Source organism: Myotis daubentonii, chromosome 14, assembly GCF_963259705.1.
Source record: "Myotis daubentonii chromosome 14, mMyoDau2.1, whole genome shotgun sequence".
Lineage (NCBI taxonomy): Eukaryota > Metazoa > Chordata > Mammalia > Chiroptera > Vespertilionidae > Myotis > Myotis daubentonii.
Window position 1 is genome coordinate 3,062,406 of NC_081853.1, and position 72,089 is coordinate 3,134,494.

The following is a 72,089-nucleotide window of genomic DNA, read 5'->3' on the forward strand; positions in this document are numbered from 1 at the left end:
TCCACCTACCTGCCACCCTGCCTTGACACCCGAACCTCTCCACGTGGAGCTCCAGCATGCTGGCCCAGCCCCTGACCCCTCTGGCCGCTTCAAGCCCCACTCTCAGTCCCTCGAGTCACCTCAGGCTGGTCCCACCTTCTCCGGGCACCTCCCCACTTCTGCCCTGTCTCTGGAGCAGCGTGGTGGCTCTGCCCTGTCATGGCCCCAATGTGGTGGCTCCGCCCTGTCATGGCGCCAATGTGGTGGCTCCGCCCTGTCATGGTGCCAATGTGGTGGCTCCACCCTGTCATGGCGCCAGAAGAGAGCATGGAAACCTCCCGCCTGCTGCACTGTGCTCCTTCCCCAGGCAGGTGAGCGGTGGGGCGCTCTGAGTGTGAGCAGTGGGTGGCAAAGGACTGGTAAGGGGGGCGCTACGGGCTCTCACCCTTTCCCTCCTGGGCACAGGATGGCCCCGCCTCCTCCGGGCGCCTCCCCACTTCCACCCAGTCTCCGGGAGCAACGACTTGCCTCGCACACGCCGGCAGCCTCCTCCTTAGCGGTCATGACTGTTACAGCATCCCGGCTAATTAGCATATTATCTCTTTATATATAGTATATAGATTGGTATTCTTTTTACTTGTGTATTTAATGTAGATTCACCTCTTCTTTCCCTCATGCATGTGTGTGCATTATATTTGAGCACAGTTGAATGAGTACTCATTCTATACCATGCTAGATGATGGGAATACAGTGATTAGCAAAAAGATCTGTATTTTTTAACCTTATTGTCTAGTAGGGAGATAGCGGCATTATCCAAACAATCATATCATAAATCATATTTTAAAACTAGAGGCCTGGTGCACAAAAATTTGTGCACTTGGGGGGCTCCCTCAGCCCAGTCTATGCCCTCTTGCAGTCTAGGACCCCTCAGAGGATGTCCACCAGCTGGCTTAGGCCCGCTCTCTGGGGGATCAGGCCCAAGCTGGCAGTCAGACATCCCTCTGGCAGCCCGGGAGCCCTCAGGGAATGTCCACTTGCCAGTGGGGAGCAGGCCTAAGCTGCAGTTGGACATCCTTAGTGCTGCTGAGGAGGTGGGAGAGTCTCCCACCACCACAGCTGTACTGGAAGCCATCAGCCTGGTTTGTGGCTGAGCAGAGCTCCCCCTGTGGGAGCGGACTGACCACCAGAGGGCAGCTCCTGCATTGAGCGTCTGCCCCCTGGTGGTCAGTGTGTGGCATAGTGACCAGTCATTCCCAGTTGTTCTGCTGTTAGGGTCAGTTTGCATATTATCCTTTTATTATATAAGATAGAGGCCTGGTGCATGGGTGGGGGCCGGCTGGTTTGCCCTGAAGGGTGTCCTGGATCAGGGTGGGGGGCCTGCTGGGGTGCCTGGCCAGCCTGGGTGAGGGGCTGATGGGTGTTTGCAGCTGGTCACACCCCCTTCAGGGTAGGGGTCCCCACTGGGGTGCCCGGCCAGCCTGGGTGAGGGGCTGAGGGCCGTTTTCAGTCTGGCCAAGCCCTCTGGTAATGGAAGCTCCCAGCCTCTCCTTTTTTTCTTTTTCTTTTTTATTCTGAGATTTATTTACCTTCTATGATTGAAACTTTGTAGCTTTGAGTGGAGCTCAGAGCTGGCCAGGGCGGGAGGGAAGCTTGGCTTCCTCCATTGCCAGGGGCAACCAAGCCTCCTGCTCTCTCCAGCTCCGTGGCCACAGCTGGCTGAAAGCAGGTATCTGGGGTTTATTTATCTTCTATAATTGAAACTTTGTTGCCTTGAGTGGAGCTCAGAGCCGGCAGCGGCAGGCGGAAAGCTTGGCTTCCTCCATCACTGGAGCAACCAAGCCTCCTGCTCGCTCCAGCTCCATGGCTGCCGGCCTCCATCTTGGTTGGGTTTATTTGCATATAGTCACTCTGATTGGCTGGTGGGCATGGCTTAAGGTGTAGCAAAGGTACGGTCAATTTGCATGTTTGTCTTTTATTAGACTAGATATGATGAGTGCTATAGAGAAAAACGGAACTGTGAGCATTTATGGACATGTTTACCCCTGTTCTGGAGAGCAGGCTTTGTTTATGTTATACATAAGATCTACTTGATCATTTAAAAAAAACTACTTTAAATAATTTTTAATTACAATTGACATTCAGTATTATATTAGTTTAGTGTACAAACCAGTGATTAGGTATTAAATAACTTACTAAGTGGTCATCTCAATAAGTCTAGTAACAATCTGACACTGTACATAGTTACTACAATATTATTGACTATATTCTCTATACTGTACTTTATATTCCCATGACTATTCTGTAACTACTAATTTGTACTTCTAAATCCCTTTACCTTTTTCACCCATCCCCCCAAATCCTCTCTCATCTGGTAACTGTCAAAATATTCTCTGAGTCTGTTTCTGTTCTGCTTGTTTGTTTGTTTATTTATTTAATTACTAGAGGCCTGATACATGAAATTCATACAAGGGGCTCGGCCCTCGCAGCTCTGGCTGCCTCACAACCCCGTGGCCCCACCCCCTACCCACTGGTCTTTCTGGAAGGTTGTTCTGGAAGGTCATTTTGAAAGGTTGTTCTGCCATCCAGTCTAATTAGCATATTAGCTCTTTATAGATTCCACATACAAGTGAAATCATAAGACATTGTATTCCTCTGTCTAACTTCATTCAGCACAAGACTCTCTAGGTCAGTGATGGCGAACCTATGACACGCGTGTCAGAGGTGACATGCAAACTCATCTTTTTTGGTTGATTTTTCTTTGTTAAATGGCATTTAAATATATAAAATAAATATTAAAAATATAAGTCTTTGTTTTACTATGGTTGCAAATATCAAAAAATTTCTATATGTGACACAGCACCAGAGTTAAGTTAGGGTTTTTCAAAATGCTGACACGCTGAGCTCAAAAGGTTCGCCATCACTGCTCTAGGTCCATCCATGTTATTGCAGATGGCAAGATTTCTTTTCTTTTCTTTTCTTTTTTTTTTTTTTTGCTGAGTGGTATTCCATTGTATATATGCAGCCCCACTTCTTTATCCATTCATCCATTGATGGGCACTTAGGTTGCTTCAGTATCTTAGGTATTGTAAATTATGCTGCAATAAACACATGAATGTATATGTCTTTTCAATTTAGTGTCTAGAGTTTAAGATAAATACCCAGAAGTGGAATTGCTGGGTCTTTCATTGTCTCTTGTTATATAGCCTTTGTTTTAGAGTCTATTTTGTCTGGTATAAGTATTTCTATCCCTGCTTTTGTTTGTTTCCATTTTCATGAAATACCTTTTCCATCCCTTTACCTCCAGACAGCATATGTAAGGGTCTTGTTTTGTTACCCATTCAGCCTCCATATGTTTTTTGATTGGAACATTTAGTTCATTTGCATTTAGACAAATTGATGATAGATATGTATTTACTGACATTTTATTATTAATATTTTTTATCCCCCCTGCCCCTCTTTTTAAAGAAGGTGCTTGTACATTTCTTGTAATACTAGTTTGGTGGTGATGAATTCCTTTAGTTTTCTCTTGTCTGGGAAGCTCTTTATCTGTCCTTCAATTCTAAATGATAGTTTTGCTGGGTAGTATAACCTTGGTTATAGGTCCTTGCTTTTCATCACCTTGAATATTTCTTGCCACTCGCTTCTGGCCTGCAAAGTTTCTGTTGAGAAATCAGCTGACAGCCTGTTAGGAACCCCCTTGTAGGTAACTAACTGCTTTTCTCTTGCTACTTTTAAGATCTCTCTTTGTCTTTAATTTTTGGTATTTTAATTATTATGTATCTTGGTGAAGGTCTCTTTAGGTTCATTTTATTTGGGACTCTCAGTGCTTCCTAGACTTCTATGTCTATTTCCTTCACCAGGTTAGGGAATTTTTCAGGCATTATTTCTTCAAATAGGTTCTCAATCCTTTTCTCTTTCTTCTTATTCTTCTGGCATCTTCATGAGGCAAATATTGGTGTACTTGAAGTTGTCCCAGAGGTTCCTTACACTATCCTTATTTTGTTTTATTCCTCTTTTCTTTATGCTTCCTTATCTTCCAAATCTCTGATTTGATCTTCTGTTTCATCTACTCCACTGTTGATACCCTGTAATGTATTCTTCTTTTTAGTTAATGTATTCTTCAATCTGCCTGGTTATTTTATATGTTTTCTAGTTCTGTTTTACATTTCCTATCTCTTTGCTGAAGTCCTCCCTAAGTTCATCTACTCTTCCCCTACATGTGGAGCATCCATAGAACCAGTGTTTTGAACTCTGATTTAGATAGATTGCTTATCTTCATTTTGTTTAGTTCTTTTTCTGGGGTTTTGTTCTGTTCTTTTACTTTGGACATGTTTCTTTGTCTCCCCATTTTGGTGGCCTCCCTGTATTGTTTTCAATGTATTAGGTAGAACTGTTACATCTCCCAGGCATGGTAAAGTGGCCTAATGTAGTAGGTGTCCTAGAGGGTCCAGTGACACGACCTCCCTGATCACCTAAGCTGGACCCCTGAATGGGAAGTATACTCCCGAATGTGGGCTGTGTACAACCTCCTATTGTTGTTGAGCCTTGACTGCTGTTGGCATCTCTATGTGAGGAATTTGCCCCCAGCTTATGGCTGTGAGGATATGCTGCAACCACTGAGGAGAATCAGCTTGGCAGGGGCCCACCCCACAGAGCAGGACTTACTTCAGCAGGGCTCTGTTACCCACTGAGTCTATCCCTTGAGTGTGTCACTTGTGGAGGTTATTGGATGCTGTTTTCGTGTAGTCTGAAGCTGTCCACTGGCTGTGCTGGTTCTGGGGCCTCCCAGGAGGGGCAGGCCAAGGTCAGCCACCACCTGTGCCCTGCCTGGGGCCACCTGGCATGAGCCACAAAGTGATCTGCAGATGGCTGCTAGTTTTGCTGTGGTTAAAAGTGCTTGAGAGAGGCCAACTCCGAACCAAGGCTGGCTGCTGCTAGTGCTGGGCCTGGAACCACTTAGCAAGCAAGAGGTATGGAACACACCAAGGCCAGATGCTGCTTATTTGAGAGATTTTAGGAAAGACAAGTATGAGCCAAGACAGGCCATTCAAATGGAAAAGCTACTGGAAACAGCTTGGGAGGGCCTGAAAATTGGGTGGAACAGGGTCTGGGCAATCACCAGGGCAGGGTGAACAGTGATAGCCGGGTTAATGGAGACTCAAATATGGTGCCCAACTTCTGGCTCTGTGTGTGAAGAGCTCAGAAAACACGCGCGCACACACACACACACACACACACACACACACACACACACACACACACACCAATGGCTTCTACTAGCACTCTGTCTGGGAGAAAGCTGCCCCTTCATCCCTTGCCCTGTTGCCAGACAATTCGGTTTCTCCACGTATGTCCATGGTGCCTTTCAAGCTGCTATCCCAGCTCTGGATCACATGCACATTTGATGTTTAAAACTGGGAGGGATATCTTTATTGGGGTGGTCCACCTTGAGGAGCGAGCCTATGTGCAGGTGTCTAGCCTATCACATTTCTCTGGCCCTCTTACCAGTCTCAGTGTGGCTTCTTCTTTATTTATATACTTATTTATTTCTTTTTAGGACTCATTTATAAATTTTTTTTATCTTTATTATTAAAAGTATTACAGATATTCCCCCCTTTCTCCCCATTGACCCTTCTCCTCCCCACTTCCCTCCCCTCTCCAAGCCTTCACCCCACTATTGTCTGTGTCCATCAGTTATTTATATATGCACATGAATTATTTGGTTGATCTCTTCCCTCCTTTCCTCCCCATTCCCTCTGAGAATTCTTAGTCAATTGCATGTTTCCATGTCTCTGGATCTATTTTGTTCTTCAGTTTATTTTGTTCATTAGATTCCACATATAAATGAGTTCATATGATACTTCTGTTTCTCTGACTGGCTTATGTTGCTTAGCATAATACTCTCCAGGTCCCTCCAAGCTGTTTCAAAGGGTAAGAGATCCTTCTTTTTTATAGCTGCACTAGGGGCCCAGTGCATGAATTTGTGCACCTTGAAAGGAACTGTAGGCTGCGAGGCTGTGGTGGGCACAGGAGTGGGTCTCAGCCCATCCTCCATGCCCCTGCCTGGCCCCTCCCACCATGGCTACTGGTCTCCTGTCTGCAGGCAGCCCCGCTCCCACTGCAGCTGCTCCCACGTGCTGACAGTGCTGGCCCCGCTTGTACCTGCTGATGGTGCAGAGTGATTGGGGCCAGCACCAGCAGTGGGTGCGAGTGGGGCCAGTGCCATCAGCGGGTGCAAGCGGCAGCTACCAGCCCTGATCACCCCTCAGGGCAGCAGGTAGTGGAGAGGCCCTCAGGGGTGATTGGGGCTGGTAGCCGACACTTGCACCGGCTGATGGCGTCAAGTGATCGGGACCTGCACCGGGTGTCGGCAGCAGGTGCGAGTGCCAGGTGGGACTGCGGCACACAGGAGCAAAGAATTTTCAGTAACCACCAGAGGTTTGCCCCAATGATAGCAACCAGCGTCCCGCCTTGGTCTGGCATCCCCACTCACCTGCTCCACCATCCTGCCAGAGCTGACACCTACCATGTTCCGCGCTCTGCCGCCTGCTGCCGATGCCTGTCAAGTTCCATGCGCACCACCTGGTGGTCAGCGCACATCACAGTGACCGGTTGTTTGGCTGTTCTGCTGCTTGGTCTATTTGCATATTAGCCTTTTATTATATAGGACTAGAGACCTGGTGCACGAAATTCATGCATGGGGGGGTCCCTAAGCCCAACCTGCACCCTCTTCAATCCGGGAGCCCTCAGGGGATGTCCCACTAATGGCTTGGGCCCGCTCCCCATGGTTCTCTGTTCTCTGCAGGGCCTACTCCACACCATGGTGATGGACAAGCAGGCCCTGCTGGGTGCTGCCTGCAGGCCACGCTTGCCTGCTCGTGGGTCGCCACAGGGACAGGGCCAAGCAGGCCCTGCTGGGTGCTGCCTGCCGGCCACGCTTGCCTGCTGGGCTCACTATGCCAGGGTGACGCCGCCAGCGTCCTGCCCGGCCACTATGGGCGCCGCCACCTTTGTCACGGAATGATGGTTAATTTGCATATTACTCTTCTATTAGATAGGATACTATTCCATGGGGTAGATGTATCACAGTTTTGTTTTGTTTTTTATCCACTCATCTACTGATGGGAACTTGGGCTGTTTCCAGATGTCAGCTATTGTAAATAGTACTGCTATGAACATAGGGGTGCATATATTCTTTCTGATTGGTCTTTCTGATTTCTTATGATATATTGCTAGAAATGGGATCACCAGGTCAAATGGATGTTCCATTTTTAATTTTTTTAGAAAACTCCATACTGTTTTTCACAGCGGCTGTACCAGTTTTCATTCCCACCAGCAGTGTACTAGTTCCCTTTTCTCTACATCCTTGCCAACACTTGTCGTTTGTTGATTTGTTGATGGTAGCCATTCTGAAAGGTGTGAAGTGATACCTCATTGTCCTTTTAATTTGTATCTCTCAGATGATTAGTGACTTTGAGCATTTTTTCATATGTCTCTTGAGCATCTGTATTTCAACTTTGGAGAAGTGGCTATTTAGGTAATTTGCCAATTTTTTAATTGGATTGTTTGTCTCCTTTTGTTAAGTTGTATGGGTTTCTTATATATTTTGAAAATTAAACCCTTATCAAATGTATCATTGGCAAATATATTCTACCATGCAATGGGCTTCCTTTTCATTTTGTTGATGGTTTCTTTTGCTATGCAGAAGCTTTTTATTTTGATGTAGTCCCATTTGTTTATTTTCTCTTAAGTTTCCCTTGCCCTAGGAGATGTATCAATAAACATATTGGTACTAGAGATGCCTGAGATTTTGCTGCCTATGGATTCTTCCAAGATTTTTATGGTTTTATGACTTACATTTAGGTCTATTATTCATTTTGAGTTTATTCTTATGTATGGTGTAAGTTGGTCATCTAGCTTCATTTTTTACATGTAGTGGTCCAATTATCCCAACACCATTCATTGAAGAGACTGTCTTTACTCTTGCTTCCTTTATCAAAGATAAATTGAGCTTAATGGATTGGGTTGATTTCTGGGTTCTCTGTTCTGTTCTATTGATCTATAAGCCGATTCTTGTGCCAGTACCAGGCTGTTTTGATTATGATGACTTTGTAGTATAGTTTGATATCTGCTGTTGTGATTTCTCCAACTTTGTTTTTCTTTTTCAAGTTTGCTGCAGCTATTCAGGGTCTTTTTTGGTTCCATATAAATTATTGGAGTGTTTGTTTTAGATTGCTGTTGGTATTTTAATAGGGGTTGCATTGAATCTATAGATATCTTTGGGTAGTATGGACATTTTAATGATGCTAATTCTACCAATCTATGAACCCAGTCTATTTTCGCACTCATTTATATATTTTCTTATTTTTTCAACATTCTATAGTTTTCCAAGTAGAAATTTTTTACCTCCTTGGTTAAGTTTATTCATAAGTATCTTAATTTTTGTGTTTCAATAGTAAATGGCATTTTTTTTTTTTTTTAGTTTCTCTTTCTGAGAGTTCATTATTGGTGTTTAATGCTATCAATTTCTGGGTATTAATTTTGTATCCTGCTACATTGTGGAATTCATTTATTAAATCTGGTAATTTTTTGTGGCATCTTTAGGGTTTTCTATGTATAATATCATGTTATCTACAACTAATGACAGTTTTATATCCTCTTTTCCAATTTGGATGCCTTTATTTTTTCTTCTTGTCTGATTGTTGTGGCTAATACTTTCAGTACTATGTTGAACAAAAGTGGTAAAAGCAGACAACCCTGTCTTGTTCCTATTTTTAGGGGAAATGTTTTTAGTTTTCTTTTTTTAAAATATATTTTATTGATTTTTTACAGAGTGGAAGGGAGAGGGATAGAGAGTCAGAAACATCAATGAGAGAGAAACATCGATCAGCTGCCTCCTGCACACCCCCGACTGGGATGTGCCCACAACCAAGGTATATGCCCTTAACCGGGATCAAACCTGGGACCCTTCAGTCTGCAGGCCGACGCTCTATCCACTAAGCCAAACTGGTTAGGGCATGGTTTTAGTTTTTGGCCATTGAGTATGATGTTGGCTGTAGATTTTTCATATATGGCCTTTATTTTTTTTTATTTTTTTTATTTTTTTAAATATATTTTATTGACTTTTTACAGAGAGGAAGAAGGGAGAGAGATAGAGAGTTAGAAACATCGATGAGAGAGAAACATCGATCAGCTGCCTCCTGCACATCTCCCACCAGGGATATGCCCGCAACCCAGGCACATGCCCTTGACCGGAATCGAACCTGGGACCCTTCAGTCCACAGGCTGACGCTCCATCCACTGAGCCAAACCGGTTTCAGCCATATATGGCCTTTATTATGTTGAGGTATGATCCCTGTATTCCCACTTCGCTGATTTTGTTGAATGCTTTTTCTGGGTCAATTAGTATGATCATGTGATTTTTTTCTTCCAATTTGTTTTTGTGATGTATCATGTTTATTGATTTGTGAATATTGTACCAGCCTTGCATCCCTGGAATAAATCCCACTTGGTCATGGTATATGATCTTTTTAATATATTGCTGGACCTTATTCGTTAATATCTTTTTGAAGATTTTAGCATCTGTGTTCATCAGGTCTATGTTCATCAGGGATATTGGCCTGTAATTCTCTTTCTTTGAAGTGTCTTTAACTGGTTTTGGAATTAGGATAATACTGGCTTCATAAAAAGAACTTAGAAGTGCTCCTTCCGCTTGGATTTTTATTGAATAGTTTGAGGAGGATGGGTGTCAGTTCTTTTCATGTTTGGTAACATTCCCCCATGGAGTTGTCCAGACCAGGGCTTTTGTTTTTTGGAGATTTTTTTTTTCTGCTTCAGTTTCATTAGTAATTGTCAGCCTATTCAGGTTTTCTGATTCTTCCTGATTGAGTTTTGGAAGGCTTTATTTTTATAGGAATTTGTCCATTTCATCCAGGTTGTTCAGCTTTTTGGCATACAGTTGTTCATAGTATTTTATTTTATTTTATTTTATTTTATTTTATTTTATTTTATTTTATTTTATTTTATTTTATTTTATTTTATTATTTTATAGGAAAGGATGGAAATGTATTAAGAAACAAGCACAGACTCTCACGTGGGGAGGGGGAGAGAGTCCCTCATAGTATTTTTTTACAATCCTTTCTATTTCTGTGTTGTCAGTTGTTATTTCACCTCTTTTGTTTCTGATTTTATTTATTTGGGTCTTCTCTCTTTGTTTCTTGATAAGTTTGGCTAAAGGTTCATCACTCTTGTTTATCTTTTCAAAGAACCAGCTCTTAATTTTATTGATCTTTTGTATTGCCTTCTTAGTCTCTCTGCCATTTATTTCAGCTCTGAGCTTCATTATTTTCTTCCTTCTACTTACTCTGGGCTTTTCTTATTGTTCTCTTTCTAGTTCTTTTAGTTGTAGGGTTAGATAGTTTATTAGCAACTTTTCTTACTTTTTTTGAGGAAGGCCTGTAGTGCTATGAGCTTCCCTCTCAGGACGGCTTTTGCTGCGTCCCATAGGCTTTAGGTTGTTGTGTGTTCATTTTCATTAACTTCCAGGAAGATTTTGATTTCTTCCTCGATTTCATTAGTAACAAATTCATTGTTTAATAATATGTTATTTAGCCTCCAAGTGTTTGACTGTTTTAGGGTGTTTTTATTGTAGTTGATCTCAAGTTTCATACTATTGTTATCTAAGAAGATGCTTTATATAATTTCAATCTTCTTGAATTTATAGAGACTTGTTTTGTGTCCTAACCTGTGCTCTATCTTTGAGAATGTTCCAGTTGCACTTCTGCAGTTTGTGGTGAAATGCTCTGTAAATGTCTATTATATTGATTTGATCTAAGGTGTCTTTTAGGGTTTCTGTTTTCTTCTTCTTTTTTTTTTGTCTAGAAGATCTATCTACTGATGTCAGTGAGATGTTAAAGTCCTCCACTATGATTGTATTGCTGTTGATCTCCCTCTAAGTTCTTAAGAAGTTTTGTTTTTTATATATTTGGGTGCCCCTATATTGGATACATGTGTGTTTACCCGGGTTATATCCTCTTGTAGCGATCTTTGTAGTATTATGTAGTGACTTTTATTGTCACTTGTTATGGCCTTCATTTTGAAGTCTATTTTGTCAGATATGAGATTGCTATCCCAGCATTTTTTTTTCCATTTCTATTTGCTTGGAAATTTTTTTTCCATCTTTTCACTTTCATCCTGTGTAAGTCTTTTGTTCTGAGGTGGGTCTCTTGTAGACATTATATATATGGGTCATGTTTTCTTGTCCATTCAGCTATGTCTTTTGATTGCAGCATTGAAGCTATTTACATTTAAGGTTATTATTGATAGGTACTTCCTTGTTGCCTTTTTTATTTTTTATGCCTGTGTTCCTCTATCTATATATATTTCTCCTTCTTACAACAGTCCATTTAGCATTTCTTGCATTGCTGATTTGGTGGCAATAAACTCCTTTAGCCTTATTTTTGTCTGTGGAGCTCCTAATTTCACCTTCAATTTTGAATGATAACCTTGCTGGATAGAGTAGTCTTGGATTCACCCCTTCCTTTTTATTACTTTGTATACTTCATGCCACTCCCTTCTAGCCTGAAGTATTTCATTTGAGAAATCAGCTGACAGTTGAAATGGTGCTCCTTTGAGGGTCACTTTCTGTCTCTCTCTTGCAGTCTTTCAGATTCATTCTTTGTCTTTAATGTTTGCCCTTTTGATTAGGATGTGTCTTGGAGTGGGTCTTTTTTGTGTTCATCTTGATTGGGATTCTCTTTGTTTCCTGGACTTGTGTGACTTTGTTCTTCACCTGATCAGGAAAGTCATCATTTCTTCAAACAGTTTCTCTATTCCTTGCTCATGTTCTTCATCATCTGGTACCCCTTTTATGCAGGGTTAATACGTTTCATGTCCCACAGTTCCCTTAAACTCTTCTGCTTTTTATTTTTTATTTTTTCCAATTGCTGCTGGGAGTGGATGTTGTTGTTTTTTTCTACGTTGTCTTCTAATTCACTGATTCTGTCCTCAGCTTCTTCTAGTCTACTGTTGAATCCTTTCAGAGTATTCTTTATTTCATCTAACTCATTCTTCATCCTCCACCTCTGGTGTGGGAAGGCTCATCAACTAGATCCTCCACTATGGGATCATGTGTCAGGCAAGCTATGTTAGAAGAAGAGCTTTTGGCTTGTCCAGTTATGCAAGATCAGCAAGATAATCAGATACATGAACCTCTCTCCTTTAATATCTTTAAAGAAATAAGGAAAAGTGCTAGAGAAAATAGGGCTAACAGTCCATTTACAAAAAAGAATCCTTAATGTCTTGTCTGACAATTACCATATGACGCCTTGGGACTGGCAGATTTTGGCTAAAACGACTTTAGATGCCAGTCAATATTTGCTGCAGAGAGAAGAATATGATGAGATCTGTGAACAACAGGCTGTTTGTGGGTGTTCACTGGCACCCATACCTGGGAGCCCCCTGAGCCACATCTGGCTGTAAGTCCTGGGCAATGTAAAACATCTTCTGAAAGATCCATGAAAAGAACTCTGATTTATTAAGTCTTGTCTGTGTGTTATGCGCACCTGTAAATATCATATATAGGAGTGTCTGTTGATTGTTGTTTTATGTGTCTGTGTTGTTTGGTTAAATTTGTTTAAAGATGGGACATATTTCACTTTTCTAGGGGCCCCAGTGGCAGGCTGAACACATGGCAGGGATTGCAGGAACTTCCCAGCAGCTGCCAAAAATTATTGACTTTGGGGACCTTTCCTGCTCTTCCTCTCAAGGCATCAGTCACTGGAAACTCTTAACTAGTGGATGTTCTTGTCTGTCTGTGATATAACTTGGTTACTGATGTCCTTTGCTTGCTTTCTTGTCTTTGGGGGACTTAGTTTACTCTGCCATTTTATGAACATAGGGAATCCTCTGTCTCTGCTGTTTGGGCTTTGTGCCACTCAGAACCCATCTGCTCTGCTGGGTTAGTGTGAGATAAGATCCTAAGGCCAATATCCCAGTCCACCCTTTTGTGAGTACTCATCTATTTACTATAGGGTTGGTTTTTGTTGTTTCTGTTTTTAAGATCTCTTCTTATATGCAAGATTTCATATTGTTAGTCTACTCAAAAAGAAAGAAAAAAGTTATGAGATATAAAACCATCTAACCCCTCCCCTCCCCCCCCCCCCCCACGATGTCTTTCTCTTAGTAGGACCAGATCTATGGAAGTTCCATCCAGCAGGCTGCAGAAATAGTAGCGGAGGGGCCACTCCCATTTTTGTAAAAAATAAAAAGTACTTTAACACTAAAGCCACAGAAACTGGTGAGTTATCCCTGTTACAAAATTTGCTAAGAAAATGCCTTGGTTAATAATAATTAGCTTTAAAATCTCAAAGTTGTTAAAACAAAATAAATATCATAAAGTTTTTTCAGTGGTAATTATATATGCCTAAACATAGTTTTCCAAAGTCTTTGGTAACTTAAAACTTTGGGGTTTGCTGGATTAAATAATAAAACTTATTAAATATCTAGGTATTTTAAAATAATGGGTTACTGAAATATTAATTTGAGTTTGTCTCATATAGAGAATCTCTAGAGGATGGATTTGAATCTGTTAATGAGTGTCTTGTATTTTATTTGAAATATCTCTTAAGATGTGAATGTATTGCTAGTCTGAGGAATGTTAATTACTTACATGCCACCTAAAAATTAAGGTTTCTAATGGTTATGAATTCTTACTAATTGGAAAGAAATTATGGTTTTGGTGTAATAGAAGGCATGAGGGCATGGAGATGCATTTTGAAAGAGAAAGAAAGTGGTTTCTAAAGTTGGTTATTTCTGAAAGTTGTAAGGTTTTGAAGAAAGGGCTGTGAAAATTGTAGAAAGTTTGTGAAAGTTATAGAATATTTGTAAAGAGAAATGTTGAATGGAAGTTATATAAATGACACAGGCCAGTAAGCCAGGAGTGGTAGAATAGGGCAACTGAGATGGTTAAACAGCAATTTGGAGGCATCTAGTAAATCCTATCCTCTCTAAACCAAGGACGCTTAAGAGCAAATGATTTGTATTTTGCCTCCCTAACCAGAGGGTAAATAGCTTATATCAATGTACTCAGGGGGACAGATAGTAGAAATCCAATTAGTGTCATTTGTTGACCACACCCACGAACAAATGAAGTTAGAGAATAAACCTCATTTTGGTTAGTCCTTTTCTAGTATGTTAAAAGGAAAAATATATTTCCTGTTATTCCACCCAGGAAGCAAAAGCTCTTTAAACTATTAAAATGGTTATATGTCATATTAATCAGGTATTTTAAAAAAGCCATCTTTTAATGGTGGAAACAAGTTTGCTAGCCTATATTTGTGTCTAATACACTTTGATACATGATCTTTTGGCAAAGTAAGTTTGATAATCCTTCCAGGGTTTGAATTTTAAGAAACTTTTTCCTGACCTAGAATTGGCTTTAAATCATTCCAATAGGCTCTGAAATGCCTCAAGTGTTTGTTTTCTCTCTCATGAAGGAAAATTTTCTGCTTAAGGTAGATGGGAAGCTTTGTCAAATAATAATAACTATATTATGCTTTCATTCATAGCCCTAATTGTTATTCTGGAATATTGTGTTTTGCAGAAAGGACAAGATTCCATATCATTTGCATTACTGTATAAAGTATCTGGATTTATGGAAGTACTGACAGGGAAAGTCAGGAGAAATAAAAATTTTATTATGAGACTGAATGAATGGAAAATAATTCTATAGTTTTTGTAACTTTTGTTGAAAGTATTGCTGATTCATAAACTTTTTGTTTTTCAGGTATAAGAAAGCATTTTTAAAGTAATTTGGCAAATTATATATCTCTCTCCCTACCCGTCTCTCCAGAATTTGGCAATTCTTAGTAAGTGGAAATACATTTCTTTGCATGAATTCAATAAGACCTGTTTCCAATTGTAGCTATAGTAACCAAGATAAAAACTGATAATGGGCCTGCTTATAGCAACCATGGCCTTGTCACCTTTTGTAGAACTTGGTCCATCCAGCATTCCATGGGAATCCCTTATAATCTACAAGGGCAGGCCATTGTTGAATGTGCCCATGCTACCCTGAAGGGTATGTTAGTAAAACAAGAAAAGGGGGAAATATGGGACTCAAGGACCCAGCTATACTATCCAAAGCACTCTTTACCCTTAATTTTTTGAATCTGAATCCTCTGTAAAACGACACTTTAGCTCAATAACCCCACCTCAGAAACCACAAGTCTTGTGGCAAGATATGGACACTAATAACTGGGTGGGAACCAATGAATTGTTAACATGGGGGAGAGGATATGCGTGTGTTTCTACCCCCACGTGGTCGCTATGGATGCCAGCTCACCAGATTAAACCCTACCATGGCATGGCACGGGACCAATACTCTTCCAGAAATGAAGAATTTGGGCCTGGCGACTCTGAAGCCCCGAACGATGAGCCTTCCCCAGACCTAGATGGCCCCCGGAATAACCTGAGGAATGATGAAGAAGCTGACGGCAGAGGCTGAGCAACTGTTGGAGTGGAATTGCACCCCGCACACGCCAGATAACCTCTTTCTTGCTATGAGTTCTTTGACTCATCTCAACTCTTGTGCAGTATGGTTTGGTATTCTTTTTAAAAATACCTATTTTATCAATTTTTTACAGAGAGGAAGGGATAGGGATAGAGAGTCAGAAACATTGATGAGAGAGAAACATTGATCACCTGCCTCCTGCACACCACCTACCGGGGATATGCCCGCAACCAAGGTACATGCCGTTGACCGGAATCCAACCTGGGACCCTTCCGTCTGCAGGCCAAATGCTCTATCCACTGAGCCGAACCGGTGAGGGCTGGTTTGGTATTCTTATTTGGCTTTGGGCACCAGCATCTGCCACCATGTATTGGGCCCATGTTATAGACCTACCTTTCTTTAGTCCCCTTTCTCTGTCTCTGACAATTTGACCTCCTTCCTAGGAGGTGTGGACTTGCCACCTATAGGCAGTCTTGAAAACAGGACACATTGGACACCAGTGCCCCCTAACACTTTCTTCCACTCTAACCTGTTACCTGTTTGTGTTACCTCCTCTACACCCCAATATTGTTTAAAGGCTCATAATCAGATCTGGTTACGTACTATCCCCAATGAAGGACAAGCAAGGGCCCAGTTTATCTTTCTCTCAGCAGGAAGTCTAGCCAAGGGCAAGCATACCAATGCTACAGCTCCACCCCTGCCTCCATGTAAGCAAAATACCATCGAATTGTAGACTGGGACCCACATGGCCCCCTGCAAGCTAATCATACTGATATTTTAGCCCACCGTGCTTCCAATGGCACTTTTGTGGGGTCAACTAGGACCCCCGTTGCATGGACAGAAGGAGGATTTGGTTCCCCTTGCCCTCAACGACAAGATTTTCCAGTTCAGGAAACTTTATGGAGATTAGGACATGTTTTCCATCCACTGAGTTTATGGGATGGGGATTATCAAAACAAATCCAATAATTATACTATGACCTTTCCAAAATATCATTCGGATAGTAGCTTGGTGTGTACCACACATCCTTATGTATTTCTCATGGGTCCCAGCTTACAAAATTAGTTATAATAATTCTTTTCTAGTACAGGTAGGAGAAGGGGCCTACTATACATCCTGTATTACCAATCAAAATGTCACCTCATTAAACATAAACACCATTGTAATATTGAGGAGACAGGCTGAGGTCTTAATACCTGCTAACCTCACGAGAGAGTGGCAAGGATCATCAGCCACTGAAATTTTAGAAAGAGCATTAAGTCATTTGTGGCCTAAAAGATTTTTGGGGATGCTCATTACAGCCTTCATCTCGGCTATTGTTATTCTTACTATTGCCCGTGTAGCTGTGGAGGCCCTATCTGAGTCTGTGAAGACTGCCACATTTATAGACAGTCTGGCCAAAAATGTAACCAAGGAATTTACTATGCAGCAACACATAGATCAAAAAGTTTTGGCTAGGTTACAGGCTATAGAAGCAGCCACAGAATATTTGGGGGAAAGATAGGATGCCTTAGCATACAGACAAATGCTTAATTGCGATTGGGAACATAAGCACATATGTGTCACCCCCTTAAAATGGAATAGTAGTCACCATCAGTGGGTTGATGTTAAGAAGCATTTGTGGGGGGTATTTCATGACAATCTTATTGAAGAAGTGAATGCTTTACAAAAACAAATAAAAGATTCTCTACTTGCTATTAATGAGCGCAAACAACAGACTATTGCTTGGAATGCAGTAAAGGAGCATTTAAACTGGATAGACCCCACCACATGGTTTCCTAGAATCAATTGGTACCTGATCAGACTAACTATTGCCATCATTGTAATCTTTTTGTTTTTCTTATAGTCTGTAAAATCAGAACTCAGGCAGTGAACACGCTTCATAGAACCCGGCTTTCACAGGCAATAAATTCACCACACCCCTCTGTCTTCTACATTCAAAAAACAAAAAAGGGGGAGATATGGGTAGCATGGGATTTGGTTGGAAAGTTTGTAAGGAGGACATAATGAGAAAAGGGAAGTGTGCTGAAGGCAGCCCACCCTGTTTATTGGAATTCCAACTTAGGGAAGCGCAGGAGGTGGCACCCCCTAATTATTCCTTGACCTTTCCAAACAAGTCTGTGCACGTGCAGACCCCCCCGGGTGTTTACTGGAATCCTTATGCTTAATCTTTAGGTGCCCTTGCTTTAAGGACACTGCAGTCACATGTGTCCTCCCAAGATTACTCACCCTACTGATTGTACCTAAAAGATAAACTTTTTCTCAAACTGCTGTTACAATAAAAGCCTAATAAGGCAAGCGATCGAGGTTGTCTGCTTCCTTTAGCCAGGCAGTCCCTTAGCCCTCTCTTTCACATCAATCTTGTGTCAGAGTAATCATTCACTCAGGGTCTGCTGGTCAGCCCCAGCACTAGCATCCATGGGAGAAGGGGCGTGTCAGGTCCACGTCTCAACAAAGTGGTGGTGCCAGTCATCCAGGCACACAGGTCAGGTGTGCTGGGTCATGGAGGCAGTTCTAGAGTGGTTGGGACAGGCTGAGTGCTCTGTTGCTGAGTAGGTGTGGTGGGCTGGCCGCTCACCTGCTGAGGAAATGGGGCAGACTGGTTGAACTGCTTCATATGCTTGTAGTGGTAGAACCAAGAGTACAGACTGCTGTGCCGACTTTATAAGAAGTTACCTTAGCCCTAACCGGTTTGGCTCAGTGGATAGAGCGTCAGCCTGCGGACTGAAAGGTCCCAGGTTCGATTCCGGCCAAGGGCATGTACCTTGGTTGCGGGCACATCCCCAGTGGGAGGTGTGCAGGAGGCAGCTGATCGATGTTTCTCTCTCATCGGTGTTTCCAACTCTCTATCCCTCTCTCTTCCTCTCTGTAAAAAATCAATAAAATATATTTAAAAAAAAGAAAATAAAGAAGTTACCTTAAACTCTACTTTATATCCTTATTTATAGGACTTTCATTCACCTAGATTTCAGAAGGTTCTAAATGATGGTTATTCTGTAGTTTAGTAGTAATTTTGATGTGATTGTGTGTGGATTTGAGTACCACATTTACTTTTACCACCAACTTAATTGGAGCCTCTATCTTTTTATAAGGCTGTATGATATGTTTTTCTATGAGTAAATCATAAGGATTTGCCTACCATTTTGCATTTTTTCAGTATTATTAATAATACTGCAATAAAATCTTTGTATTCTTCTAATTATTGAATATATCAGGCCACTTCCTGACTTCCAACCTTTGCCCATCCCCAACCTCTGCATCTGGCCACTTTTTTCAAAATCCAAACTCAGCTCCACCTTACCCACCATCACCAGCCCAGAGGTTGCTCTTTCTTGGAATGCCTGACACCTTTTGGCTTAATGGAATCTCTTGTATGTCATCATATGTGCCTTTTATGTATATCTTGACCCAGTTACACTAGCTTCTGAGGATGGTAGGAACAATGTCTCAAAATGTATTTAATTTCCATTTCCCTTATATGCATATGATGATGGCAGTAACAATAATAGCTATTCTGTGGGAGATACCATGATGATGAGAGAGGTTTATTTATATTACCCGACAGGTCCTCCCTATGAGACAGTGCTGTGCTTTCCATTCTACAGCTCACAATATAGTGGCTGTAATAGAATGCATTATTACTATATCTATTAATATGTAATAAATGTTATACTATTAATATACTAATATGTAATATATGTATATGAATAGTTGATAAACATATGATATTTGTAATGATAATGTAGTAAGGGATTATATACCTAGGCTAAGGTTACATGACTAGCTATGCCTGAGCTCTGAAGTCAGACTTGGGTTCGAATCTCAGCTCTGCCCCTTACATGTTGTTGCTGGTTTCCTAAATTCTCTAGGCCTCAGTTTTTCATCTATAAAATGAGATTTGTAATTATTCTTACTTCATAGTTATAGTGAGAATTAAATAAGAGAGCACATGAATGTAAAGCCACATCATAAGCCCACAGAAGTAACTGAGCTTGGCCAAGAGAGAATGATAACATCACAGAGCAGCCTGTCATGCGTCCCCTGCAGACAGTGTGCCTGCCCCAGATGAACAAAACTGGGAGAAATGCCATTGCTGCACCAGAGTCTGTTCTTGGGGGTCTGCATGCTTGAGCCTGCTGCCAACATATGTGTGATTCTGAGGTAAAAAGGTTTATATTCTCCATACACCAAGTTCCTAAAAGCATTCAATTACTTCACATGCACTCGAGGAAAAAACAAAGTTAGAGATCTGTTTCAACACTGAGAAACACTGGCCATCCCAGACACATTGAGAGAGAATATGGCAGCCCCCTATGGAGCCTCCCTAAGCCTTCACAAGGCTGCTGTTGACCCCTACTCGGCTTTTGCCTTATGAGTCACCGCAGTACCAAATGCTCACATGAGATGTCACTCCATTAAGGTTACATGGTAAAGTTGGGGTGCCAACCATGCAGGGTGCTGGGATCTGATCAAATATGTATGGATTTCTTAGGAAAGAAACCCAGCTCCAGGACCAGCAAGGTCTGCTTCTCAAACAAAGACTGATTTCTTGAAACTATTGAAGATTCAAGTCCCACCCCCAAGCCAGTCATTCATGGTCATGAAAACTGGTCTCACCCTCCCCTACAGTTGTTCCCTCTGATATCTAGTATTTTCAGATCCTCCACATCAGCAGGGCTGATTAACTCACTGGACTACTCCTTCCCTCAATCTCTTCTTCATGCCTAGCATTTGTTCATATTTTTCCTTCACTAAAATGCGCTTTCTTTCCTTCTTACCAAGCTCAGTCATACCGATGCTGAGAGCCCATTTCAGATTGCCCCAATATAAACTTTCCCTGCAGTTGCAGGAACTCCGTCACCTTCATTTACTACTAATATTCCAACCTGGGGCAGCATCTTTGGCTGTCTTAAGGACAAGGACCACATTCTTGATAGACAGACTGATCTACCTATCTACCTATGCAAAATTGATCTACCTATCTATTATCTATCTATCTATCTATCTATCTATCTATCTATCTATCTATCTATCATCTATTATCTATCTATCATCTATCTATCTATCTATCTATCTATCTATCTATCTATCTATCTACTATCTATCTATCTATCTATCTATTATCTATCTATCTATCTATCTATCATCTATCTGTCTATCTATCTATCTATCTATCTATCTATCTATCTATTATCTATCTATCATCTATCTGTCTATCTATCTATCTATCTATCTATCTATCTATCTATCTATCTATTATCTATCTATCTATCATCTATCTGTCTATCTATCTATCTATCTATCTATCTATCATCTATCTATCTATCTATTATCTATCTATCATCTATCTGTCTATCTATCTATCTATCTATCTATCTATCTATCTATCTACTATCTATCTATCTATCTATCTATCTATCTATCTATTATCTATCTATCATCTATCTGTCTATCTATCTATCTATCTATCTATCTATCTATCTATCTATCTACCTACCTACCTATCCTTGTTGATAAAAGGCTGTAATCCAGAGGCCACATCTTGTCATTTCTCTATCCCTGACCTGACCTTGCCTCTTTTAGGCAGACTGTAAAAGCTCCCAGAATGTAGGTATTGGGGGGGGGGGAGAGTATTATTGGCTCATGGGGTAGGTTGGTCTCTATCTAGTTCTGAGGAGTAAAAGCATATTTTGAAAATTTACAACTTTTAAGTGCCCCTCCTCCCAAGGAAAGGACTGACATCTGGTTGGTGTGCTTTTGTGATGTGGGACACTTCACAGAATCCCTATGTTTGGGCTGGCCTGGGTACCCACGGATGCTTCAGTGCCAAGGTCTATCTGAACCTTAGGTGGTGAAGCATCTTTAATTCTGGAGAAAAAATATTTAATTTACTAAATTTATGAAATATGTACTTTGTGCCCAGCATCTTAATTAATTAATATGAAATTTAAAGTTTAATCTCCACAAGAACTCTTCAAGGTAGGTGGTGTCATCCTCACTATACATATGAGGAGACTGATGCTTAGGTCTGCAGCAAGGCCACACAATTCTAAGTGGCTAACCCAGGAAGAGCAGCCCGCACTCGTCTCACTACCTCTAAGTGGTCTTACATATGGTCTTTACATATATGATAGGCAGAACACATAACTCTCTGGGAAAGACTGTTTTAATGCACCAAGGTGGATATCGGGCCCGTATAATAAATTGTCTCCTTTTTATTGAGTTGAAAGAAAGTGCAACCCCGAGTACTGCCCATTAATAGGTTTTATGTGTAACTGATGGTTTGATGGGCTGCTATGATGTCCAGTAATACAGCAGGTGATCACGAGAGTGTAAGAAGAGAAAAATGTGCTTTACCACTGGAAAATGGGATTCTTTCTAAAAGCTAAAGGTAGATATAGATTTGAAAGGTCAGGGTTAACAAGCTCATTAATGGTTAGGTTAAAATCTAGTACACTCCTTCCTTTTTCTCAGATGAATAACTTATTAATTACGCTAAGTGATGCCTTTCACTGACAGACTTGGTTTTTCTTCTCGCCATGGCGGAGAGCTGATAGAGTCTTGTGAGGCAGAAAACAGGGGCTCAGGCCTGGGTGACAGAGCCAGGGGGAAAGCCAGCTCTGCTCTTACTGGCTGGGTAACCTTGACCACATAGTAGAACCTTTTTATACCACACTTTCCTTAACTGAAGAAAATAAAGATAAAACTTACCTCAGATCGGCTAGGAGAACACACAAGACAGTTTATGCCCCCAGGTGGTCCAATTCTAAGTAAGCTCTCAAAATTATTAGCTATTATTGTCTTCTAAGCTAGAGGTCCAGAAACATTGTTTTTGTAAAGGGTAGGCTAGCAAACACTTCAGCCTTTGCAGGCTGGTAGCCTTGCCGCTGCTATTCTGATCTGTTCGTATGGCCTGAAAGCAGCAGCAGACAAGGGCGCTGGCTGTGTTCTAATAAAGATCGATTGACTTAAGGAGGCTGACAGCCAGACTTGACCTGAGACCACAGTTAGTTGGCCCCTGTTCTAATCTAAACTATGCGGGATTACACATTCCATTTCTAGGATGGAAAATAATTGCACTGAGGGGTGACACTTGTGAGGCAAGACTAACCTCTCTGTTCTCAGCGGAGAACAAAAGGACTGCTTTGTACAGAGTTAAGGGGTCCCAAATCAGGACTCTTGATGGGAGGTTTTCAAAATACAAATTCTAAGACTCCAAGCAGAAAGGTGATATGTATAATCATAGGCAATTCTGATAGCCAGACACTTGCCTTGAATCTTGACGCGTTGAGATTGTTCCACCCAGGGAAGAACAAGGAATCTTTTTTAAGCTTAACCTGCCCTGAGGACCACCTGGAGGCCTGCGGGGCCAATGGAGAGTGTTCTCCTGGCTTTCCTACCAATGGGTCCACATTCACCTGCGAGCTCACTGAGACCAGTAGGTTACAGAGGGAATCTGCGCATGCTCTTTCCTGTATTTGGGATGCTAAGGTAAATATGCCCCTACCACCAAGGTTACTGCTCTTTATATATTGGATTTTAAATAAATGTTTATTCAATATTCACATTAATTACCCAGCATGTCACTTTGCTACTAGGGATGGTGGGAGTCAAAGTTAAATTTCTACCCCAAAGCAAATGACGGCGTGACTCAACTTCTTACCCTGGACTTAACCTGGGGCAACATTACCGTCATCTTGAATTAGCTTGGATCAGGCAAAGCAAGAGGATTTCCCCATCTATCTTTGCAGCCTGTAGAGAGTAGACGATTTTGTGGGTCCTTCTTTCTGTTACTGTGGAACTGTAGAAAAATCTATGACTGAGTGAAAACAAGATATATTTTTTCAATTTATAGGAATTAAAATTTTCAATGTATTTTTTAATCTCTTAGATCAAAACAATTCTTTGTTGGTCAAGGGAGCTTTTCCAGTGAGGACAAAAGCGACATTAACCTAACCACAAATTGCTTAGCTTATGATTTTAATGGAGCAAAGAAAACTGATTTATTAATAAAGTGTATTGCTGAAAGAGAATCTTTGTGGAATTTCAAGCTGTGCAATGCATCCATTTGTATTGGCTTCACTTTGTTATGCTTTCAAAGCTATTTATAATGTTATTTCACTGAAAATTCCTTTCCATATTGTCATTTGTCTTCCATCTCCAGAAAGCTTCCCATCCAAATTTAAAAAAAAAATACAAAACAAAAAAAAACCCTTAGCCTTTCTTCTTTCTTCTGCACCTCCTTAAAATCGATTGGAAGTGGCATCTCCTGGGAATGCGTCCATCTCTTATCCATGTCTGAAGTTTCTTCTGCTCGCAGCAGGGGAAGAAAATGGAACCACCTTTCAAAGATTTTACCCCTCATAAGAAATGACCCTCAGGCAAATGCTCCCACCCCTTTCTTAGTCACAAGGGGTCTGATTGTCAGTTTTTTTCTTTTAGCACAGGTGACGCGAGAATCCCAGCCATCTCCATGCGTCGTGACCCGTGTTCACCCTCTACACTTGGCTTAATGCTCTGCTCCAACCACCTTGAAATTCTTGTTAGTCTGTGAACAAGGGACCTCATGTTCATTTTGCACTCGGCCCTGAAAATTATGTTGCTGGTCCTGGTGAGAATCACCAAAGCACTGAATATTTTTCTCCAATAAACTTCTTTCCTTAGGCAAAGAAGAGAGAAATGGCAAAATGTCAACACGTCCCAAGTTCCCTCTGTGAGCTGGGTTCTGTGCTAAGCATCTTGTGTGATTGTTTCATCCGTAAATAACCCTGTAGGCACATGATGGCCTCAATTTCCCCCCAGGTGGGGAGCTGAGATTAAAGCGAGTTAACATGTTGCCGGTCGCGGAGCTCCTGGTGGGCTGCTTCCAAAGACCAGGATGCTCCTCACAGTTCATCTTCAGCTCTCGCTTTGACATCAATGGTTTAAACATTTAACTAAATCGAGTCCAACCGCTTTCCTCCAGCAGCTGGCCTGTGAGTCTGTGGGCACTGGAACTAGGAGATGAAGTTGGTAGCTATGCTCCTTCTCAACAATGCTCCCCATTTACACCTTGTTTCTGGGTGTGAAGGCACCTCCAGGCTAGAAGACCGTTGCTTCTTCCACTTTCACAAAAGTATTTGGACTCTTTTTCTAAATTCTGTATTTATAATTTCTTGGAAAGGCTGTTAAAAACTGCGTATTTTCCATCTTTTGTTTCTCTATGTCCAACATGCATTTCCTTTTTGTCTCATGATCAGCCCTTCAATTGTCTTTGGCTAAGCCCTTCTTCCCTTGTTATTCAAGTGGAATTGCCCCACCCCAAACCCAGACAATCAAAATCTTTCATGCTTTGGACACCATCATCCCCAACGGGTTTATGATTGATTCAGGGATGGGCAAGTTTGTGGGAATCATTGTTAAAGAGAAGCAATTTACCTCCCTGCTGAGTTGGAAAATATAAAGTGGGAACTCCTTAGGCTTTCAAATTCAATCAGAAGCATGAGACGTAAGAAGAAAAATTCCTGATGCACTTTTGAGCTACTTGATTCATTCGCATTCACTCTCTGGACAATTTGATTTCATGACCCAAGAAAATCCTTTTGTGCTTAAGTCATTTTGAGTTGAGTTTCTGTGACTTGCAACTAAATGAGTCTGGTTAGCATGAATACCAACTGTACTTGTCAAAGGAAAACAGTTTTCCCCAACATTAACATGGAATACTAGTTAAACTAGTAACCATTCACATTACCTCAGCTTGTGTTTCTTTTTTAAAAAAATATATTTTTATTGATTGATTTCAGAGAAGAAGGAAGAGGGAGAGAGATAGAAACATCAATGATGAGAGAAAACCATTGATCGGTTGCCACCTGCACACCCTGCACTGGGGATCCAGCCCGCAATCCTGGCATGTGCCCTGATGGGGAATTGAACCATGACCTTCTGGTTCATAGGTCGATGCTCAAATTCTGAGCCACACCAGCCAGACTGTGTTTCTTTTTAAATATATAGGAATAAATACAAGTTCTGGTTTAAGAGACAAATATACTGGTAACTGACAAAAATAAAACAAAACAAAACAAAAAACCTCAAACACCAAGATCATATGCTAAATAACCTCCAAAATTTTTCTTCCTCATTGTTTGCTGTTATTTTTTTCTTCTCCAACTGTAGTCCATAATTTTCTAGTTTTCGAGGAAAGGTGTCCACATGGTAAGATCTAAACTGTCATGTGTCACTTTGTTTCCTTAGTACCTGGCAGGGTCACCACTATATTGTAGATGATCAAATAAGATTACTCGATGACTGGAAGGCCTTCCAGAATTCCCTTCTCTAGTCAGAAGTATAATCATTGTCATTTATGGAATGTACCAGTTTCCCAGTACAATATCAACCTCCTTTTGGACTAAGGACATGATAGCCCCTTCTAAACTGTATCAACTGAATGAGTAGATGCTCATTAACTGAATTTGGTAATGGCATTTGGGGGAAAACACAAAATTATAAGTTTTCTTCTTTTTTTTAAATCTATCAGAAGAGACTTTGCCCTGGGTCCTTAATTAGCTGGCTCTGTCAACTATAAAGATTCTTTCTCAAAATAAACATGGAAAAAATCTATGGAGCCCATTTGGCTCTGACAGAGGTGTGGCGAACAAACATTTGTGTGTCATTTTGGAGACTGCACATACTTTTGTCCAGGTCACATGGCTAACTCTGTCAGCCCAGGAAAAAAGGGGGACTTGACTCCCCTCACCCACTAAGTGCAGTGCTGGCCGCCATCCAGGGAATGCAGGGCATGCAGACCATCAAACCCTGGCTGTGTTTGGCGTTGAGATACCTAAACATTAGTTGTCTATATGTTTAAACCTGCAAGAGGACAGCCCATCCTTCACTTTATTGTATGGACCTGAGTCATTTAAAGGGAAATGGAATTCTTTTAGATATTCCCAGGAAACAGCAGTCCATCTTTTATGCCTCACAAATTTTCCCAGCAAAACTGTCTTAACAAGATGATCTAAGATAGGCGATGGTTTGGAGTACAGGTTTGAGTTTGGAACTTCAACTCTGTTACTTCCTATCTGTTGTGTCTTGGACTTGCATTTTCCCATCTACAAAATGGGGGTGATAACACTGTTCTAGCTGAGCTACTCCCCAGATTAGAGCTAATGTAGCCAACCATTTAGTATGAGGGGACACACAGGGGTCCTTGTGTCATTTCCCTTGGATGGCCATGAAGTGCTTGGCACTCTCTCCCATTCCCAGACTCTGCCTATTCCTCTGAGCAAGCCGTAGAGCATGGAATTGGCAGTCAGAGAATGTGAATTTGAACCACAGTAACACTCGTCATGGGTACAGTTGCCAGATTTAATAAATAAAAGCATAGGACACCCCATTAAATTGGAATTTTAGATTAAAAACAAATAATTTTTAGTATAAGTATATCCATACACTAAAACACTATTTTTTATTTATTTGAAATCTAATTTTCATAGGACATCCCATATTTTATCTGGCAACAATTCCTCATGGATTGTGTAAGTCATGTGATATCTTCAATTTTATCATGTGTAAAATCATATTAATAACAATCACTGAAGAACTATTATAAGCCACCAAGTTTTTAACCTTAGAAAATATATAAACGAATTTTGTTATTCCTATTTTGTAGATGATAAAATGAAGATACAGAGAGGGTAAGCAACTGATCCATGTGTATGTAGCTAATATGCAGTTGAATCAGGCTTTGAGCCCAGCTGACTCAAGAGGTTCTCCAATGTCTTCCTGCCTCTGTAAAATGCAGTTACATGTTCACCAAATACTGACTCCAGATGAGAAGAGCAGATATTACATATTTGTGTAATCCTAAAAAAAAAAAAAAAAAAAAAAAAAAAAAAAAAAAAAAAAAAAAAAAAAAAAAAAAAGTAAGATTCTCACATAGCTCAGTCTCATGCAATCAAATTTGAAGGAACATGGTTTCACTGCCAAAAAGAATTTTTAAGAATCCCATTAAAGAGCCCCAATATTTGATCAACACTTTCTAAAATCCTCTTCCCTTTCCTGCCACTTCACTCATACCCTGGAACTCCCAAGGGCCTTCTCAACATTTCCTGGAGATTCTACAGCCTTTACCTGTGACTGGTTTTTCCTCTTTTTCCCTCATCAGCCCCCTATTAGGTAGACTCACTAGACCTCTCTCCTACAAGAATGAGTCCATATTCTTTATTTAATTTAATTAATTTTTTGGAATTTTTTTCTTTTTTTATTGAATTTATTGGGGTGATATTGTTTATTCAAATTATACAGGTTTCTGGTGTACAATTCTATAATACATCATCTATATATTGCATTGTTTGTCCACCAGCCCAATTCAAGTCTCTTTCCATCACCTTATATCCCCCCTTTACCTGTTTCTACCTCCTCCCGCCACTTTTCCATCTGGTAATCACCATACTGTTAATCTGTGTCTGTGAGGGTGTTTTTTGTTTTGTTTTGTTTTGCTTTGCTTAATATTCTTTAGCAGAAAGAAGAAGGCAAATTGGGCTGGCAACTTCAAAATTCTCTTTGGTAGGTTGAGGGAGTTGCTCAAGTTCACGTACATTCCCATGCTAATAATGTCTTGTTCTTTTTACACTAGGTGTTCATTAAATGTAAATTTCTTTCTGCCTTCCTTTGAATTTGCCCATATTTCGCCCACTATTGTAGAGACTCTTCCTCATAGTTCCATTTCTGCATTTTGCACATAATTTGACAGATACCTGAGCTTCTTAGAAACATGGGGACCAAGGTCTATGGGTATTGACCAACATTACTGGGTTAGACTGAAAAGAAGCATGAGAAGAGGCAGCTCAGAGAATAAAAGCACTTTTTAGGAGGAGGTGTTTCCAGGGAACTAAGGTGCAATGCAGAGACAAAGTGAAAATATACTCCAAGGGACTGCCTTTCAGAGTAGGAAGTGCTTGTAAGCTTGGGCTTCTTTGTCGGTATCATTGGCTTCTAAGTGCTGATGGACTGATTGCCCCATCTGCTCCAGGGATGGCTATTCAAGGAGTTTACTTGTAGTCACCTAGCCAATGCCACCTGCCTAACCACAGCCCAATAACAAGGCCAACACTTGAAGTGTACACCAGGGGTTTACATAAATGTTCGAGTGACTTTTCATTCTGGAGCACCCGGTAGAATTCACTCTTAAGTCACATTGGCCTTTAATCACAACACAAAGAAGTTTCAAGTCCAGGCCGTGGTAATTATAAGCACTTACTAAAACCAAACAATATCTTGAGCAAACATTGTTTTTGAAGAGGGACATTGAAATATTTCTTATATTATTTCTTTCATAACCTTTACAAGTAGGGATATCCTTGTGTCATTTCTTTGTCTCCTAATGTGTAGATATCACATCTATTTATCCTATCTAATAAAAGACAAAAAGGGTAATTGACCGTACCTTTGCTACACTTCCCATTGGCTAATCAGGGTGATAGGCAAATTAACTGTCAACAAAGATGGCAGCCGGCAGCCACACAGCTGAAGCGAGTAGGAGGCTAGCTTGCTCCAGTGATGGAGGAAGCCAAGGTTCTCCGCCTGCTGCAGCCAGGCTCTGAGCTCCGAAAGCTACAAAGTTTCAATTATAGAAGCTGAACAAACCCCAGATACCTGCTTTCAGCAGGCTGTGGCCTCAGAGCTGGAGCAAGCAAGAGCCAGCTCTCAGCTCCAGTGACGGCAATAAAGTTTCAATTATAGAAGGTAAATAAATCCAAGAATAAAAAGAAAAAGAAAAAAAAGAGAGGCTGGGAGCTTCAGTCACCGGCCAGCCTGAAAACGGCCCTCAGCCCCTCACCCAGACTGACCAGGCACCCCAGGGGGGACCCCCACTCTAAAGGGGGTGTGGCCAGCCTGAAAACAGCCATCAGCCCCTCATCCAGGCTGGCCAGGCACCCCAGTGGGGACCCCACCTTGATCCGGGATAACCTTCAGGGCAAACCAGCTGGCCCCCACCCATGCACCAGGCTTCTATCCTATATAGTAAAAGGGTAATATGCAAACTGACCCTAATAGCAGAAAGACTGGGAATGACTGGTCACTATGACACACACTGACCACTAGGGGGCAGATGCTCAATGCAAGAGCTGCCCTCTGGTGGTCAGTGTGCTCCCACATCGGGGAGCTCTGCTCAGCCACAAGCCAGGCTGATGGCTGCCAGTACAGCAGTGGTGGTGGGAACCTCTCCTGCCTCCTCAGCAGCCCTAAGGATGTCCGACTGCAGCTTAGGCCTGCTCCCCGCTGGCAAGTGGACATCCCCTGAGGGCTGCCGGGCTGCCAGAGGGATGTCTGATTGCCAGCTTAGGCCCAATCCCTCAGGGAGCAGGCCTTAGCCAGCAGGTGGTCATCCCCCAAGGGGTCCCAGACTGCGAGCGGGCACAGGCCAGGCTGAGGAATCCCCTCCCCCTGAGTGCACAAATTTTTGTGCACCGGGCCTCTAGTCACACAACATAAAAATAAAAGACCCGAGGTAATTTCTTTGGTATATTACTTATTTTATTCTCATAAACCCACTTCAGATGTTTTCTACTCTTGTCATTTGCAGTAGAGGAAGTGGTGGCTTGAGTCATCTCCAGCACGGCCAGGTTCAGTGAGCCTGAGGAAGGGCAGTGAAGGATTAAAGAAGACAGACAAAGAGAATACAGCTGGGGCTAGGTGGATCTCCTGAGCCTGGATGAGGACACAGAGAGACCCAGCCTGCAAGCCGAAGTTTTATTTTATAGTCAGAGCACACAAAGCAAAACAAGGGAAGTGGTCAACATGTTTATAATGTTCTTGTGAGTTTCACCTTGTTTTCACAGCACTGGCTGCATCTCCCACAGCCCATTAGCTACCTAGGAAGGAACTGGGGAGGACTGTAAGATCAAGCTTAACTATGCTAGGAGGGCTCTGCCCTCCAAGATGGGACTTCTTTGTGGCCCTGCCACAGGTCAGTCTGAGGCTTGACCCTATAGCTGCTCCCTACAGTGGCTCACAGCGGTAACAATCTTGCCTGAGGTCACACAGCTAAAAGCTATAGAATTGAGATGAAAGCGCAGAGGGCTTTCTGGCTCCAAAGTCTGTGTTCTCACCATGATGCAGAGCATGACTCAAAATGCATTACCAAGGAGGTGAATAGACAGATACCTGAGCTTCTAAGATACATGGGGACCGAGGCCCATCTCCAAAGATGATCTACAAATGACCAGCTAAGCACATGAAAAGATGCTCAACATGACTAAGTAACTGGAAACTCAAATCAAAGACACAACGAGATACCATGTCCCACGCAACAGGATATGTGTGTATATCATAACAAGTGTTGGCAAGGATGTGGAGAGATTGGACCTCAGTATATTGCTGGTGGGAATGGAAAATGAAGCAGCTGCTATGGAAAGATATGTGACAGTTCCTTTGACAATTAAACATAGAGTTAGCATTTGACCCAGCCCCAAAGAAGTATAAACAGAGACTCAAACAAATGTTCATACACCCATATTCATAGCAGCATTATTCACAATAGCCAAAAGTTAGAAGCAACTCAAATGTCCCTTTGGATGAATGGATAAACAAAATTGGTATACTAGTATACTTACAATGGAATATCATTCATCCTTAACATGGAAGGAAATACTGATACATGTTACATGATTGAAACTTGAAGACATTATGCTAAGTGAAATAAGCCTGTCACCAAAAGACAGACATGGCGTAATTCTATTTATATGAGGGACCTAGAGTAGTCAAATTTATAGAGACAAAAAGTAGAATGGTGTTTTCCAGGGGTTGAGGGAGGGAGAAAAGAGAAGTTAGTGTTTAATGTGCACAGTTTCAGTTTGGTGATGGCTGCACAATAATGTGAATGTACTAAGGCCATAGAAATGGAAAGAAGAAGGGAAGAAATGAGAGAGAGAGAGAGAGAGAGAGAGAGAGAGAGAGAGAGAGAGAAAGGAGGAGAGAAAGAAAAGCACGCCCACGCACACCTGCAAGTTGAGTGGTTCCAGACCACGTTGTTCAGAGTGGAGTTCTTGAGGGTGGACCTCAGGCTCAGATTGCTTACGCCTCAGGCCGACCCAGGAGAATGGGAAGAGGGCCCAGGAGTGTGCATCGGGACCCTCCTGCACAGGTGGCTGTGCAGCAGGTGTTTCATGGACAGACGACACATGTTTGAGGGTGGCCCATTTTACAATAGAGAAAATTCAGATTGTCCAGCATTTCAGAACTAGGAGCTGGTAGGTGGGGAATTTGGTTTTGGACAGTCTGACTGCAGGCCTTGCTCTCTTAGGCACTGCCGTGGCAGCCTAATGACGCACAGTTACACTAGCCTTTGGGTGCCTTCTGGTGCCCAACGTAAAAGACACAAGCTTCTGGCCAGTTGGGAAAGAGGATCTTGATTATTGCTGCAGATCAATGGTTCTCAGCTGGAGTGATGCTTTTCTCTGCGCATATTTGGTAAAGTCTGAAGACATTTCCCCCGTTAATTGTAAAGAAAGGAAGGGAGAGAGAGAGAAACATTGATGTGAGAGAGAAACATTGATTGGTTCCTTCCCATACATGCCCAACTGGGATGGAACCTGCAACCTTGGTATGTACCCTGACTAGGAATCGAACCTGAGACCCTTCAGTGCATGAGATAGTTCTCCAATCAATTGAGCCACAACAGCCAGGGCATGAAAACATTTTTTAAAAAAATTCTTTATTCTTTAAACTATTACATATGTCTCCTTTTTCCCCCATCGACCTCTCCCCAGCCGCGCCCACCCCCCAGCACATGCCCTCACCCCTCTACTGCCTATGTCCATGGGTTATGCTTATATGCATGCATACAAGTCCTTTGGCTGATCTCTTACCCAAAAACAATTTTTATTGTCACAACTGGGGCTGATACTTACATCTCATGGGTTTGCACCAGGGATGCCACTAAACATTCTACAATGTACATGACAGCCCCCCCTTCTCCCCCCCCCCCCCACACACATCACACACAGACACACATACCAAAAACTAAAATAAACAAAGAATTATCTGGTTCAAATGTTAATAGTGCTGAGGTTGAGAAACTTCCAAATGGATTATGCATTTAGACCTCTAAAGGCACTCCTCTATCATTGCTTTCGCTAGTTGAACTGTGCTTCTTCAAAATCCCCTATCAAACTGGACTGGGTGGCACTCAGGTTATTTAGCTTCGATAGTCACATAATGTCGGTATTATCCTTGAAGGCCATTTGGTTTTGCCAGTGAAGTAGTGTTTTGCATTATTTTTTTCTTTTCAATCCAGATGGATTTAGGATCTTCCGCCAGAGATCACATGTAAATTGGGAAAAACATTATGCATCAATTTCCTCTTACAAACCTGTAAAACTTTAGTGTTTAGCAACCTTGCTGTATCATGAGGTTTTCGCAATATACTATTTCAGTTTTACTTTTCATGTTCTTTCCCTAGATTTCAATTTGCTTGAGAAGTTAATTCCAGTCTAATGATGACTGTAACAACACACAATACATGACAGTTGCGTAATAATGTCCTCACGTTCCACCACCAGGCCCTCGGGGGCTGCTTCGGGTATACATTTTCATCACTGAAGCAGAGCCATTCATTCAAATGATTCTGACAAAAACAGAGATTTCTGTGATTCCTACATGAATTCAGGAGTTTCACTGGCTATTGATCAGCAGGTGCAATCTAAGCTACCCTGGATCGATCATCGAAACTCTTCCCGGGAAGTTGCACCATGCATGCTGTGGCTGCGCTGGCCAGCCCCCTGGACCTCTCACAGCGCAGGCGTTTCCTACCCAGACTCTTGTCTTCAAGCACAAAGCGAAGAGCCTGGTGTGGACCAGTGGGTCTCCGCCCTGTGCTGAGTTCCAGTCAGGCCTGAGGTGGACTTCCTACAGTGATAAATACATGGTCCACATCACAGACACCAAGGTCGCAGGAGCCGCGGCGATGTCTTCATCCCGCAGACTCACAACTTTGAGGAGCTTGATTGAACTTTGAAGAAGACGGGGCAGACCCCTGAGGACACTCCCACGCATGCTAGTCAAGAAGAACCTATTTTGATGTCATTGTTGCTGGCAGTGTTTTTGCACTTCTGAAGCCTTTAGCAGAGCTCAGCCATCAGCTCAGTTGACGGAACTGGCATTTGTTTGAATCAAGGACTGAAATGTTTTGCCCATCTTGGTCAGCCCTGCCCCCAAGCAATGTTGACATCACTAAAAGCAGAAAACCCAGAAACCATGTGCACCCTGACATAATGGAAGAGGAAATGCACAGCCACCCCTGAAGACTTCCAAAGATAAAACTTAACCAGAATTCAATCAAGTCTCTAGACCTGGTGGCCTGCTTGCAGGAAGCCAGGAGCTACAGGAACACCGGCACCCTCAGAACACAACCGGCCAGAACCAGGGTGCGGGACAGCCCCAGTGCAACGGGCCTTGCTTGGATTCCGGTTTGCACAAACCCAGTACAAAGGGATATTGGAGCAAGAAGGACACCGTGAGCATGGGATGGTTATCAGGTGGTGCTAGAAATGCGTTAATTTTGTCAGTGGGGACAGTGGCATTGTGGTTATAAAAGTAAAGTCAGCCTGCCTATTGCTGGCAACCCTCCCAGACGTGAGAAGGCACTGTCCTGCAGCTGCTGAGGCGTCGCTCTGCTTGAAGCTGGGACAGGCGTCCCCCGCCCGCCTTGGCAGCACCCTTCACGTGGGTTACCTTCCAGGCATGCACTGCAGTGGATGCCGAGTGTCCCACACAGGAATGACAGGAAGATTTAAATGCCCACAGCGTAGAGCATCTTGATAGGGGTACAAGCAGTGTTCCCACACGCTCACGGAATTAACTGTAACTAGAAGAAACATTCAGATGGGGCGTGACAGGGAGAGGCAGAGCCAACATGCAGGTGCTTTAGCCAGATCTCCTTATGGGCCTGAGGAGCCCTGAGCCGCCAAAGAGTGTCCTGCTGACCTGTGTTTCCAGGAAGACGTGGTCGCTGGGGCACATTCTGCTTACAGATCGTTTGGACAGTAAAACATGACAAAAGGAATGCAGCTGGCCAGCGAATCAGTCAATACTTAATGATTTTCAGTTTAATAATTCTCCATGTAGTCATATAAAGGCATTAGTAGTGCTATTTTTAAAAGGTACTCTTCTTTTGTTGGATTCGTGCCTATATAGCTTTAAAGGCTTGAATAACACAATTTTCAACCTCATTAGGGTCAAAATTACAAACAGAAATCCCTTCAGCCCACACTGTGACTTGGCCTTAAACATTTGACCTCAATTGAAGCCTTTGGTATAAAGGCATCAAGAGAGAAATGGAAATTCATACAGAGAGAACCTGATGGCATGGGGGCTCCGGGGTTCTCATGCCGATGTGTCCACACAGCTGCTCTAAGGCCTGGGGGACCCCAGACGCATGGGCTGCCCCCTCAGTCATTCAGTCCAACGCCCAGAACAGCTTTCCCCCTGACCAGGCGCTTTCTGGAATGAATTACCTGTGGTTTCATGTCAAATAGAAAAAACCATAGCACGTCTTTTCGTTAGGACGTCTCTGAGGGCTCCTAACGCAGCGAGTTCTACCCACCCCGTCTCCAGTGGGTAAGAGAAGGCAGCGGTGGCCTCGGAGAGCCCTCCTGAAGGCCCAGCAACACCGCTCCCTCCCGCTGCAGCCACATCCCAGAGCACTGCCCTCATGTCTGCCCTGCGCGGCCAGGGAGAGCACCCCCAGAGGGCGGCGGCCAGGGAGGGCACCCCCAGAGGGCGGCAGCCAGGGAGGGCACCCCCAGAGGGCGGCGGCCAGGGAGGGCACCCCCAGAGGGCGGCGGCCAGGGAGGGCACCCCCAGAGGGCGGCAGTCAGGGAGGGCACCCCCAGAGGGCGGCGGCCAGGGAGGGCACCCCCAGAGGGCGGCGGCCAGGGAGGGCACCCCCAGAGGGCGGCAGTCAGGGAGGGCACCCCAGAGGGCAGTAGTCAGGGAGAGCACCCCCAGGGGGCGGCAGTAAGGGCGTGCACCCCAGAGGGCGGCGGCCAGGGAGAGCACCCCCAGAGGGCGGCAGTAAGGGAGTGCACCCCAGAGGGCGGCGGCCAGGGAGGGCACCCCAGAGGGTGGTAGTCAGGGAGAGCACCCCCAGAGGGCGGCAGTCAGGGAGGGCACCCCAGAGGGTGGTAGTCAGGGAGAGCACCCCCAGAGGGCAGCGGCCAGGGAGGGCACCCCAGAGGACAGTGGCCAGGGAGGGCACCCCAGAGGGCCGCAGTTAGGGAGGGCACCCCAGAGGACAGCGGCCAGGGAGGGCACCCCAGAGGGCAGCGGCCAGGGAGGGCACCTCAGAGGGCCGCAGTTAGGGAGGGCACCCCAGAGGACAGCGGCCAGGGAGGAGTCAGCCTGCAGGGAGCTTTGTGGTTCTGAGTGCTTTCTGACCCCCGCCCCCAAGGCCCTCCCTCCCTCCTGCCAGCAGCGAGGCTGGGGGCACTGGCAGCCTGGAGGGACGTCCACACCTGTTAGAAGCGCAGGAGCCTGTGTGGCCTGTGCCACCTTCTTTCTTCCTCCCCCAGACTGGCAGTGCTGTGGTTGGGCGCCCATTCCTTCACCTGGTGCCCGGAGAGGAGGTGCGGGGGGGGGGGCAGAGCTAAGTGCCCCTGCTGTGGGCCCCTGCGCTCCAGGGCTGTGGTTGGGGCTCACCCTCGCCCGCCCTTCCTAACCTGTCTGGCTGGAGAGTGCCTCCCGGGCACATGGAGGCGAGGTGGGCGGAGAGGAAGGAGGCCTTTGCAGGGCCGCTCAGAGGAGTCCCCTGTGCCCGCTGCTTCCTCCTGGGCGCAGCTGGCCCCGGGCCCCGCTCCCCGGCCTGGCAGCCCGGCATCCTGCTCTCCCTCTCGGACCCAGCGTGGGCGATACTGTCCGGTCGCTTCTCTAGCTTCTGGCCGGGAACCTCCTCCAGGAGCCTCAGGAGGTGCTAGTGACTGTTTGTGACAAACCGGCTCTCCGGCTTTGCTTCAGTTTAGTCCCTCGTTTCCGTTTTCTCGCTTCACGATGCAGTTTAACTGCCTTTTCAAGCTTAAGGTCATTGGGAGGCTTTCTGATCTCAGAACCAGGTTGAAATTCTTAGCCATGAAAACAATGGAAATGACGCAAGGACGGCCAAAAGGACATTTGGGCTCTATGACGTAAGCTCTGCGCCCTGGTGTTGGGTGCGGGAAGCATCACAATGGCTCTCATGTAACTCAAGAAGGACCTGGGTCCCAGGTGCTGGATTCCTGCCTGAAGCCTGTCCCCTGGGAGGTGGGGGCCGGGGGGGGGGGGCGGGGGGGGGGGGGAGACACAGGCAGGCCAATCTAACCACCCCCCCCCCCCATTTACACATTCTTCTTTCAAAACTTCCAAGCCAAAGGATTCCTCTGTGGGCATGGCTTCCTCATTCATTTCCTTTATGTTCCTGATTGTTAGAGCATTTCAAATTGGCTTAGTATCAGGCAGAACACTCTGGTTTATGTTGTAATAACAAACATTCCACCAGATACTAGTGACTTAACAGTATATCAGTTTAAATGGCGCCGAAGGAGAGCAGTCTGCCCCCAAGTACACCCCTTCGGCATACTGATCATTTTAAGCTGGTTATTTTTAAGAAATGAAAGACTCAAGAGAAAACTTTGAACTTCCCCCTAACTGCCTAAAAGAATTTAGACAGGAAGAGAGAGATCATCACAGATAACTGTAGCTTAGCATGAACTTGTGTGATAGTCAGGGAGGGACCAGCAAGGCCTGTGCGATCAGTCTTCTCTGGGCCATTGTTACAGTGGCTCAGCAAACATTTGTTCGCCAGACATTTGCTCTCCCATCTCCACGTGAATTGCCTTTCTCCCCTTTGAAGTTTCAAACCACCACCCTCCTTTTTCTCCTTAGCTCAAGCCTCAGTTGAGCCAGTGTTCCAATGAAACCCCTGTACTTAGTATTCATTAAATGTGGTTCTTTTTCTTCTGTTAATGTGTCTTATGTCAGTTTAATTCTCAGACCGGTCAGAAGAGCAAAGAAGGGGAAGAGAGGACATTTTCTCTTGCCCACACCACTCGTTACGTGGCCAATGTGGGTCTGCGGGTCTCAGCTCCTGGTCGCTCTGGGAACCAGGCTGCTGCATCTTGCCCCACGTGTGGGGAGCCGGCCCGGCCATGGCATACTCATGCCAGCTCAGCCCGGTTCAGTGACCCTGAGTGGGGGCGATGAAAGGCTTAGAAAAGACAGACAAGAGAATGACAGCTGGGTCTTGGTGGGACGCTGCCCCTCTGATGGACAGCACCAGTGTCCACAAGCCGTGTCTTTATTTTATAGCAGATGCCACGAGGCAAAAGTAAGGGCGTGATTAAGATGTTTACAACATTCTCATGGGTTTCAATCCTACTCAACTACATGCACCTGAACTCTATCAAGCCCACATCACTCAGGCACATGGGGCCACATGTTCGGACCATAGGTTCAGGTTCACAGCTACAGCTGTTGGCTGTAATTGTGCTGGGAGGGCTCTGCCCTCCAAGCTGGACTTGCACGTGGCCATGAGAGGACTGTGCCCTCTCCTCAGTCCGAGGCTTGAACTGTCCAAACACTGAAGCCGCGCCCCACACCCATGTGTCCAGGATGGTCAGTCTGGGGGAGAAGCTAACCCAGTGCATAGTGTGTAGGCTTTTGAAGCATCCTACTGCATAGACACACATCATCCACCGATGCCTGCCTTCAAAGGTGATGGGAAACACAATCCTCTAAAGTGTGTAGAAGTGGAAAATTGGAATATTCATAAATGTTTTTTTAAATACATTTTTATTGATTTCAGAGAGAGGGAGATTGATCGGCTGCCTGCTGTACACCCCCTACTGGGGATCGAGTCTAGTCTGTGACCTGGGTACGTGTCCTAACTGGGTATCGAACCGTGATCTCCTGGTTCATGAGTTGATACTCAACCACTGAGCCACACTGTTTTAAAAAACTTTCCAGCAACTTCTATATCAAAAGGTGTTTTGACATGATATAAATAAATCATCTTTTACTAAAAAACATGCAGCAGCGACTGTGGTTATCAAGACACCTCTGATGCTCATTGGTTGGAATCTGACTGGCAACTCGCTCTGGAGAGTGTTTTTTTTCGCACAGCTTAGGTTTTCAGTTACAGTGTCTCAGATTGGGCACTCATTCCCCCCAGGCTGAAAGGTGGCATCTGTAGGCAAGACCTTATTCCACATCATTGTTATTAAACACTGTCTGTTTGTAAACAGGTACACGGTTTGGCCAATGCAGGTAAATGAAGGAAATAGGCACACGTTGTAAATCATCTCATTAAAAATTAAAGCCAGATAAAACTGTATACATTTCACTAAATTACCTTCCTAGGCTTTGCAAATATTCCGAGGGCAGCTAATCTCCACATTTTAATTAGATTGTACATCTTTTTCAAAGGCTACTGTCCTGATGTTTTATTATAAAAAGACTGTTCCTATTTAAGGCAGAAATCTGGAGAGCTGAGAATTAACATTCACTGTTAACCTTTTCTTAAGGGGAATGATTTAAATTCAAGTGAGGAAGACTGTCCATATTTGAACCACATTTATGATTTTAAAAATAGAGTAGTATCAAATTATACCCTGCTTGTCTGAGACGCAACCTAACTTACATTACAACTCCCACTCTCTTCCTGTATGCCAAATTTCTTAGTTCATGTCTACCTCCAACCTTTATCATTACTCAACATGTTCTATATTTTGCTTATTTTTCTTTGGGATTCTTGTCTCGGTCATAGCTTTATCGTCAATGCAAGGCAATGTGCCTGATAGAAAGAAGATGCTCAATAAAATATGTTCTATGGATGGACTAATCGATGATTGAATTTCACAATTCAGGATCACTTGTCACTTGAACAGCGGCTCTTCGAGGGTAGAATCTTGGTCTGTCGTTTTCTCCTATCTCTTTCCAGAACCTAGAAGACTGTGTGGCACAAGCAGGTTCTCAACAAAAACGAGCCAGCCGGGCAGTCCTGGCTTTGGAGACAGAGGTGTCATGCTGTCATCCGAGGCTGCATGGTGGTATTTCCCATTGCTCGTGAGAGCGGGGCTCCTATGCTATCTTACGGTGTCTGGAGAAAAAGGATTTTCTAAGACACATATAGGAGAGTGAGTGACTTTTATTTGGGCAGAGTTAGTCCCTTGGTTTCCAAAGTCCCATTTTCCTTGAAGCAGTCCTGGAGAAGGGGCAGCTGGGGATCCAGGAGAGCTAAAAGCAAAACCAGTGTCCAGAGTTTCCATCCATGGTGAAGCTGGGTTCAGCACAGCCTCAGGCTAATCACAGCCCATTAGTCTATGTGCGAGGAGTCCACATGGCCGTGGCCGTGCGGGCCAGTGCAGAGCACGGGAGCACCTGCTTTAGCGAGTCCCAAGAGAGCAAGAGGGCTAGGGGGAAAGGGAGCTCCTCTGCTCAGGAGTCTGTGTATTTTAGGTTTCTGGCCTTGGCAGTGGCCACGCCCATTCTGGCCAATGCCCTGTTCCCAGGTATGACCATCAGGCAAGCACCTTCCCATGTCACCACACCTTACTGGGCCTGCGTCTATTGGCCAGTCCCTTCCCCCAGGATCTCAGGGACAGACCTGGAGAGTGTTAATCTGCAGCTCCCTGGCAAAGCTGAATGAACTTGCACGTTATCCAGCCTTCCTTCACCCCTTTCCTGTTACTACAGTGGTCACTATAACCCGGTTGCTACAATGCTGCCAGTGCTGTTTAATGTAGGTAGCGGGCAGGCAGAGCAAACTGACGCTACTAGATGCCTGCATGTGGCAGTGGTGGTTGTGTGACACATAGGACACACTTGGCTGCCTAGACCCCAGCCATGCTGAGTAGCTTCCTTGGCCCTGTTGGCTATGCTCTTCCCTACATCTCAGCACTCACACACCTGCTCAGGCAAGGCTGGACCACTCATTTGGTTGGCTAACTCCTATTGCTTCTCCGGGCCTCATCTTAGATGTCATTTTCTATTTCTCAAGTAAGTTCATAAAAAATATGTGCTGAATGTATTAATTAAATCTTTGAGTTGTTAGGGTCCCAAATCTTTGGATTATTCTTAACATCTTTCTGTTTCTCACCCCCTACATTATATCCCCTGGCAAATGATATAAAATCACTTCAAAATATCCTGAGAACTTGATCCCATATTCCAAACTTAATAGCTACCTTTATCATTTGAAGCACATTGCAATGACTCCCCAGACTTTAAAGAATTATATATACACCAGAGGCCCAGTGCATGAAATTCGTGAATGGGGGGTGGGGAGGGGCCCTCAGCCTGGTCTGCACCCTCTCGCAATCCGGGACCCCTCGAGGGATATAAACTGGCAGTTGGACATTCACAGTCCAGGGCTGCTGGCTCCTAACTGCTCGCCTGCCTGCCTGCCTGATTGCTCCTAACCACTCTGTCTGCCTGATCACTGCTAACCACTCTGCATGTCTGCCTGATGCCCCTAACCACTCGCCTGCCTGCCTGATTGACCCTATCCACTCACCTGCTTGCCTGATCACCCCTAACTGCTTGCCTGCCTGCCTGATCACCCCTAACTTCTCACCTGCCTGCTTAATTGCCCCTAACCACCTCTGCCTCAGCCCCACCACTGTGGCTTCGTCCGGAAGGACATCCGGAATGACGTCCGGAAGATTGTTCGGTTGTCCGGTCTAATTAGCATATTATGTTTTTATTATTACAGCATATGATGTACGTCGTTTTGTGGTTACATCGCCATCTCCCATTTACAGTGTTTATAGAAAAAAAAGTCCTGTCATTTCGATGTATGTACATATATGCTTTATGTTTTTTATTGTTTATTTACCACAAGTAAAGGTCAGGAATTGTTATCTTTCTTTTAATTTTTTTTTACTGTTGCACTTCATTACTGGTGTGTATGTGCTCCATGTGAGTGACGTAGGTGCTTATGTAGGTGGGTTCTGGCTTACAGTGAAAATCGCCTTAAGTCGCACTGTAGGAACAGATCTCTGATGTAACCTGAGGACCTACTGTATAGATGTACATGTAATTATAAATTGTAACATATACAGTTTTGTTCCAATTACAGTTTACATTTAATATTATTTTGTATTGGTTTCATGGATAGTGGTTAGACAATCATCTACTTTACAAAGTGTCCCCCTAATATTTCCAGTACCCACATGGCACCAAACATAGTTATCACAATATTATTGGCTATATTCCATATGCTGTACTTTACATCCCCTTAACTGTCTTATAACTACACATTTATACTTCTCAATCCCTTCATCTCTTTCACCCAGGCCCTCCAACTCCCCTCTGGCAACCACCACCTAATTAGTCTTCTCAATACAACCATTGTCTCCTACAGCTCTTGAGTAATTCAACAACCAGAGTGATTCTTTCAAAAGATAAGTGGGATGCATGCCCTTCCACTCAACCCTTACCGGTGGCTTCCCCACATGGGTAAACGCTGATGTTCAATTGCTCACCTACTGTCCTTCTTGCTCACTCAGCCCCAGCCACAGGAGCCTCCTTGGAGTTCCTCAACCCACCGAGCACAACCCCCCGAGTGGCCTTTGCTCTGGCTCTCTCCACTCCCTGAGTGTTTGCCCCCAGGTACTTTTAGGACTTGTTCTCTCACTAGGTTTGGGTGTGAACTCAGGGGTGACTCTACCGCTGTATTGGAATAGCATCTGAATGACCATCCCTCAACCCCAACTCCCGCCTCACCTGCTGACATATACTTACTTGCTCATTGTTTGTTGTCCTTTTTCCCCCTCTAGGACAGCGGTTCTCAACCTGTGGGTCGCGACCCCTTTGGCAGTCGAACGAGCCTTTCACAGGGGTCGCCTAAGACCATCCTGCATATCAGATATTTACATGACGATTCATCACAGTAGCAACATTACAGTTATGAAGTAACAACGAAAATAATTTTATGGTTGGGTCACAACATGAGGAACTGTATTTAAAGGGCCAGAAGGTTGAGAACCACTGCTCTCGGATGTAAGTTCCAGTTGTCTCCAATGTTTCCAATGTTTTGTGTTTTGTAGACAGTATACATTTAATAATTATTCATTGAATTGAATTATTGAGTTAGAATCAGTAAGTGCAGAATGCTTTTCTTTCTGAAGCTTTGTTCAGCCTGCACAAATACTGCTGTCTAGTAGGCAGGTTCTCGAAGGAAGTGTCTAACCCACATCAAAAGTGGTAAAATCCATGATAACCCAACAAACCAATGTTGAATGGAGTAGTAAGAGAGGAGGCGGACCCAAGGCTGTTTTTAATATATGAGTCCAGTTTGTTAAAATACCAACATTTAGAACGTGTTCCAAACACAGCACTTCTTAGGAAAGCAGAGGCTGAGGAGCTTCCTCAGGAAGCCTGTGGACAGCCGATCGTGGTGGTCCAACCCATGGGTTGTGGGGTCAGATTGCCACTTCAATCTCAACCGTGCCATTTCCTCGCTGTGTGCAGTGTGCTTTTTCAAGTCTACGTTTCCTCGCCGGTAAAATGAAATTCAAAATGGTTCTTGAGGGCGAGGAATAAATGAGATGACCTCTATGCTTAGCACAGTGGCTGAAAAAAAGATAACTAAATGTGTGGCTGTTATTACTGCTATGTTCAATGCACCTGCCGTATCCAACTAGCCGCTCTTCAGTTTTGTGCTCAGTATGGAGGAGACCAAGGCTTTCTTTGGGACTTAAAAATTTATTTAGGCCTTTACCTGAAAGTGAACTCAGAAAATGTGAACCCTTGCTGGGTCTGCATGCGGCCACTTGTGGGGGTGTGAGAGGGGAGTGCTGGCAGTGGTGGTAGTAGGTGCCCTATACACGCCTACTAGAAGGAAGAATTAATGTCAAGGGAAATTTCAGCAGAGAACAATAGAGCTTTCTCTCATTATGGTCAGATTCAGAGAGATTTCAACACAATATCATCGTCAGAAATCTCAACATCAGAGCTTTATTAGAAAAGGGTACAGAGGAGAGTCTTGCTTATCAATTTGTGCCCATATAAACAAAGTACACTGGTGGCTACGTTCCTGTACGATGACCTGATCGTCCAAGTATGCGTTTTTTCTTTGACCAGGCAGAGGTTTGAATCAGGTCATCACAAGCATCAAACTGGGAAGGAGGACTGCGGGCTTTTAGAAATGCCTGGAGCACTTCACGCTTAGGCTGCAGTTCGAAGCCAGAGGCCAATGAAGCCTGCCCACAGTGACCTAGGAGGCGACATCACATATTTACCCTGTCTTTACCAAACATCTACTTAATTACCTTTTCAGTTTCTAAATTCCCGTTTACGTGGGGCTTTGCTAACTTTTAATTTCAACTTGTCTTTTTTCATTGAAATCTTTTGAGGTAATTTTTTGAGATTGTAAGAAATGTCACGGAGGTGTCTTGTACACTTGTCCTAGTCTTCCTAGTGAAAACATTTTGCAAAGCTTAGTAGGACATCACACTGACTTTGCCCCAACCCACTGATCTCATTCAGACTTCCTAGTTCGTCTGGCACTTGCATTTATATAGGCTGTGTATTAACTTCTACATGCAGGTTGTTCATGTATCCCTAAAGTCCAGATACTGAATACTGTTCAGAGCCACACAGATCCCTCTTGTGGCCCTTTCATAGCGACACCTCCCTCCCTCCCTCCCCACTGTCTAACTCCTGGAAATCTGTCCTCCACTCCTAAAATGTTGCCATTTCAAAAATGTTATGTAAGCGGCATCAGGTAGTATGAAGGCTTTGATGTTGACTCTTCATTCAGCATTATTTCCTGGAGACCCATCCATGTCATTGCAAGTATCAATCATTCGTCCCTTTTAATTTCAGAGTAGTATTCCACAGTATGGATGTATTACACAGTGGGTTTTCCATTCATCTGTTGGATTATGGAGATCTGATGTAGTCACAGTATGAGGCTATTAGAAATAAAGCTGCTATAAACGTTTGTGGACAGGTTTTTGTGTGAACATAAATTTCTTTTCTTTGGGATAATGCCCTGAATGCGATTGCTGGGTTTTATGGTGGTTATATATTTAGTGTGTTTAGGAACTGAAACACTGTCTTCCAGAGTGGCTATCCCATTTTACATCATCCCCAACAGTACAATGTATAAGTGATCTAGTTTCTCCGTATACTTGTCAACATTCAGTGTTGTTACTGTATTTTCCTGCCATTCTAACATCTGATGCCTTTATGCGGTGATAACTCACCATGGTTTTCATTTGCATTTCCTTAATGAGCAATCATGTTGAACATCTTCTCATTTGCTTATTTGCCTTTGCGCATCTTCTTCAGTGACACATCTGTGCATGTATTTTGCCCATTTTCTAATGTCATTGTTTGTTCTTTCACTGGTGAGTTTTGAGAATGCTTTACATATGCTAGATAATGATCTTATGCTAGATACATGTTTTGCAAATATTTTCTTCTAGTCCATAGCTTGACTTTCAGTGTCTTCATCTGGACTTTGGCAGAGAAAAAGTTTTTAATTTTGATTAAGATTTTAAAATTAATTTTTCCTTTTATGAATCATGTTTTTGATGTTATGTTTAGAACTCTTAGTTTCTAGATCCTGAAGATTTTTTCCTATATGCATTTTTTTCTCAGAGTTTATAGTTTTACATTTTCCAATTAAGTACATTTTGAGTAATTTTTTTATATAAGGTGTGAGGTTTAGGCTCACTTTTTAATTTTTGCCTGAAAATGTCCAATTGCTCTAGCAACAGCTGTTGAAAAGGCCATCCTTCCTCTCCGGAGTTGGTTTTGTACCTTTGCCAACAATCAGTTGGGCATATTTGTTGGGTCCATTTGTCCTCCATTCTGCCCCATTGCTCTGTGTGCCCACCCCTTCGCCAACTGCGCTTCCTTGATCACTGTAGCTACGCAGGAAGCCTTGACATCTGCTCAGCACTGCTTTCACTTCATTCTTCTTTGTCAGGATCCTTTTAGCTATTTTAGGCCCTGTGTTTATCCATATAAGTTTTTAGAATAAGGTTAGCAATGTCTATGAAAAGCCTTGCTGGGTAAATGATAGGGATTACAATAAACATATAGATCAATTTGGGGGAAATTGCATCATTACTATGTTACCTCTCCCAATCCACCAACACAGTATGTCTCTCCATTTTTTCAGGTCTTCTTTGATTTCCTTAATCAGCATTTTCTACTTTTAAGCACACAAATCCTATAAACGCTTTGTTTGAGCATTGCTGCCACAAAGAGATTCTTATCTGCTTTAATTAATCTGTGATCTGCTTTAACTAACCTACTTTTCATGCAGCACATATCAAGCCTAACGATGGAGAAATGATCTGAGGTCAGCATTTTATTATAGACAACTTCATTCTAATTCCGGAATGACTTGTCAGGAAACCCTTGGTTCACTAGCCCACAGAAAATTAAGCAGTTTAGGAGCTTGGAACCCAAATTTAATGATCTCAGAAAAAGACCGTCTCAGGAGTAGGCGTGGCCAGAATGGTGTTAGTTAGCAATCAGCCCAAATAGCTCAAGACGACAGCTGATCCTACACATCTTTGTTTCCTATGCTTTTGTCCTTTGAAGAGTTTCATTTAGGAACTTAAACAGGACCAAATTCTCACCTTTATTTTTTTCAGGCCCCTAATTTTGATCCAGAACTACATCTTTGTATAAAGGTCTGTGTAGATGCACCTCTGTGTTGTCAATCTCAATTTTGTCTAAGAAGTAGGGTCAACTGCTAATTTTGAGTATTAAATCCACTCTCTACTTCCTGCTGCAATATTTTCAAGGTGACTGCTCCAGGTTGTGTCCCACGCTAGGTCAGACAGTCTCAGTAAACTGAGTAACTTGCTACGTTAGCTGTTCAGCGGTGCTATCTGAAAGAGTTTACACTCAGCAAGTTCAGCTGCTTGATGTTATGGCTACAAGTCCTGGCGAGAACACAGGGGAATCCCAGAAAGGCTCAATGTCTAAGCCCTTTCCTGCCCCAGTTCTGGGAGGCACCTGGAGCTGCCTGGTGAATCTTTACTCCAGCAAAATTAATCCACATGAAAGTGGCTACATTTTCATAAGCATCTGAAGAGATCTGAGTGCTTTTCCAAGGAGCAAGATCTAATACCACAGTGAGATGAAACTGGCACCTTCTGTTACTGCTGCTTAGAGAATATGGTGTAGCCAGAATACAAAACTCAGATGCCTGGGGCGGGAGGGGCCGACAGGACATGGAAATGATTAGAATAGGCTTGAATAAGACTGTTGAGAGTAGAGGGGGCTGAGGGAAACTTATTATGTAACTTTGCCTAAAGGCAATCAAATTTAAAAATAGTTTTTAAGATGTCGAATATGACTGAAGCAAGCAAACACCTGCCAGCTAAACGTGTTCACAAGATCACGAGGTGGTGGTTGAAACCCTGCAGAGGAGAAAAATACTTATGATTTCATATATTGTTTGTCTGAAGGTCTGCAAACCAAATCTCAGACCAATGGACTGGTCACTGGCGACCAGTTTTCCTAAAAAAAATGATGTAATGACTTGATCACCATTTATGGTATCCAACCTTCCAGTCTTATATTAGAAGATAAATCAAAGAATTGCCTTTTGATTCAAGCAAACAGACATTTATGAAAATTACTCTTCTGAGAAACATATTTATGTGTGTTACAAACAAGAACACTTTTTAACATTAAAAATTTGAACTTTAAAAAAATATGTAAAATGTTCAAGAAATGTAAACAGGAATTTTCATCTCGTTTTCCATATGGTTATGTAATCACCTTAAATATCAACACAGATCACAGATAAGCCAATTTACATTCATAAGAATTTTCAAAATAAGAAAAAATTAACTAAAAATTGTTTCCAAATCTAAATGTTATTTTTTGGTAGCTAAAGTCATACTTGTTGTAATCAGAAAGACTGAGGGTAACAGGTGCTACATATAAGCAAAATGCCCACACAATGGAAGATATTTCCTTAAGAATGTTATATGTAACATTTCCAGCAGACACTTTCCTACAGCTTTTTCTGACTTTTTATATCTGAAGATATGGAACATGAAGTTAGATTGTCTTGATGAGTCTGGTTAGCACTGTACACATCCATACTTGTTCAGCATTTCCTTCAAAATTTTCCTTTCTTTCTTCTCAGTGACTGGTTGTTTATAGAAATGTATATACCTTCTATGGATATTTTCATTTGCAATGGGCAAATGACCTAGATTGTTATAAATATTTGTCAAATAAGAATTAATAATTATTGCATGAGATTTTAGGAAATGAGTAAGTTGAGAGGAGAGAGCTATAACATAATTATGTGACAATTCTTTTAAGCAATCAGAGTTGCTTTAGGTTTTTGTTTTGTTTATTTGTAGTTTTTGTTTATATACTTTTTTGCTTTGTTAGTTTTTTAATTAGGGCTTATATTCTAGGTTGCCTAAAGACTGATTTTTAGAAAAACAACTTTTCAAAGGAAAATGATATTATTTGGTTTATGATTAAAGAAATCAACTTTTGTATGTTAAAATTAAATAAAATGTCTATTTTGGTTTTAGTCTATAATATATTTTAAAACATTTAACTTTGGTAAAAGGTTTAATTTAGCTTTTCAAACAAACACAAAATTTAAGTGTTACTTTGAATAAAAACACAGTTTTATATCTTTAATATAAAACTGAAAAATTTATGTGGGTAGCATTAGTTTCTGTGGCTGCCGTAACAAATTACCATGAACTGGGTGGCTTAAAAATAACAAAATTTGTTCTCTCAGAATTCAAAAGGCTGGAAGTTGGAGGTCAAGATACGTAGTTGATTAGTTTTGAAGACTCGGAGAGAGAATCTGTTCGTGTCTCTCTCCTGGCTTTCAGAGGTTGCTGGCAACCCTTGGCCTTACTTGACTTGTAGCTGCATCCCTCAGTTTTCCCCTTCATAGTCACATAGGTTTTGTATGTGTGCGCTCCCTCTTCTTCTTATTGGGCCACCATTCCCTGGAGTCAGGACTCTCTTTAACTTGGTTAAGTTTGTGACAATCCTATTTCCAAATGAGGTCACATTCACAGGGGTGTTAAAACTTGAACATATCTTTTTTTATGTGGGGGACATTATTTCACTCACTGTATTTGTATACATATTAGTTATTTAATATGTTCTATGGAATGTACAATGTATAATCACATAAAGTGCAAGCTTTCTCTTGATAGGCAATTTTATAGATATTGGGGAGAAAATCAACGGTAAATTGAGTTCTAAATGGCAACGTCTTAAAAATAAAGGTTTTAACACTCTACTTGGAAAAAGCACATACTCTTTCAAGTCAAAGGATGAAGTTCCAACACCAGGGAACTCCCCTTTCCTCCCACTCTGTCTTGATTCTAAGTGAACATTCTAATTAGAACCAACCCTCATAATCACTTTTATATTAATAGCAGTATAAGGTAAATGGTCTTCTATCTGGGTTTTATCTCTCTGTTGTAAATTGCATTATTACTTCAGAGCATGTCCCGTGCATTATCAATTATTAGAGACACGTTTTAGACAGAACTGGAGCCAGGAGTAACAGTAGAAACATCTGATCGATGCTTGGAATTTCCCTCTACTTTGCAAGGTTGAATCCTTACAATTCGGCTGTAAAAATAAGGATATATGACAACCCTTAACTCTCAACAAAATGGATATAGAAAGATATACATCAACATAATAAAGGCTGTATATGACAAATCCACAGCAAATATCATACTTAGTGGTGAAAGCTGAAAGCCTTTTCTCTAAGATCAGAAATACGACAAGGATGTCAACTACCACTACTTTCATTCAACATAGTATTGGAAGTCCTAGTCCCAGTAATCACACACACACACACACACACACACACACACACACACACACACACAGAAATAAAAGGCATCTAAATAGGAAAGGAAGAAGTAAAAATGCCATTACTTGCATATGACATGATACTTTATATATAAAAACCCTAAAGAATCCTCCAAAAAACTACTAGAAGTAGTAAATAAAAAGTTTCAGGATACAGAATCAACATACAGAAATCTGTTGTATTTTTATACATCAATAATGGATGATGAGGAGAAATTAAGAAAACGATCCCATTTACAATTGAATTAAAAAGCATAGAACAACTAGGGATAAATTTATCCAAGAAGGTGAAAAACATATATACTGAAAACTATATGACATTGAAGAAAGAAATTGAAGGAGATATAAATAGATGGAAAGATATATTATGCTCATGGATTGGAAACATTAATATTGTTAAAATGTCCTTACAACCTAGAGCAAGATACAGATCCAATGAAGCCTCTATTAAAATACCAATGTCATTCTTATCAGAATCAGAACAACTAATCCTAAAGTTTATATGGAATTACAAAGACCAAATAGCCAAAGAAATTTTGAGAAAGAACAAAATGAGATGCATCATGCTACCTGATATCAAAATATACTACAAGGCTACAATAATCAAAACAGTATGGTACTAGACTAATAAACAGACACAAAGATCAATGAAACAGAATAGAGAGCTCAAAAATAAATTCTTGCTCACATGGTTAAATTAATTGATGACAAAGGAAGCAAGAAGATACAGTGAAGTAAAGACAGTCTATTCAATAATTGGTGTTGGAAAGACTGGACAGATACATGCATCAAAATAAAACTAGATCATTTCTTATACATACAAATATAAACTTGAAGTGGGTTAAAGTCTTTCTTTTTATTATTGATTTTTAAAGAGAGAGAGGACAGGAGAGGGTGAGAGAGAGAAACATTAATGTGAGAGCAAAACATTGAGCCTGAAACCCGGGCATGTGCCCTGGCCAAGAATTGAACTAGTAACCTTATGGTGCCTGGGAAGGTGCACAACCAACTAAACCATACCAGCCAGGGCCTACAATCTTAAATGTAAGACTTGAAACCATAAAACTCCTAGAAGAAACACAGGCAGTAAACTCTCTGACATCACTCTTGGCAATATCTTTTTGGATGTGTGTCCTCAGGAAAGGGCAATAAAAGAAAAAGTAGATCAATGGGGCTGCATCAAATGAAAAGGTTTTGCACAGCAAAGGAAACCATCAACAAATGAAAAGATGACCTACTGAATGAGAGAAGATATTCTAGTAAGGGGTTAATATCTAAAATATATGAGTAATTCATACAACTTAACATCAAAAGACAAACAACCCAATTTAAAAAAGGGCAGAGGATCTGCATAGACATTTTCCCAAAGAGTCCATACAGATGGCCAATAGATATATAACAAGTTGCTCAACATAAGCAATAACCAGGAAAATGCAAATTAAAAACACAATGAGTATCTCCTCACACCTTCAGAATGGTTATCATCAATAAATAAACAAGCAAAATTGTTGGTGAGGATGTGGAGAAAAGGGAATCCTCATGCACTATTGGTGGGGATGTAAATTAGTGCAGCCACTATGGAAAACAGTATGGAGGTTCCTCAAAGAATAAAAAAATAACTACCTTATGACCCAGTAATTCCACTTGTGGGTATACATCAGGAGAGATACAAAACACTAATTCAAAAAGGTATCTGCACCCGTATGTTCACTGCGGCTTTATTCATGGTGGCCAAGACATGGAAACAACCCAAGTGTCTTGGGTAGACACATGAAAGAAGATGTGGCATCTACATACAATGGAATATTTTTCAGAAAAAAAAGAGAATGAACTCTTGCCATTTGCAATAACATGGATAGAACTACAGGTGTTATGCTAAGTGAAATGCGTCAGAGAAAGGCAAATACCACCTGATTTCCCTTATATGTGGAATCTTAAAAAAACAAAACTAACAAATTAACAAAAAATACAAACAGACCCATATATATGGAGAACAGCTGATGGCTGTCAAAGGGGAAAGGGTAGGGAATAGGAATAAAGTAAAATGAAATAAAATGAAATAAAATAAAATAAAATAAAATAAAATAAAATAAAAATAAAGGCAAAGCCACCAACATCCATCAGACTGAACATAAAAAGACCACTCTTAATGCACTCTGGTATTTTTCTGAATGCCAGTGTAAAAAGCCATCAAACATTTAAGGAATTCATGGGGGTGGGAAAAACCAAACAAAAACCAAAACAACTTTTCAATAAAGGAATTCCTAACAGATGAGCCTCTGGCTTGTTTTTAGGGTTTTTTCCTGATGTCTTGTAAAGAAGAAAGCGCATTTATGTTTAATAACAGGAGGAGCTTCTATCTGTGGGTGATACTCCCGATAGTTCAGTGACAGGTAGCTACTGAAACTCTACATTTTGGGGGAGCAGACTTATCTTTATATACTTCTGAGTTCAACACATGTTGGTGACCTTGAGGAGGAAAACTTCTTAGACCCTCAAATGCCCAGGTCCACCCAGAAATCTCACTTGACTCATTTTAATTACTTATAGTGGTTTGATTTATGTCTGAATATTGTTTTTATGGGTGTCTGGTTGCCTCTCTCACAAAGCCTTTTAATTCACACAATTATGATGCAATGGGCCTGAATCACCTGGAAAATACAGAAACATTCATAAGACTTCCTGGGTTGAGGGAAGCTTTGTTGGAAGCTATTAATGGGACAGTAGCTGACAAAAATGTCAAAGACATAAGTTATTGTTTCATTCCACTTGAAACCTTAGAAAATGTCCCCCCAGTCACCCTATTAATGAAGATATATTATCTCTCTGAGATTTCCTGTCAAACTCTGTTAAGTAAATAAAGGATGAGCGAAATACCAGAAACAGAGCTAACAAATGGAGCCCGGCCTCCACTGGAGAGAAGAGAGCCCGCTGTTTACCGTGCTAATTTGAAGCAAAATGAAAATCTATGTTTTTCATCTATGTGAAATATAATTTTCAAACACAGATTTAAAATTGGCTTTAGGAAAGACTTTTTAAAGGGATAGTTAGCGGTCTGGTCTCTGTGTGACAGATGTGACTTGCCCCGGACATAAGACAAATGCCTGGCCGGGCCTTGCATATTACTTCTGAATTGAACTCCAACCACAAAGTAATGTTGGGATCATTTAGCTGGGTAGTCGCACTGTGTCAAGGTCAGAACAGACTAGAATTCCTTTACAGTCTGGGACCCGTAATCATAGCTACCGACAGTCAGGCGGGGCCAGGACGTTTGGTAGGGACCCACAAGCCATCAGCTCTCTGGTCCTGGTGGTCTAGTGCCAATCTCAGATCTCAGCCAGACTCTGCGTCTCTCCAGGGGTCCAGCATGCTGGGGTTCTCCCTGTAGGCTGGTACCGTGGTCAGCAAACCACAGCTGTGAGCCACATGCGGCTCTTTGGCCCCTTCAGTGTGGCTCTTCCACAAAATACCACGTGTGGGCGCACAGGTACAGTGCGATTGAAACTTTGTGGCCCATGCACAGAAGTCGGTATTTTGTGGAAGAGCCACACTCAAGGGGCCAAAGAGCCGCATGTGGCTCACGAGCCGTGGTTTGCCGAGCCACAGTTTGCCGACCACTGGGCTGGTAGTTCTCAACTGGGAGTGATATTTTTCTTCCCAGGGGACATTGGCAATGTCTGGAGACATTTTTGTTGGCCACAACTAGAAAAGTTGCTACACATCCAGTGAGTTGAGACCAAGGTGCTGCTGAACACCACACTGTGCACAGGATGGCCCCTGAAGAACCTCACCGAAATGCCAATAGCACTGAGGTCGACAAGCCCTGCTCCAGAGCAATGGTTCTCCAGCCTGAATGTGAGTCAGGACCACCTGAAAAGCAAATGAGAAATACGGAAGCTCAGCCCCATTGAATAGGTGAGGACTGGGCCTCTGAATGTCTAGGTGTCCGGGTGATTCGCACTAACGTCTGAGAATCACTGCGAGGGGGTATCAGTTAGGTTTAGAAGTTGAACATGGTCAAAACTCTTTGGGGTGTGTCATTTCCAAATGCCCTAGATCTCTTGCACAGGAAAGAAATAAGTCTGTGACAATAATTGATTAATCATTATTTCTCTACACCAGTATTCCCTGCTCTGTGAGTTGTGAAGTTACAAGGGCTGAGACAATCTATATGTGTGCAAGCATTGCTACTAGAACTGAAAAAAATTCTGATACAAATAGATATATCTTTTCCTGTAGGGAGCCGATATAGGGTTAAGCCTCAGACAGACCTGTTGGTAAAGTCACAAACAATTCCCAGCTTAGAGGGCACAGTCCTCTTAGCATAATTAGGCTTGACCTTATGACACTCCCTAGATCTTATCTGGGAAGCTAATGGGCTGAGGAAGTGCAGGAAGTATAACCATGGTGTAAACAAGTGAAACTCACAGGAACAAAAACAAGTGAAACTCACAAGAACAGTGTAACTTTGGAAACCACTACCTTGTTTACCTCTCACTATAAAATAAAGGCTCAGCTTGCCTTGGGATATCTCTCTCTGAGGCCTCAGCCAGGCACAGGGAAGATCCACGGAGACTAAGGAAAGCTAGAGAGTTCTGAACACTGTCTCCGTGTAAAACATTCTTCGCCGACTCCGTCCACACCTTTGGGAACCCCTGGACCCGCTGGGGCTGGACCCCAGTATATGGCGCCTGAACAGGATTCCCCTAGGTAAGTCCCCACACACACATTGAGAACCCCCACACTCGGGACGGATAGGACTCCACCAGGGTGCTGCAGACCCCCCTATAGAGAATAAGTAGGGTAAGAAGGTGGATAGTACAGAACTTAGATTGAGAAGATTTGCCATACTTAGTCTAAAGGAAAAAGACTCTGTATTGATCTTTTAACACATATGCTTGCTAGCAGAGGAGTTAAGGTTACGCCCAGTCAGACGGAATGTTTTATACAAGTGTGTCCATGCTTTTCTGAGGAAGGAAAGGTGCCGGAAAGGTAAATGTAGAGGCATGGGAGAAGGCAGGCCCAAGGAGCCTTATCCTTAACCCCACTGCAGCCTTTCCACCCAGGGAAAGTGCAGGACTGGCAAGCTCTCCCTGGGGTGATAGATCAGGACTCAGGTAATAACGGAAAGTGCCAATCCTACTCTTAAAATGGATACAAGAGAGCATTTGGGGTTTTTCTTTTTAATGCCTGTTTTGGATTGAGTAAATGCATTTTACTTAGTTTTAAGATATCAAAGTTAGCTCTTGACACAAAAGGAAAAACTAACAGTTTGGCTCAAAATTGGGGTTTTGTTTTGAGGTGCTGAGGCTTGGGGGTGGAGTCAATTCACGGTAGAAATGTGAAGCTACAGCTTTTGGGGTTGAAGTGGGAAGTTGTGAATACAGAGGAGTATGTATGTTTATATATGGTCAGAATTCCATCAATGTAAACCTTTTCTATAAAAACAAAAAAGGGGGAGAATAATGTTATATGTTAGATTTTTTGGAAATACAATGCAGAGGGTTGTACAGCAGCCAAAAGGCATTGGGCCTCCTGTACAATAGCCTCTGCCGACTTAGCCCAGTGGAAGGATGCAAACCAGACAAGAGTTTTACAAGATCTAGTAATGCTGTGGGGAAGAGGTTGTGTTTTGTATCTTTCCAGAAGGAGCAGTCTCTGCCTCCCTCCTGGGGACCGTCACCCCTGGGAGGCCGAGTCAGCACACCTGACCAGTGCCCGACTGCAGCAGATGTGCAGCCCTGAGCTGGAACCACCTGTCCATTGGAAGGATCACATGTGCCTCCTATTTGTCTGTCCTTATGTCCCAGCTTTGCCCCACATCTCCTTTCCTTTTTCTTTTCTTCTCAATCTGACTACTTGTTTTCTGGTTCTTTGGCCTTTCTCCTGCTCTCCTGAACACAGCCTTTTCTAGAATCTCCCTACCCTACTGTTCCAGGAAGGGCACCTCCCTTTTCTGCCGTGACTGGGAGTGTTTGGTATATGCCCCATATGTGGAATTGTCTTGTACCAAGAGCCTGACATCCTGGGCTGAGAAAGCCCTGTCCCAGGCCCACAGCTGTTGCCTGAGTTCTCTGTTCTTGCTGAGGTCATGGTGGCTGGTACCATGGATCTGTCTCTCACCCAATGGTGTGAGCTGGGCCCTCCCTGGAGAAGAAACCTGGGTTCCCCAAGATATGTGACCAGAGCTGGGGCTCCACCAGCAGGCGAGGAGAACCCAAGGCCGGTGCTGGGCATGGAGGCTACAGGGGCATACTGAACCTCACATCACCCTGCTTGGCCCCGGAGGATGGCTGGTTAGCCAAAGACGGGTAAGATTCCTCAGGGTGGAACAACCTAAGACAGGCACAGTCGCAGAGGGGCCAGCAGGAGAGAACTTGGGGGTCAACAGAGGTGGGGCACAGATCCTCACCCCCCCAATTGTGCAGGGACTTGAACACTCACCCCTTCTGAGGAAGGTCTCCTGCCCCCATGGCTGCTTCTCGCTTCCCATGTCCAGCCCAGATCGGGACCCAGATAACAGAAAGAGACTTGGCCCAGCTCAGATCGGGAACAGAAAGAGACTTGGCCCAGCTCAGATCGGGACCCAGGTAAAGACAGAGACTGGCTGACAGCAGCTGCCCTCTCACTGCAACAGGACTTGTTTCCCATTTCTACTTTGGACCACAGGGAAAGGGGCAGCTGAAGGAAAGGGCTGTGTCAGGATGCTGCCTTCTTCCCTTTCTTCTGCCTCTTTTTTCTAAACACTTCCATGCCTTGTAGTTCTTTTGCTTTCTCTTCTTTTTCTCTACTATCCTCCATCTCTGCCTCATCCTCCTCCTCCCCAGTATCATCCATTTCAGCTGACCCAGAGGTCACAGCTGACTCCTCCCCAGACACCGACACCACCATCAAACGTGGCCCTGATGGACCCTTTGATCCAGTCATACAATGTGCTGACACTTCAGGAAGCCCGTCGCCAGTGATGACACCCATTAGCCAGATCAACAAGGACAACCAAACCACCGACTTGGGGGTCAGCTGAAGAAGTTAACAACTGAGGCCCAGCAGATGGTAGAAAAGCAAGAAGTGGAAGCTACTCTCTCAGCCAAGTTGGAGGACTCTTGAGTAAATTGGCAAAAGAAACTTTCATTTGATAGAAAAATGTTACTGTGGTTTGATTTCTCACTTACTGCTGTTTTGCATTGCCATTGTTTTATTATTCTTACTAGTTTTAAAAATGTTATGTTTAAGTTTTAAAATGTTTTGGGTTTTGCATTGGCATTATTTTGTTATTGCTTTAATAGCCAGAGTTTTGTTCTTGATGCTTAAGTTTGATGCTTAAGTTTTACTGTCATTATGGTAGCTTAAAAACTCTCATTATAGTAGCTTAAAAAATAAAAGAAGGGTGAGATGTAGGGAGCCGATATAGGGTTAAGCCTCAGACAGACCTGTTGGTAAAGTCACAAACAATTCCCAGCTTAGAGGGCACAGTCCTCTTAGCATAATTAGGCTTGACCTTATGACACTCCCTAGATCTTATCTGGGAAGCTAATGGGCTGAGGAAGTGCAGGAAGTATAACCATGGTGTAAACAAGTGAAACTCACAGGAACAAAAACAAGTGAAACTCACAAGAACAGTGTAACTTTGGAAACCACTACCTTGTTTACCTCTCACTATAAAATAAAGGCTCAGCTTGCCTTGGGATATCTCTCTCTGAGGCCTCAGCCAGGCACAGGGAAGATCCACGGAGACTAAGGAAAGCTAGAGAGTTCTGAACACTGTCTCCGTGTAAAACATTCTTCGCCGACTCCGTCCACACCTTTGGGAACCCCTGGACCCGCTGGGGCTGGACCCCAGTATTTTCCAAATTGCATAGATGATCTGATTAATAGTGTGCTCATTTACTTAAAAGTGTTACTCATCAACGCTTTTAAAAAAATAGATGCACACTAACTATGTATTATAGATATAACTACATCATGTATGGATTCACGAATATTTCAATATTATTTTGCAAGGAATCCTCCAACTTAAAAAAATTACATGCAGACCATATTGTCAGGATTTTTCCATTTCCTTCCTTCCTTCCTCCCTCCCTCCCTCCCTCCCTCCCTCCCTCCCTCCCTCCCTTCCTTCCTTCCTTCCTTCCTTCCTCTCTCTCTCTCTCTCTCTCTCTCTCTCTTTCTCTCCCCTTCCTTCCTTCCTTCCTTCCTTCCTTCCTTCCTTCCTTCCTTCCTTCCTCCTTCCTTCCTTCCTTCCTTCCTTCCTTCCTTCCTTCCTTCCTTTCTCTCTCTCTCTCTCTCCCTCTCTCTCTCTCTCTCTTTCTCTCCCCTTCCTTCCTTCCTTCCTTCCTTCCTTCCTTCCTTCCTTCCTTCCTTCCTTCCTTCCTTCCTCCTTCCTTCCTCCTTTCTTTCTTTCTTTCTTTCTTTCTTTCTTTCTTTCTTTCTTTCTTTCTTTCTTTCTTTCTTTCTTTCTTTCTTTCTTCTTCCTTCCTTCCTTTCTCTCTCTCTCCCTCTCTCTCTCCCTCCCTCCCTCCCTCCCTCCCTCCCTCCCTCTTTCTTTCTTTCTTTCTTTCTTTCTTTCTTTCTTTCTTTCTTTCTTTCTTTCTTTCTTTCTTTCTTTCTTTCTTTCTTTCTTTCCTTCCTTCCTTCCTTCCTTCCTTCCTTCCTTCCTTCCTTCCTTCCTTCCTTCCTTCCTTCCTTTCTTTCTTTCTTTCTTTCTTTCTTTCTTTCTTTCTTTCTTTCTTCTTTCTCTTTCTTTAACCACACTATCAATGATCCCAGTTTCCTCTGAGATAGCAAGTTTTCTCAAAGCCAGATTTCACAGGTAAGTCACAGGAACCTTGCTACCCTGCAGGTCCAGTGTGGTTGCAGGAGGCCTGCAATTCTGCCCCTGTGTCAGGTCCAGAGGAAATGCAGAGGTGCCTGGGCCGTAGACTACACCCGCACAGCAAGGACTCAGATGTGGCCATCTCCTGACATGCGTGCATTTTGCACTTCACATTCCTTAACATACTTGCACTATTGAAATGATCAGGTCTCCGTAAACCAGAAAAACACACATGTGCACTGCAGGAAGCATGACTCGCATTGAGCCTGTGTGACGCTTACACAGCCCTTCCTCAGGACTGACTGGCCTTTCTCCCGCGGTCACTAGACAAGAAGAACCTGAAGACAATTCAGGTGAGAACACAGTCTGACGAGGAAGACTCTGACCATGGGCGGCTCTGTCCCAGCGGGGTGCGGTCTCCCGAATGCGAGCCGTGTTTTATTTCCAGTCAACCCTGACGTCACCACTTCTGTAGCAGGTCCATGGAGAAAACCCTACATGTCCAAGGCGAGCAGGGGCATCAGTGTCTGTCTCTCAACCTCTTGCTAAATGCTCCTCCATGTTTCTTCCCAACTTCCTGCACTATTGCTTTGGTTTTATACATAAACCGCAATACACTAGCAATCGTGACATCACGCATATGACTCAGACTAACACATTTAATAGGTTTTTAAAATGCAATCAGCTGGGTTTCCAGACCAGTTGCTGGTTAGGTTTCTGTGGGAGAAACGCGCGCCATGTGTGGAAGAGCACAGCACACGGTAGGCTCTCCACCCGGGCCTGCACATCAGCACCAGTGTCATTAAGCATTCCGGCCCAGCTGGCAGGTCCTCCCCGCGAGGGTCTGGCACTAAATTCTGCCTCATCAAATCATTTAAAGAAAGTAAAGAGCAGTGGATTAAAACAGATGTTAACTCTGCATCGACAACTGTGCTTGCAAATGCTAAGCGTGGGGGTACGAGTGACGTCCCCTCCAAGAGCCAGACGGAGCAGACCCAGCTCCCTGGGGCCTCCGACCACTCCCGCCAATGAGAGTGATGTGGGAATGGACGTTTCTAGGTTCTTTCTTTCTTTCTTTCTTTCTTTCTTTCTTTCTTTCTTTCTTTCAATATATTTTATTGATTTTTTACAGAGAGGAAGGGAGCGGAATAGAGAGTTAGAAACATCAATGAGAGAGAAACATCGATCAGCTGCCTCCTGCACACCCCCAACTGGGGATGTGCCCACAACCAAGGTACATGCCCTTGACTAGAATCAAACTGGGGACTTTTCAGTCCACAGGCTGACGCTCTATCCACTGAGCCAAACCGGCTAGGGCTCTAGATTCTTCCAATTTATGAAGGTGGAAACCTGGGGTTTTTATGTGAAATCTCCTGATTTTTAAGAATATAATTTTCTTTTTTAAATTTAAACCACTGTAAAAAAAAAAAAAAAAAGTGGACGAGACTGGCAGTTGAATTGGTTCTCAGAGCCCCCGTCTGCAATCTCTGGTCTGCAGCGTGGCTCTTGGCGGGCGCTGCCTGCTGAGCTGAAGGCGCTGGGGCAGCCCAGCAGCTGGGGCCCTAATGAGCCTCCATGGGGCTCAGCTACCAGCTCGAGCTGGACAACCCAACAGGAGCCGCTCGGACAGGCCGCCGGCCCTCCTGCCGTGAAGCAGAGCGCCTGCCTCAGTCGGCTGTTCATACGGCTTATGCTCTGGCTTCCTTGCCGTCACCCTGGGGGCTGTCCCCATCTTCCTCCTCGTTATGGTGTGGACCTTACTGTACCCTACTTCCTACACCCTACACCTCCAGTTCCAAACCCTTCCGCCCCTTTGCTGTCAGGCCGAGTCCTGTGAAATGGATGCTGTAGGTCAAAATGGTTGTTTCTGATGTAGCAGAGTTGATAATGTTGTGGAGGGCACACCTGCTTTCTGCCGTGCGCATTCATTACAGTGAAATGCTGTAAGCAGCCAATAAAGTAAGGCGTGTAAAGTACACGGCCCAAGGCCTGGCACAGTCACCTCTCAGTGAATGTTAGCTGTAGCTACCATCTTATCTCTACATGTAAACAGGTAATATGCAAATTAGCCAGGGTCATGAGCTGCTCAGGAGGAGGCTGCATCACGACCGCTCAGGAGGAGCTGAGCGCGCAGATGGGCGGGAGGGGGCTGTGTGCCGCCCCCAGCCCCAGTGGACACACACCAGGGGTGGGGCGTGCTCTGAGCCACTTGGCACGGCTCGGAGGAGCCTGCCCCCAGTGGGTGGCGGCAGCAGCCGGAGCGATGCAGCCCCGGTCCCAGATGCCTGGCAGTGGCAGGAGTAAAGCAGCCGGGTCCCCGGTGCTGGAGGGAAGCCGGTGCTGGCAGTCAGGGGAAGGAAGGCTTATTCTTGCACGAATCTTCATGCATCAGGCCTCTAGTCTAAAATAATAACCACCAGCAAGTCAATTCTCCCACCTTTTAGGTGACTATGGTGAGGCTCAAGGACTTCCACTTTTGTAAACTCAACCCAATAGCTAGTAAGAGGCAAGGGCAGGACTTAAAATGAAGGGTTTCAGCTCCCCAGTTATTTACCATGCAGTGTGGCCCTTCACTTTGCCTCGGTGAGTCCTGTGACCAGTTTGTCAGCCTTTTGAACACAGCAGTTTGAGCCTTCATCTCCAGTGCCAGTCATTGTCCTCTCTGTCATGTAGGTCACAGAGGCTCTGCCTCAGACAGTGGGGTGCCTCAGACAGTGGGGTGCCTCAGACTGTGGGGTGCCTCAGACTGTGGGGTGCCTCAGACTGTGGGGTGCCCCAGCTCCAAAGGCACCTGCTCTGTTCAAGTGCCTCTGGGAGGAGGCGAGCCTGAGAGAGCTGACACCTGTCGGTCACGTGGATGGGGCTGCTGGCAGGATTGCATTCCTGGCTTCCAGCAGCATATTTCAGTTCCTGGTCAATAACTGTAAATACTGGAAGGGCAGGTGTGCCCTGAGGGGCCCAGGTCCCTGGAGGAGAAGCTGCGCTGGCGGGGGGAGGGCAGTAGGGAGACCTGTGCTTCTCCAGTGAATAGGCATCTGAGAGGAAGGGGTGACAGAGCCACCACGTAGGTTTGTCTGCTCCTATGCTGGTCTCCACCAGGGGGGCAGGAGGGAGCTGAGAGCCCACAAAGCTCTGCCATTGGCCACAGCCCAGCGCCATGGAGAAGAGGCAACGTTTTCCAATTCTCTCGAAGGCTGAGAATTGGTTCACGCTGGTCCTGAGGAAAGGTAGGCAGGATGCCATGGGGACCAGGCTAAGACTTGGATGATCCCATGGGACAGAGAAGAGTCTCATAGGACCTCTGAGCTTAGGGGCACTGAAGGGAAATGCAATGTCACCTGCTCACTGAAAAACATGGAAACGTCCATTCCCTCGTACAGCACGCGAGAGCGGCAGCCGCAGCCATAGGCTCGTTGTAGAGCAGTGATAGCCCTACAGAAACCTGAGCAGAAAGGCAGAGATCTCACACACTGCCCCCCTTCGCCTCTCCCCCTGTCTCTCCTATCAGCCTCTTCCTTTTTTGGGGTGCATTTGTTGCAATTGATGAACAAATGTTTGTGCCAAGTATGCCAAGCAGCTCAGATCTTGCCCCAGCTGGCATGCCCTGGCAGAAAAACCAAGTCTTGGTAGTGAGGTAATGGGGACCTTCAGCCACGTGACACTCTGGTTCCAAGCCCATCCTTACTCACTGTGCCAGAGTCCACACCTTCTAGAAAAGACACAGGGCTAACTGGCAAGGCAGACTCCAGGCTCTGGCATTTTCCATGCTTTGCATTTTCTTTTCTTTTCTTTTTTTTGTATCTTGGGAAGTTGGTCTGCTGCTGGGAAACTGAGGAGGTTCAGTAAGAAGTGTTGGCAAGACCTATGAACGGGAGTTCAAGGTCAGACTAATAGAACAACATATTCTCTCCTGACCAAAAGGCTACATGAGTCACATTCTACAAGGCTCTTATTTATGGCTACTCAGCCCAGCTTATGCCTGCTTATTTGTAAAGATTCCAATATTTTAAAGATAACTTGTCTTTAAGCTAAAAAATCACCACTTGGAAAAACAATCAAGAAAATGGAGGTGGATGGTACACAAGGGGTAGGGGAGTCTCCAAAGTCTAAAGCAAACGTGTCAATAAAGGAGGCGAGATTGACATGCTTGGTCCAAAACACCTGCACATACTTCTTTTGGGGGCATGCATGTGTTGCATAATTACACGTCCGGTCCGGTAGCATTTCTGCACATGCAATTTCCTGGTGTCTACCTTCAAACTATGCTTGGATTTGAAAACAGGGAATATATCTGGCACTTGATTTGTGTCTCTCTCTGTTTTTGTAGGTAAACTTGCTCAACCCAATTTTGGAAATATGGCCTTCGGTGGCTCATTTTTGTATGATTGGTACATAATGATACTCATCAGTAGCTTATTGCTATGCAATCAAAACTACTCAAGATTTCAATGCTGCACTAATATTAACGTCAACCATTTACTATTTTAATGAATTGAATGTTGATATAAACATTTGCATACTTATTTGTCAATACAAACAGATTTGATGTCAAGTAATAAGGTCATTAAAAGTAATCACATATTTACAGTTTTAATCCGATTTCCCTTCACCCCTTGCTCCAATTCCTCTCCCCTTTACCACTGAACTGAATGTACTGACGAGGTGGCACCAAACCCCCAGTACAGGGCCACGGGGGCTTCTCCACTATGGGATCTGTCACCAGCTTTTAAGAATTCGCAGGCAGTTGCCAACTCTATAGGAGAAGGTCACTTTCTCTGTGAAGGCCGCTTTCTCTGCTTCCTCAAGAGGCTTGCAGGTCGCTGAGCTGCTCTTTGTTTTGGGCGTGTGATGCATTCAGTAAGTCCCAGATGTGACAAAAAAAATCTCAAGCTACATATACGCATCTGGTGCCACACTCCTGCTCACACCTACAGCCCCGTCTGCTTCTCAGTGTCAAGACAGCCCAGATCCAGGCAAGGGAGGCATGGCTTTGGGGAATGAAATCAACCGGGGCATGTAGATGGGAGGAAGGAGGAAGCTGGAGCCACTTTCTGGAAGTCAAGATGCTGAGTGCTAGAGCCGGAAGGGATTTTTGAGACCCTCTGCCTCAACCTTTCCCTTATACATACATACAGAGAAGTGCAAAGAGGTGATGTCATTTGCCTGAGTTCATGCAGCCACGCTGGTCTGAAGCACTTTTCCAATGGCCTTTTCTCAAACGAATACAGGGACTCAGCTACCACTCAGAAGTAGGACAAGCTGTGCAGCCATTTCTCCGTGTTGCCTATATAGGGCCCCCCAAATGTATACACACACGTTGAAAAAGGGCAGTGTTTGCTACAATACATTCCATTTGCAAAGTGAGTGCTCAGCTGTTAGAGTGTGTGTGCCCTGTGCGCATTCTGCAGCACTCCCTTCCATACCAGCCCTCGGCCTTCAGCCCTCAGGTAAGCGCTCTGGGATCTGCTCTTTCCCTACGGGCTACAGGCTTTTTGGGAGTCAGTAAGGTACCCTGTCCTTCCCTCACCAATGACGGGCTTGTAATCTGGGCCAATACTATCCTTTTGCCTTGGGATTTATGTCCTGAGCCATAGCAGACTATAAATGGTCAGAGCAGATTCATTCCACGGTAATTGCCTGGTAGAGGCTGTCTCTACCTGGTCCCCAGAACCTAAGAACTGCTCTGTCTCCTTCGCTCTGCCTTTGGTTCTGGAAATGGCCCCGTCATCTGTGGCAGATGCTGTGGTGGACTGACTTAGTGGTTCTCCATTAGGGATGATTCCTATCCACTAGGGGAGTTTTGGTGAAACATGAAGACATTTTGGTAGCTATAAGTAGGGGAGGGATGCTAGTAAACAGTCTACAACACACAGGAGCCCCACCACAAAGAATGACCTGGCCCCAAAAGTCAGCGTTGCTAAGGTTGAGAAATCCTGGGCTACCCGACTACCTATTTCTAATCTCCCGTCGCTTCCCTGCTTCCCTATAGATGTTGAGAAATATTCACTTTCCCAGTCTCTCTCGGTGACAACGATTTGGGACCCAAGTGATAAGAGGTTTGGCCAGTGAGACACAAGCAAAGTCTGCATCCCTAAGAACAGGAGAGGAGCAGATGGTCTCCTCCTCTCCAGCTTCCTTGGGCCTTTAGAGTGGACGAAGCTTGGAGTGCTGGCAGCCATTCTGTGGCCATGAGGGAGAGTGGAGAGAGTCACAAGGATCTATCTAGTCTCAACATTTCCAGCCATTGAACCAACTCCAAAGGCTATCAGACTTCTTGCTGTTGAAGAAAACTTGAATCCTCATTTGGTTAAGCCACTGGTAGTCAAGTATTCATTTACAATTAGTTGAGGGCATTCCAATGGATTTCTTCCCTCTGTATTGCATCTCTGCTTGTTAGCTAGAGTCTGTTTTTGGTGTATTTTTTCAAGAAAAGAACCGCACCTGCAGCAGGAAACAGCCAGCCTCTGCGGACCCTGAGCTGCACCAGAATGGAGCCCGGGTCTCTGACGACGCTTGATGCTGGGATCCTGGCCGTGTTCCTCCCCCTGTGCTTTGTGGTAGCACCACCTTCTCCCGTTAGCTCTCAGTCGGAAACCCTCACACCACAGGAACTAGACGTGTTCGTCACAGGCCTCGGGTTTGGGGTTAGGAAACAACGTGGAGGGAATGACTTTACACGTCACGCCAAAGTGACCGTGGCGCTCAGCAGCAGGCATGTCAGTAGGAAGAGGCCTGTGTGGTTTCGGATGGGGCGATGGATCCGTCCTCCTCAACTGCCTGCCCAGTGCTGCTGGGAGGAGGGGCTGCCGGGAGCTTCCTCTCACAGGACACAGTCCCTGGTGGATCTGAATTTGGATGCGAATTTGAATGAGGACATGAGCGTATGGGAAGGCACTTTCTCTGATGGAGGCAGGAATGGCAGCTGCCCCTCCCTCACCCAGGGATGGAGGCTCAGCCCTCCCACGGGGGAGGGGTCCTTCCGCGCCTCCCCTCCCGCCAGCTGCCCCGCAGAGCAGGCCGCTCTGCCCCCTGCCCTCCGCCTCCCTCGCAGCCTGGCACTTAGGCACAGGGCTGGTCACTCTGGCTTTTTTCTCTGACGCGTCACGGAGGCACCTGGGTCTTGACTCCTCAGCTTCGATGAGGGTGACAACGCTTGCACTTTCTGAGAACGGAGTTTGCTGTAGGAGTTATATGGGCAGAGATTGAGCCGCTGGCCTGAGAGCCAACGGGCGGTGCCCCTGATGATATGTGAGTAATGGCGGCAGCAGCAGCAGCAGCGGCAGCAGCGGGCACGGACATAACCAGCCCGGCCCTGGGTGCTAAGACGTGATCACACCTGTAGCTGCTTGGCTTTCACCAAGTCACTAAACGCCTTTGAGCTTCGGGCTCCACGGACAACAGGAGGGCCGAGGGGCGCAGGTTACACCGGGAAAGACGGGAAGGAAAGACGCAGCAGAGGCCTGGCCCTGAGCGGCCTGTGACGCCGGCCCCAACACTGGAGGCTCAGGGAGGGCGGCCCCAAATGCATACTGAAAAGACACATTTTAAAGCAAATGCACTTAAAAACGTTAAATCCCAGGGGCCTCACGCTGTGCAGTTTAACTTAGAGTTTTCCAGAAGAGATCACCCACCCTGAGCAGCAGGCTGCCCCCTGCCAGCTCAGCCCCCGGAGGCCAGACCGACTGCGGGGCCAGAGGCGCCTGCTCCCTGCGCCGCGGGCCCGCGGAGCGGGCTGTGAGGCTGGGTTTGTGGGGCTGATGTGAGTGGTGGCAGGTTCGTGATTGGGGTTTTCTCCCCTGGTTGCTAGAGCCAGCCTACAATTAATCATTTCAAAGCGATCTGTCCGCGCAGCCATCCCGGAACCTGCTGCAGAAGCTGCGGGCAGCGGCTGCGGAGCGGCGCTGAGGACGCTGGTGCTGAGGCTGCTGCAACAGGGACACGGACACGGGGTGCCAGCGCCACGCAGCGCGCTGAGCCTCGTCCGTCCTGGAGAAAGGGCTACTCCATCGCTACATGGAGGCCTCAGCCAAGGCCCCGGGAGTCGGCAGCGCTGGGAGCCCGGCCGTCCAGGTCTGTCCGTAGAGCCTCGGCCCAGGCGGGAGCTGCCGCTGGTCCCTCGGGAAGGTCCATGCTGGCCAGGTCCCGGCTGATGCCTTCGGGCAGGCGCTGAGCCCCCAGAAATCCCACCCCAGGAGGCTGCGAGCCAGAGAAGGAAGACGCCCCTCACAGGTCCGGGTGCTTCTCTCCGAGACTGGAATGCTACCTGGGCAAACTCTGTCTTCTTCCCAACAACTTCGCCAGAGCCCTGGACAGAGACCGCAGGGCCCGCTGGGACCAGGCAGAGACCTGCTGAAAGGCACCCGGACCTCCTGCCTGTGGGTGTCTCCCAGGCCCAGCCCAGCCAGGGCTGCGGGACAGGCCACAGCTGCTGCCCCTGGCCTGTGCTCTGCCGTGGGGCGACTCATAAACAAGCTGTCACCAGGTTCCGGCCCAGCTCAGCGGAGGTGGGTGGCTCGAGCTGAGCCTGGGAGCTCTCACCTCATTAGCCAGACCTCTCTAGCCGCTGTTTATTATTCCTTGAGATAAATGAAGTCTTCTCTGTCTGCCGAAGCGCTTACAGAGAAACCTGGCTTTTTTTGGAATTGTCCTTTCCACGGGAGAGCGGTGACCTGGAGAGGCCCGGGCAAACTTAGAGAACCCAGCAAGGTCTGAGGGCGCCCCCACGCACCTCCCTCTCCCCCATACCTCCCTCCCCTCTCCCCCATACCTTCCTCCCCTCTCCCCCATACCTTCCTCTCCCTCCCCCCCACACCTCCCTCCCCCTCCCCCCCACACTTCCCTCCCCTCTCCCCCACACCTCCCTCTCCCTCCCCCCCACACCTCCCTCCCCTTTCCCCCACACCTTCCTCTCCCTCCCCCCCACACCTCCCTCCCCTTTCCCCCACACCTTCCTCTCCCTCCCCCCCACACCTTCCTCTCCCTCCCCCCCACACCTCCCTCCCCTCTCCCCCAGCACTTCCCTCCCCTCTCCCCCACACCTCCCTCTCCCTCCCCCCCACACCTCCCTCCCCTTTCCCCCACACCTCCCTCTCCCTCCCCCCCACACCTCCCTCCCCTTTCCCCCACACCTCCCTCTCCCTCCCCCCACACCTCCCTCCCCCTCCTCCCACTTCCCTCCCCTCTCCCCCACACCTCCCTCTCCCTCCCCCCCACACCTCCCTCCCCTCTCTCCCAGCACTTCCCTCTCGCTCTCCCCTGTGGGAAGCAGCCACACCTAGCGACCGGGTGACCACACGTGGTCGTGGACACTGTGCACAGGCTCATTGTGTCACTGAGGCTGATGGACAAAGCCCCCAACCACACCCTCAGTGAACCATGAGACAGAATCCACAGGGGACCGTGGTGAGGGTGGAGCGTGCCTAGTTACTTTGGAGTCATGGTAACCTCTGAGACTGAGAGCACAGCTATGGGGCCTCTCTCCAGAAAAGTGGGTGAGCTCTGAGTAGTCTGACTATGATTTCAAGGGGTGCATGGGTCCTCACGCCCCACCCACAATCCCCAGTACTTGGGGGTAAAAATATTGTAACAAATACCAGTTTCCGGTATAACCAGTTGAGAAGCCAAATCAGAATTAAAAGCTTGCTTGGTGAGGAAACATTCACACATTTCATGGCGTCAGACTAAGAAAACGCGGTGCATCTACCGCCATGCTGGGAATGGCTTTACTTGGCACAAGACAAATCCCAGTCCTGGGAGGCCTCCTCTCCTCCGGGCCACGCCAGGGCAGCGCCAGCTCTGATGGCCCAGTGCCCTCTTTTCTTGACTTGGATCTTTGGTCAGCACCCACCTAAACCAGCGGCTTCCTGATCCGCACAGTCTTCCTTTGGGTCGCTGGCTGAGAGCCCGCCGCGTCCTCCAGGGCCTGCCCTGCCTCTGCGGGCGGCCGGGTCTCCCTCGCCCTCACGCAGGGCCCAGTATTTCTGTCCCCCGTCCTCCCAGGCCCCTGCAGGCTGTTTTCCATCGGGTTCTCCATCGGGTTCCCTGACAGAGCTCAGACCCAGCAGCAAGAGTAGCAGCAACGATCAGCCATGCTGCTCCTTCTCGGCGTTGCGTGCTGTGGCTACAAGGACCTGAGACTCATTTTGTCCCACAGCCGCCACTGCCCTGGGACCAGCTGTGGGCTCCAACCCCCTTTCACGGGGGCGGGCACGAGGCCCGGAGCAGCTGTACTAAGTGGTAAATGGCAGCTCTCGATGTCCATCTGGGTCGCCCGCATCCGGCCTCGCTGCCAGGGACGGGCCAACGCTTTCTGTGAAGGGCCGGGGAGATGGGGAGTATTTTAGGCTCCGTGGGCCACACGGTCTCTGTAGCAACAGCTTCGCTCCGCGTGGTCCGGGGAAGCGCGTGGGAAGTGTTCGAAGTGGGAGGGCTTGGTCCTGCGGCCAGTTGTCAGCCCCGCTGTGCTGAGCTCCGCGCCTGAGCACAAGCAGCCACAACTCCTACACATGCAGTTGGTGACCTTTTAAAGCAAACTTGAGTTCTTCTAGTTAAAAAGATCTATGAGAGTAAAATACTGACGAAGTCACACTGGGAAAGCACTGGGAATCTCACCTGTTGCAACGGGAGATCTCGCCTGAGTGATGTTCTTTTAACCACGCCAGGCCTCTGGAGAGGCGGGCTCCATCGACAGAACGGACAGCTCACATCCAGGCCTGGGAGCGCTGGGGGCTCTCCAGCCTCCTGGCGTGCTACAGAGGCGGGAGGAGACCTTATCCGCTACCTGCTGTCCGTTCTCTGGTGTCCCCTGCTCGCCCGCAGCTCTGCTGGTCCGCGTCCACCTGGGACACTGGTCTGAGACCATCACCAGGACAGGGGCCTGCAGCCCTTCTCCCAGTGCCTGCTGTCTGTGCGAGGGCAGGAGAAGGACCAAGGGGACAGAGCAGGGGCCAGTGGAGGGCGGCTGGGAGTGTCAGGACCGGGAGTCAGGAGGAAGCTGGAGGGGGACACGAGCAGGCCGGACCCCTCCTCCCCAGGTCCGCGTGACTTTTTCCTAAGTTTTGAAAACTCCATTTAGGTTACATTATATTAAGGAACATATGTTTAAATACAGCTCCACTTTACCGAGTGGCCACTCCCTTAAGTCCCCGAAACTGTCGCAGAAGCTCTAAGAAAACAGGAATGACCAAGCGGCGCTAAGGAGGCCGACAACCATTCCTGTGCCCCTTCTGCAGCGGCTGCAGGCCGAGCACCACTCTTGAGGCCACGCCTGGGTCCGGGTCAGGTCCGTTTTACAGAGGAAGGAACTGAGCAGAATTCACACAGTGTTTCCCAGGTAGGAAGCCCATATAGAGTGAGATCGCATAGCGGAGGATGTCAGTGCTTCTCTAGCCATTACCCCTGTGGCTCCCAGATGTGCTCAGCACAGACGGGAGGTGTTGAGGGAAGAGCAGAGTGAAGCTGCGGACAGCGATGTCCTGGACGTTGGCGAGGACGGTTTCCCTGCCTTCCCTTTGTTTTTCCGGGCTGCATTTAACGTTGCAGCGGCGTTTGCTTTCGTATGAACTGATTGGAAACGGAGATTGGAACTGAGAACAGAGTGTGCGCGCCTCACCTGCAAGCCCTCCCAGGCCTGGCTGTCTGTTTGGAACAAGTCAAGCCCTCACTTCCCAGCAAGAGAAGAGTCAGACCCAAAGTCCAGAGGCCTGAAACCATATTCAGATTGTCCAGCCGCACAAACGCAAGTTCTCAATTACTTATTCATCAGTGATTTCACAGCTGAAGGAAAAGCTCTCAGGCATGGAGAGTTTCAAATTCAGTTTCCTCAAAGGCCCTTCCATCGAAGGCCCAGGTGACAGACCTGTTCTCTTCCTCACTCAGCACATGTCCTGTGGCTCCAACACCAGGGCAGGCAGTGGGGCTCGAACGTGAAGAAGTGAGCCTCCCACCTCTGCTGGAAGGGCTTGCAGGGGGGGGGGGGGGGGGGGGCTGGGACACGGAGTGGGACCAGGGGGTGGATGCCAGGGCAGCAGCAGGGAGTTGGGGGGCTGGGACACGGAGTGGGACCAGGGGGTGGATGCCAGGGCAGCAGCAGGGAGTGAGGGGGCTGGGACACGGAGTGGGACCAGGGGGTGGATGCCAGGGCAGCAGCAGGGAGTAGGCGGGGCTGGGAAAGGAGCCAGTCTGACTCTGGTGCCCCCTTCTCTTCGATGAGCTCCCTGCGCCCACAAGGCAGGCCTAGGCATGGGGAGGGCACCCTCTTTGCTCAGTGCCTCATTAAAAGGTGAAAAAGAATCTGGTTTCTAAGAACCCCCTTTGAATGCAGCTGATGTTCATTTTGTTTTGAAAAACAAATGCTTCCTAAAGGCCGAAATGTTCCCGTTTGAAGCCAGATGAGAACACACAGCCATCACTCCCTCAACTGTCTTATTCTAGCGACACTGTCCTTGTCGTTAGAATGTGACTCCCAGTTGTCACAGTGACTCCCAGACGTGGTTGAGTGCTGCCTGGTGGCACCAAGGGACCAGGGAAGCGGGTGTCCTGCGCGCCAGCCCCAGGGGCCCCACGGCGCCCTGCAGGGCACTCGCTGGGAAAGCAGGCCAGGCCGCCTGATGCCACTGAGGGTGGCTCCGAGACCTCAGCACAGTGCCAGCCCCACAGAGTCCAAGATGGCAACGGCTCTGCCTCCATCCACAGCCCAATGCCAGCCCCACAGAGTTCAAGATGGCAACAGCTCTGCCTCCATCCACAGCCCAATGCCAGCCCCACAGAGTTCAAGATGGCAACAGCTCTGCCTCCATCCACAGCCCAATGCCAGCCCCACAGAGTTCAAGATGGCAACGGCTCTGCCTACATCCACAGCCCAATGTCAGCCCCACAGAGTCCAAGATGGCAACGGCTCTGCCTCCATCCACAGCCCAATGTCAGCCCCTCGGGCCTTTGCAAATAGCTGTGCTCTGGGCCTCATAACACAGAGAGCAAGGCAGACCGAGTTACTCCCTGTGGAGCTGACAGTCTAGCGAGGGAGCTGGACGCTGAGCACCGCCTGCGGAGTTTATCTTTGAAATAAGCCTGAAATTGGAAGAAGGGTCAGTGAGGCCAAGGACTGGAAGGAAGGGGCTATGGGTGGGGGTTGGGTAAGCAATTGTAGTAAGAGCAGAGGTAGAGGGATCCACAAACAGTGAGTGTGGCTAGGCCACCTGAGCAGGAATTACACAGGCTACTTCCTCCCGGGTCAGGAGAGAGGGTGAAGCGGAGTTTTCTAAGCAGCCCAGAGATCCTGTTCAACCTCCAAGGCCCAGCTAAAAGGCCCCTGGTTCCCCTCCTCCCTTGGTCTGTTGCATCAGAGCAGACCTTCTCATGTTCAAACAGGCTTCATTTCTACCGTCATTAGCTAGGGACACAATTACATGTAGTTTCAGAGCTTGCTGTGAATTTAAATCATCAGGATGTGGCCTCTTGCGAGCCCCCACACCACATCCTAACTCCCTTTGTTTCTCTTGCTCCGGGCCCCTGTTTTCCCCAGGGCGTTGGAGAGAAGATCTAGGCTGGCAAGGGTATTTCCCCCTTCCCTCTTCTTACCGAGCTCTGGAGCCACTGCTTTCGCTCTGCCCTGTAGGTGGGCTGCTGAGGGCACAGAGCCCCCGTGGAGAGCAAGGAGCTCCCGGAGGCAGGAGCCGGAGTGCAGACAGCTCAGAACCGGTAAGCAGGGCTGTTTGCTTTCAGTGGTTCAACAGACAATCCCCTCTCTTGCCTCATTAGGGAAGCTCACATTTCATTCATAAGCAATGTTCTAGGCATGGGATCGGGTGTGGTGGGCGCTTTTGACGCCTTCAGGACAGCTTATGGCCTTAGGGTGCGTGCAGACTAGGGGGCGTGGCACCACCCCATTGGGCTGCATTCCTTGGAAAAGAGAACCCTCCGCGGAGGGGTGTG